Genomic DNA, 71,897 nt, shown 5'->3' with positions numbered 1-71,897 from the left:
TGTGAAGTGTTTCTGAGAGTTGCTGCAAAATATGTGTGGCATCTGAGAACATGTGAAATGTTGTGCAGTGCTGGGAGATTTCTCAACACCACCTCTTCCTTATCTTGAAGATACTATTTTTAGGGGGAAAATATCTTATCAATTATATACTTTTCTATCTCATTAACAATTCAAATTAATTGGTCAGAGAGACCCGTGACTTTAAAACACATCTTTGAAAACTGAAGTGTCTGAAATAAATCTAAGACATTTGTCTTACTTAAATCCAGGAAGCAAAAATATAATATTCATTCTATCTTTCCTCCAGATTTGCCAAATATCAAAACTAAAATGTCACTGCCATGAAATAATCATAAGTTTTTGTTGAGATTCAGCATGGTGTGAGAGACCTCACTTTCCTCCTGGGCTGGTCAAAGAAGTCTCATGGGATTTAGTTTCCAAGGAGGTGACCTATAATCCCTTCCCATATAAACTAGAAAGACGAGCCATCTGGGTTGCTAGGGAAAGGGGCTAACAAGTGAAGCTGATGTGACTCAGGCTGGCTCTGGGAACTTCTCAGGGAGAAAATGACCCTCTCTGGAGGCCAGGGAAGCTTCACTCAGCTGCAGGGACTCAGTAAGTGGTGGGGTTGTGGGTGTATGAGACTGGCGTGGCTGGGATAAACCACTGTCTGTCATGAGAGAATGACAAGGGAGGGAGGTCTAGTATCACATTGCTCTGCTTTCTACTCCTTCAGGGATCACAGACATGCCTATAAATGGATAAGGTGAAAGTAAAATTTAATAGAAATTCAGAGAAGGATTGAAGTTATGCTGCGGATTGATAATAAGATGCCGAATACTAACATTTCCCTAAAATATGCAATGAATTAAGAAGAATGCTTGTTAGACTGTCAACAGTAAGGGTAGGAATGGCAACAGAGGAAGGATAAAAACATTTGAATTAGGTCTAGCTGTGTTAAAATATAAACTGGAAGCACTGTCCAGTCCTCAGGGCAGGTACCAGGGCAGGCTGTGCCTCCCAGGTAGGGTTTAGCAGTTTCCACTGGGATCTTTCAGCAGTGTAGGGGCATGAGCAGCTCAGCACTGCAGCAGCTCCAGGAAGCAGCTAATGCCAAGCTCCAGCAGTGGTGCCAGGGCTGGTTACACACTCTCTTGGGAGCCTCGCTGCCCTCCTCACTGCATAGCAACTGGAGACAGCCCTGCTTGCACTTCAGGCTGAGGATTTTTAGATTTACGTTGTTGCTGACTGTTCTGCAGACAGCAGAGCCCTGCTCCTAGACCCAATCCCTGCTGTGACCATTTTTGGCCCTGTGCCTGCTGCAGAGGAGCAGCCACCAGTTCAGTGAGTGCAGTTAGTCACATATCCAGGTCCTGTGCTCTTCACTAGTAAGTCTTGTGACTCATAGTCTATACATGGAGTTAGCTGTCCTTGAAGGCTGATCTGAATTTCAGATTCAGTCTTTTAGAGTACAGTCAGCTTTCTCTGGTCCTCTGTCCAAAGGTGCTTCGATTTTATTAAAACAGCTAAATAAACACCACAATTACCTTTGAGCTTTTTTACACTTGACTAACTGTTACATTTTAAAACCATTCAAAATATCTACCTGGACCTGTTCTGAAGGTTGAGCACAGCTGGTTTCTAAACTGAGCTAAAGGAATCAGTGTAGTATCTTTATGGTTAGGATCACAGCATTAATTAAACACAAAGACAATTTATGTTATGTAAACAAACAAGCATTTCTAAAGCTCCAGAAAACTAAATATATAATGCTTTTGCCTGACACAGAAGTGCTTTAAATACTATGGATCAAAGCCTCATTGTAAGGATTTCTCCAGTTTTGCCTAATGTGAAATCCTGTTTGAGGGGGGGAAAAGGCTTTTTTATTACCTTATCATATTTTTTGTCTTTTTCAGATAAGTAAAGTGACTATGTGCAAACAATTAAAAAATAATATTGCCATGTAAAAAAAAAAATCAAGCTGTAACTAAGGTAATCTAAATTTTAAAACCTAAATTTAGCACCTATAAGGTAGAGGAAAAATGAGACACTATTTTAAGAAATAAATGTATGTCATGTAGCAGTCTTCAGGCCCCACCAGATCCTGTGCTCATTTTAGGCTCTGTACAAATACCAAGGATTTTCCCTTCTGTCTCTTAGACCTTACAATCCAAACCTGTAGTGCTGCTGGTTATTTTCTAGAGGAAGTCCCAGAGCCTGCAGATACTGACCACAACCCAGCTGTGTGTGCAGGAAGATGTGCTGGTGAATCTCTCACTCCTGGGGCAGGGCCGTGCGGGGCCAGAGTACAGAGAGATGAGATGAGATGAGATGAGATGAGATGAGATGAGATGAGATGAGATGAGATGAGATGAGAGAGACACATTAGGTTGAGAAACATCCACAACAGCTATACCAGTATCTTTTCTTTTCCAAGGACATCACAGAACTGGGAATTTTGAGGCTGTTTCTGTCTGAAGAGAGGGCAAGGGCTGCATGTCTTTTCAGAAAAGGCACCATTTTCTTTGAGACATCAGGCAGAAGGAAGCAAGGTGTTGCTCACAACTCTACAGACTGGGCAAGAAAAAGTAGCTGAGCAATAAATAAAAAAATTGGCAAATATAAATGAGATGTACATTAGGTCACTTACCTTTCATGGAACTATCCAGACAGAAGCTGAAAATTTAAACCACTTTTTGCATTTGGTGGTATTGAATGCTGAGAAAATTGTTTCTTTCTTGTTGCTGAATATGATCTCTTGCAAGTTTAGGTCCTTTCGACAGCTTGATAATTCTATCTTGATTTCCAGGAATCTATTTGCTAACACATGCATTTTAACAACATATATCAAAACATTTAGACAAAAATAGCAATTCTTCTCTATTCAGGGTGTGTTATTTCAGTTGTATGACTAATTACGTGGGTTTGGTTTTTTTCTATAATTAAATTAATTAACTTGCTACTTAGGCTATTCCCATATTAAAGTAATTTTGCTTCAAAATATTAATCAAACTATTTTAAGCATCACAACAAAAAATTTTAGCTTCAGTGGAAAAGGCATTTCCACAGAACTCTTGTATGATGATGTCAATTTATGACGTGTCCTTACCCAGACACACAGGATGCCTTCACGCATTTTGTTTAAAAGTTTCACACTCTTAAGTGGGATTGTGTTCCTTTTTTAACCCATTAGTTATGGAAAACACAGGCAGGTATGAATACAGAGAAATAAGCTTTTACATCAGGTTCATGATGCTGCTTTCGGAGCCTTTTTATGCTTTTCTGAGTGGATGGTGGTTTTTGTCCAGTCAGTATTGATCCCTTCTGTGCTTCCTCTGAGACGGCTGATGCACCGACTTCTTTCTGTAAGTGATCCTCAGCTCCTGATGCCTGAAACAGAACATATCATGGTGCTAAAAGTCGTTTGCTGCCTTCCAGAGGGACCTTGATGGGCTCGAGGTGGGCCCCTGCAAACCTCATAAGTTCAGTGCAAGGCTGAGTGCAGGGTCCTGCAGCTGCACTGAGGTAATCCAGCATGGATAAGGGCTGGCTAGAGAATGGGCTGAGAGCAGCTGAGAGAAGGACTTGGTGCTGTTGGTTGCTAAGAAGCTTGGTAGGACCCAGCAAGGTGCCCTTGCAGCTCAGGAAGCCAACCACACCCTGGGCTGCACCAAAAGCAGCGTGGCCAGCAGGGAGGGAATTCTGCCCCTCTGCTCTGCCCTGCCCTCGTGAGACCCCAGCTGGAACGCTGCATCCAGCTCTGGGGGCCCCAGCATAAGGACATGGACTTGCTGGATAAATGCAAAGGAGGCCACAAACATGATCAGAGGGCTGGAACCTCTCTCTTTTGAGGAAAGACTGATAAAATTGAGTGTGTTCAGCCTCTAGAAGAGAAGGTGGAAAGACCTTATAGGAGCCTTCCAGTATCTAAAGGGGGCTACAAGAAAGCTGGAGAGGGAGTGTAGGTATGGGATGGGCAGTAACAGTTTTAAAGTGAAACAGAGTAGATTTATACATTAGGAAGAAAACTGAGGTGAGGCACTAGCACAGGTTGCCCAGAGAAGCTGTGGCTGGCCCATCTCTGGAAGTGTTCAAGGCCAGGTTGGAGGGGCCTTTGAGCAACCTGGTCTAGTGGAAGGTGTCCCTGCCCATGGCAGGGGAGTTGAAAATAAATGATCTTTGAGGTCCCTTCAAACCCAAACCATTCTGTAATTCTGTGATTCTATCTTATCCTGTACTTTCAAATGGTGAACAATTCTGAATAAAAACTACAATTCCTGTCAAGAAGAAGAAAGATTGGTAAGAGCTGAGTACTTTTGCAAAGCCCAGTCAAGTACCGAGTTTCAGTAAGTTTTCTGTATATTAAGTGAAAACCTTGACATTACACTAACACTTATAAAGTGGGGTGTGTAAGGGGTGGGTGGGTATGTGTTTTAGCCACAGATCTCTTTTCTGATTATTTTATTATGCTAAACTGTTACGAAAATATACAGAACTAAGTTAACTGAAGAGACCTGCCAGAAAGTCTCATTAAAATGCAAGAATTCTAAAAAAAACCCCAAAATTAAAAGAGAATCAGAAGGTCAATGAGAGAGACTTTCAGTGTGAGGAGGGAGCCAAGAAGAATAGGAGATGAAACTTAAAGCTACCTAAAATGTAGGCCTGAGAGAAACTGCTTGAGAAGTTCAGGAAGTAGCTTGGGAGATAATAAAAATAGTGCAGATAAACCCTGTCTGATTGACAAAACTTCAGAAGCCTGAGTCACTAAGATGCTGTTGATATGAATAGGTACTTGCATAAAAGATTTTGAATTTTCACAGTGAGGGAGAGATGCACTGGGGCAGAGGGCTTGAGGAGGGCGTGGAATCTCCACCTTTGGAAGTATTTCAAAGTCAACAGGCCACAGCCCTGAGCACCCTGCCCTGGCCTCAGAGTGCACCCTGCCCTCAGCAGGGCTTGGATTAGACAGCCATCTCCAACCTGAGTGATTTAATAATCCTATGATTTGGAAAGGTAGTCTGAGATGCAATCAGCTCCACAACTTCATTTTTGCCACAACCTTAATATTTACTTATACATTATTTTATCCTACGATCTTAATTTTTACCTACACAATCTTTATTTTTAATGTCACGCTTCTGAAAAAAAATTGCTTAGAATTCCTGTAATTCACAGCTTTGAATTAGACTTGAACATTTTACTCAATATGAATTTTTCTTAATCTGAAGTTTAGCACTCTTCTAGGGAGCTTTTTTCCCTTGGAGTTTTTTCACTGAGAAAACACTTGAAAACTGGAGGCACCTTTGGGAGCAATTCAATCCAGTTAGGTCAGTGGTGCACAATATGATAAAAGCTATGAGAAAAGCTATGTGCATACTGACAAGCTTGTATTAAACTCCATTCTGTTCCAATAATTCATTATGAACTCATTCTGTGATGACACCATTTTCAAGTGCAGCTATAAAATCTGCATTATGAGCCACTGAGCTACGTGTATCATCCTTTCCCGACCTGGAAACAATGAAATTGTGGCTCCAGATAAAAAGTTTCAGGTACGTATAATATTTCCTCTCTTTGTATTAGAGTTGAACAAAATATTTTAAAATGGTATTCTGGTAAAAGTCAAAATGGGCAGCTGAGAAATTTGAACTTCACAATAGTTTTAGGTTTCTTCAAGGTAGACTAAAGCAATAATGCAAGTTTAATCAGATACTGCAAAATATAGTTGCAATGAAAATCTATGTTAAGGTACTCTGTTATTTTCATGCCCTTTTACGTTCTAAACACAAATATCTAGAGTTTATACTTTTGAGCTTCCCCTTCAATATCCTCCCCAGGCAGGTGTTGAGTTTTCCCTGGAAAAAAGACTACCATTAATTCATGATAATTCTATTTCACAACACTTCAAAAATACAAAAAAATTATCACTTAACAATTTTTACTTAAAGGGCTTATTTGTATTAGTTAAAAATACTTATCCAAAATTGTACTTAAAATCATACTTCTGTTACTCATATTGTTTTTTCCATCTTTTAAATTACTAAAAAATAGTAAAATGAATCTTGGAAGTATGTAGTTTGTTGCAACAAAGATGTATTTACAGGCACATTGTGACAGTGTCTGCTGGGATGACTTTGTATTAATATCTGATGATCCAAGAAATGAGTACAAACTTTATATGATTCAGTTTAAAAATCTTCACTGAACATTTTGAACTGCTGGAATATAAGTGGTTTAATATGTGTTTTAGAATTAGGAAATAAAAGATTAAATTGTAATGTATGGGGTGTTGTCCATGGATTTCTAGATAAACCCGATATCTTTATATTGGAACGTGATTTAAGAACTGGAAATGACAGCCATTCAAACCATTCTATTAAAAATGTATGATCTTTCTTGGTAGCCTGAGAGCTTCACTATGTCTGAGGTGATACTAAAAAGTTCAAACCACACCAAAATGCAGAAGAAAATCAAGTTAAGATCCTTCATTTCCAGAAGCAGAACATCCCATTCACAAAAAGAGTAAACAGAGATTCATCAGAGGTTTGGTAAAGCCTGCAGGGAAAAGAGTCTAGTCTACATTGGATAAACCTTCTGTGGAGGTATATGCTCAGCACAGTGAGGAAGAGAAAAATTAGGCAAGAGGAGGACAAATGAATGTTTGACAGACAACAGGTTAGCTTTGTCTTGCTCAACATCAGCAATCAGAGCTAGTCTAGTCCCAGCAAGTTTTCTGTCATGCTCTGCCAGAAATGTCAATATGAAAACATATTTCAAAGCTCTGTGGGGGAGGTGAGAGGCTAAATGTCTTGTTTAAACAAGCTCTGTAAATTTTATATTGCAGCACTTAGTTGGGAACCCCACCAAACATCTCTGTCTCAGCAGTTCTCTGCCCTGCTGTCTCTGGGATTCACTTCCCAGGTCATGGGTTGGGAGAAAGATCCCTCTGTGTGCCAGCAAGCATAGCTTCACAAAGTAGTGTGAATTATCAGGAATTAGAACTACTGGACAAAGAGAGAGTCCAATTTTGCTAAATTAGTGGCAATTAGGTGTCCAAGTAGACATTAGGAATTAAAAGATCTTTGATAATGAGAAGGTAGATTAGGAACTTCTCCTGTGACAGTATATTGTGAAAAATGTTCTCTGAACATTTTGTTCATAGAGGAACTGTGATCATTGCTGAAACTCTTTATACGATGGTGAGAATTTGTCTTTATCCAGAGCATAAGCATAGGTGTGTAGTAAGGTAGAGAAACAGAGGGGGAAATAAGTCAGCAAATGATTGAATCAGACTGGGTAATAGGTGGAATTCTTTTGTAAATGGTTCACAGACGTGCTTAGAGCAGACAGCAAGAAATACAGGATTGGCTATTGCTTTGAGCCAGCAATGTGGTTTACAAGTTAGGTCTAGACAGCAGTCAACATGTAGCAGCTGCTCTAGCAAAACCCCCCAAGCTGTTTTTCTATTACTTTGCTGGGTGTTTATAAGACCACAGGGAACTCCAAAACTGCTTGTGGATATTTAGGTCTCAGCACACATTGAGCTCTCTGGTGCTTGAAGAACTAAAGCTTGTTTGGGGAGCCTGCTGCTGTTCAGTCCTCCCCATAACATCATTAACTGAATTCCATGGGCATTAACAAAAGCACTTCAACACTGACCAACACTGACCTGGTCCAGTGCTGCCTTCGCTGCTGATTCATTCTCAGTATTCAAAGCTGATGCTGCCTCATCAAGCAGAAGAATCTTGGGATTGTGAACTCTATTAAAATTAGGAAGTATCACAATGTTTCCATACCAGAAGGCCAAGACTGATGATGTATGTATCAAAAAGAAAGCAATACCTATGGAGATGTTGGCTGATATAGCCTGTTTGATAGCAGTATGTTTGACATCTTCTTTTTTTTGGTACCTCAAAGTAAAAAAAACCACAAAAAAAACCCACAGAACATACAAGAGATTACCTGTAGAGGAATTTCTGAGAGAAATGGGTCACGATCCTGATGTGCGTGATTTATATGTTTAAAGTGAAGGTTGAGCTACCCCAGCCTAGGCCTCAGATGTGGGCCTCGGTGGCCTTGAAGCCTGTGGCGCAGTTAAGAATAAGTTTGTGGCGCAGTCAGAAATTACGTTAAGGTATAACAGAAAGTACTGAGCTATCTAGGTGTGATTTAGTATAGGTCTGCAATGTAAAACTTTAGCCACCTTAAGACAGGAACAAACAATGTTTGCTTGCCAATGAGAGTGTGCTCATGATTGTAAACTATCTAGAAGTGTATAAAAACTACTGTCTGTAAACAATAAAGGGAGAAGTCGGATTAACCATATTGGTTTGGATCTGCGTTTGTTCCTGTGCAGCTCACCTTTTTATTTTTGGTCCCTGCATCAATTACCCTTCCTTTCATTGTGTATATGCATACATTTCCCTTGAAATACATTGAAGATGTATAAAATATTTTTGTACACAGTAATCCAAGCCCAATAAAGATCTTGCTAAGAGTAGAAGAAAGTGTATTGACTGCCCCTCTATACTTGTGATATACTGAGCAATTTTATCTTCCTGTAATTACAGATGAACAGAGAAAAGGTCTGCAACAGTGGGTTTTCATTTAATGTGTCTTGGAAATTAAAAAGCATTGAGATGATAATTACACAGGGATGGACTTGAAACTGTGATTTAGACTTAACTTTCAGTAAGAAAACCCGACAAAAGTGCATAATGCCAAAAGCAGGGTAACAAACGTGATTTGGAGTATCTTAATTACCACATCTGACTTGAGATGGAGAATGGTAAGGAAGGAATGTGCTTCTCATGGTGATCATGAACTCTTTATTCCAGAGTATTGAATAACCTGGCAAACATAATACTGGTTCAATATAAAAGATTTTTAGTGATTATTTTCAAATTGTGGATAGAGACATGAGGCTAAAGAGTTAAAACAGAAACAGTAACCTGAGAAATTGCACTTATATCTCTACAAAAACAGCACAGGAATCTTGCAAACAAATCCTAAATAAAATAATAGTCTGAAATAAATGTCAATAAATTATGTCATGATTTAGGGAAACAAAGAATGAACCCAATTCTTTGGTACACTTTTTTCTAGAAAGGCTAGACCCAGTAAAACGAATCCATTGGGACTTCATTAATGCCAATTTATCCTAAAGCCATGAGATAAATTATTAAACAATAGTTGTAAAGTAATAAAAGAACAGTAGGTTAAAAAACAGTTTGAAGGAAGATGGAGGTGTTCAGCATGGAGATGTAATAATACCCAAGGGAGCTGACAACATTAATTCTTCACTCGGTCTTGGGATTTATTGCTCTTACTTAAATTAATTACTTGGGCATGCAAACACTACTCATGATTATGAAATTTTCTGATGGTACAAAATTGAGGCGACCAGTACAGAAAACCAGTGAGAAGACCAGGACAAAAGAATACCAGAATATCTTATAGCATTGAGTAAACTATATTGGAGAGTAGTACAAAGAGAAGCAGATGAACCATAATTATGTGAAATACAATATGACAAAATGAAAAAAATATGATCAGTGAAAACCTATACTGAATGAGAAAACTAAAATGACTTAATTTGCTTGCCTAGGGAGAATCTAAGATAAGATTTATTTCTATAAACAGCACAGGGAAGTAAACCCACAGGAGGGAGCTACTAAAGCAAAGGCTCAGTGTTGGTTCAGGAATAAATTAATATACAGGAACTGTGCATCTATTTTGTTGGAAAGAGATGTTCAATCTTCAAACAAGTAGAATACCCTTCCTGAAGCAGTGGAGCTAAATAGCTCAGGTCATACACTTGTTTTCTACAAAAACAAGACCTGGTCTCAGTAACAGGGAAGGTCTTTCTACTTCTGAGCCATGAGGAAAAACCTACATCAGGTTTAGTGCACTCATGGCAGGAAGTGGCTGGCAAACAGTGCCTTGAGAATGAGCAGGAAAAAGAGATAATCAGAGTTATGAGAGCAATGAACAGTACTGGGTGATCAAAGAGAGATCCTGTATGGAACTGGGCAGCCAAGTGAAGGTACCCAAAGATGTTCCTTAGCTGAGCTAGGTAACAGTGGCAGCTGGAGCATAAAGGGATGGAACATGTTTTCTGTGGGTGACAGTTGTTATTGAATTCTGAGTTTCAAAACTTGCTGGGTTTTGTGGTCATGCTGTTTATATTTAGATAAAGGATCAAAAAGATGGCAAGACTGGTACTTCATAATGTAATACAAATAAACACATATGCATGGCCTTGGTATTTTAGTGTTATACTCAGGGATTTTTTGCCATGTGCCTGTCCTTTTAGTTTGTAACTCTCACTGGGTTTATGAGGTCTGTAAGACCATATTCTTTTTAAGAAAGGGACTCCATCTCTACATGCTTTGTGACGCTTTTTTAAACTACTAAAAAGAAATTAAAAGAAAAAATCAGCAGTAAAAATATATTAGAAAAATGAAAAATGTCTTTAGCCACTGTTATAAAAACAGCCAACATGTGGAAACGTACAGCATTATATCTGACTCCGTGCTGGTGGCACTGCTCTTCTACAGCTGCACTAGTGTCATCATGCATATATTCACACCTATATCAAAGATCTATATTCACTAAGAGACAGATTGTATTTTCAAATCTTACACACACCAAATGGGATTATAGAAGATATGGGTCACCATTTTATTGAAAACTCATATGTTTTTCATATCTTTGCATGGAGATCTGATGAGAATTCCATAACAGGACTGAAGGCCAGAATCACAAGTGTCAATTTCCAGCCTTTTGTAAAACCAGCTCTAAATGCAATGAAAAAGGTATCCACCACCTGAATGAACATTGCACTTTTTCCCTATTCCTTTTGCAATCTTGGAAATGTCACTAAAAAAACCCAGCTGTGAGAGATCCATTCCCCAGGGCCCCTCTCAGAGCAGGAGTGTGGCAGCAATTTGTGCATTGCTCTATGCCTCACCCTCCTGTGGTCCTGACCCACTGACAGGGGAGGGAAAGCATCAGAGAAGAGGAAAAAGGATGAACAGGAAAGTTGTGGCAGGAAGAAGAGAAACCAGGTTGCAAATCAGGTAGGGCTTATGGCAAAATGGGAACAGGGGAGTGCAAGGGGACAATGAGGAGGGAAAGACGTGGGCATGGAGGAAGAGTACAAGTGATCTGGTACAGATGGTATTAGAGTGGGAAAATGCAGGTGCTCCCTCACTCATAAAATGATGTTAGCTCAAAGACATAACAGAAGTTGAATTCCTAGAGTTCTGTGAAATATTTGTAATAAGATTAACAAAATATTAGAAAAATCTTTAGAGAACATTCACTTGATATCTCTATTATAAAAAAGAACAGCCATGACTTGACTGAAAACTTTCCTATTACCTGGTCATTTCTTTCTCCAGCTTTCCTATCAGAATGTAAGGAAAATCTCAGGAAAATTCTTCACTGATGTACAAATAAAGAAAAAAATTGCCACAAAGTTTTATAATAGCCTTTAAATTATGCTATATTTTCTTTCTCGAATTAGTTTAATGGATGGTTGTATTTATATCTAGAAAATCAGTGTTGTCTTTTAGTGTTTGATAGCGTTGGTTGAGAAGGGACAAAAGCTCAAAAAAATAAACAAAAAAAAATTGAACAGAATGAGGTTTGATAATGTGAGAGTTCTTAGAAACTTCGAGGAACTCAGTGTTTTTCTTTCATTATGAGTTCTCAGGGTGGCCTTTGAGGGTCTTACATCAATGCAGTAGAATGAGGAGGTGGCAGAGGGGAAGGGGTGACCTGCTCTCAGAAGAGCAGAGAGAAGCAGCCAAGGCAGTATTTGAGCATCCACTCTCCAGCTGCTTGTGGCTATCCTGTAATTAATTATTTGCAATTCCTAACAACAAAGATTTGCCAGTCCCTGGCTTTCACTGAATATATATCTGTCATGATATCAAAACAATGTTCTGTTAGAAATAATGGCTTGTTGGTAAGAGTGAAGAAACAACCCTCTTTCTCCTTTGGCAGACACAACCCAAATCTGATTCTTTGCCTCAGGCTGTCAGCAGAGGTCATGAAGTATTTCTATGACATCCCTTTTGTCATGTTATAGTCATCTTTGAGGCATGGGAGACTTTTATGTACTCTTTGTACAGAAGTCTATGAAGTTCTGTTCAAGCATTTTTTCACAACTATTTACTTCTTAATACACTAGTGATGTATTGAATAGTTTTGACATACTGAAAGCCACCATATGGAGTGGTTATATTTAACTGGTTGGATCCATACACTCAACCACCATTTTTACTGCATAGAAAAACAGAATGGCTGAAGTTGACAGGCACCTCTGGAGACTGTCTAGTCCAAAGCCTAGCTAAAGCAGGGCTAAGTAGAACAAGTAGTTTGGGGCCATAACTAGTTTAGTTTTGGATATCTGAATGTAAACTCCACAACCTCTCTAAGCAACATGTTCCAGTGTTCTTCCTCCCTCACAATAATAAACTGTTGTGTTCAGATGAAATCGGACCCATCACTTTTTCTTCTGCTACTGGACTCAAAAAAGAATAGTGTTTGTGCGTATACATATTCACCCACAGTGAGAAGTTCCTTGGTGTGTTATTGAGAATTATTTTCTTCTTGTGAACCAATCTCGTCCTAGAAACAGAATTTTCTCAGTGTAAAGCAATAAACCATCTCTGTGTCCTCACTGCAGCCAGTATAACCAATTAGACAGTTAAATTATTTTAAAATTATTTTCATTTAGGTCATATGAAAGTGCATTGAACATCTGTTTTAAAGTCTGTGGTATATTAAATTCAACTAAACATTGAATTTCCTGTCCACAGTTGCAAAATCAAGCTACTGTGAAATGCTTTTATCTTTTATTAACAGGCAATACTGAATTCACCTAGTATAAAATACCAATGTTGGTGGTAAAATGCCTGTTGTCTCACAGGTGAACAGTTTTACTTCAATATAATTGTGGCATTTTAATACCCTATTTTGTAAATTCCTATACCTGTTCTGCAAAATTTAGAGGTCATGTGAAATTCAATGTAGAATGATAGTGGTGTTGAATGAGAATACTCTTAAAGAAGCAAGTCGCTCAAAAAAAATGGAACTCAAACTCTGTATCTGGAATCATATTACCCAGACTAAATGAAAACCTCTTTGGTCTTGTAATACTCTGAAATACTTTTTACAAGGGAAGATTCTTCTTTATCCTTCTCCTTTATCTTAATAGGCTTTGTGACAAATTAGATAAAATTAGGAATAAATAAATGAAAGGCCTTTGATTTGATTATGGAGATAAACATTATCTACCATCATGGATTGCCTGCAGCAGGTCTTGATGTAGTAGAAGCTGGGAAGAGCAGTTAGTGTCTACTGACTTAGTCTAGGTCTCAGGAATTCTGACTTTAAAGGACATGGCAGCAATGCTGTCAGGACTGTAAATTTGATGTGCTAGTCCTTTAGGCAAGGAAGAGAACATTGTTGTTTAGGTTAGAAGAATACTGCATATATTGAGTCAAACAGGACATACACGAGGAAGTAAAAAGAAAAAAAGACAATGCAGATAAATTTAGCCATTTTCTGAACAAATGTGGCCATCATGTGGCAAATTAAAGACATGGCCATAGGAAGAAAAAAATGTTGATTTACAGAATATTCTGAGTAATAAAGAAGAAAATACACATCTTTCAACATGAACTCAAAGGAAACTGGTGTTAAAGTTCAATCACAAAAATTACTTATAGCATTTCAATTTTTCACAAGTAATTACAGAGAAATTTTGAATGATATTTTGAAATTTATTTTCATTTTGAAATGAAATATTTTTAGATGGAAATCACATACGTTTTTTCTACAGCTAAAGTCTCATAGGTAGTAGTGTGGAAATGAGAGGTAGGAGGAATAATCATATCTTCAGAGGAAAGATTTCAAATGACTACATACAAGCACCAAGTGAGCAACCAAGCTTCAGATTATCTATCAAGCTCCTCAGGAAATTGCAGGAAACGAAATTACAAACATCTGCAAAACTAGATTGCTGTATGCTTCATTGAATGTACCATTAACAAGCTTAGCAGGGAAATATTAGCATCCAGAACTGTAATTCACAACTCTAATATGCATAAGGAGTAGTGTCTAAGCTGGTTTTGATTCAGCAGATATGTAAATAACTCTGATCTTTAATAACTCATCTTCTTTTACAGTGAAAAATAGACAGATACATGTAAATAAATCTTCTGTAGAGCTATCCAAAAGAAAATCCTGGGAAAACTTAATTTAGATTAGGAATTCATCTGATGGATGGAGAAATCTGTCATAATTCCATAGTGCCATTTCCTACTCTTGTTTTAGAATGTGTGCAAAAATTTTATTTTGTTTTTTTTTTCCGTTTGTTTGTTGAACAACATGGGAATGATGTACTGCTTTACAACAGTATTAAATATATGCATATCAAAGAATGACTGAAAAGTTTCCACAACAAGCAAGCACAATCCAAAACGAAAGCTGTACAAAATACCATATATGTAAAAGGGAAGGTAAGAAAAAGTTAATCATGGGGAAAGACAAGAGTGTCTAGAGAGAAAAAAAGTGTGGTGTCAGTGTTAACCAAACAGCTTGTCATAGCCCCAGCAGTAAAGAGAGTAAATAGTGCTGGTCACAGTGCACCTACACTGCTTACAAGGGCATGTAGGGACAGGACATTGGAAAACGGCTTCAAACTGAAAGAGAGCAGGCTTAGATTAGGTACTAGGAAAAAATCCCTTACTCTGAGTGTGGTGAAGCACTGGAGCAAGTTACCCAAAAAAAGTTGTGGATGACCCATCCCTGGAAGTGTTCAAGGCCAGCTTGGAGGGGGCTCTAAACAACCTGGTCAAGTAGAAGGTATCCCTGTCAACAACAGAGGGGTTGGAACCAGATGTTCTTTAAAGTCCCCTCCAACTCAAGTCATTCTATGATTCTATAGTAGCTCCATTCTTTCTAAGTTCTGTCCTGGCTTTTTAATATATTGCTGTAATGAAAGCTGTCCTAATTATGGACATTTGAAATGTAGGTGGGTTCCTGTGTCATAGAGATATGCATTCCTTCTCCCCTCAACATTGCTTCATTTTAACATCTAGTATATAATGTTTGTGTGTATGTAATTAATAAATTTTTCTTGGATTAATCAAGTTATTCACTTAATCCTTTTTCATCTGTGATTTGAGAACCAAATCAGAATTAATGTGTAAATAAAGCAATTTCTGTTTGTTAGATGGTGTAAGGACCACGCTTTTTTATCTTAGAACAACTGTTTGTGTATTTAAAAAAGATTCTTAACATATTTATCTCCTTTAATAAGCAAATGAATGATACCATTTCTACTCAGAGATTATATATGTAAGCACAATATTTATATTTAAGTTACTTAAAACATCAGTGACTTTAAATGTCACGACATTTTAAAACAGCCCGTACAATTTCTAGTATTTCCATTAAAATGTCTCTGGCTTGGTGAATGCAAGGCTGCAGCCAGTGTTTCTGGATCTACTTTTATAAAACATTACGTAATGCAGGATCGAAGATGCTAATTTTAGTAGGCACTCATTCAAGGTGTGATTCATTTACTCTATGCCAAGGCATTAACAATATAGGTATTTATGGTAATCATCTCACACCCTCTCATGAAGAGATACAATACAAGGTTGTTGCTAATCTGACCTGCTAGTGACAGCAGCTCTAGAACAGGATGAAATGTGCCCCAGTCTTCATTGGCCAGACCTTTGTTAACCCTGCAGAAGATAGATTTGCTTAGAGAAATTACTTAGATTTGAATACTCACTTTGAGTTATGTGCAGTCCTGTGCTAGATCTCTACAGCAACAGTGTTATGATACTGATCTCCATCTTTAATGGAATGAAATGTATACAGGAATAAGCACACAAAGCCAAAATGAAATGTACTCACCTTTCAGTAACAGGGATTGCTAAAGATAGTTGCCCTTGTGTGTTCTACTCTTTTCTTTCCTGTTCTCTACTTTTGATAGCTCTAGAGTCCATGAAATTTGCAGCAAAGAAGTTGAAGTTGCTGCCAATCCTTTTTCTTACTTTCAGCTTTCAATTAACTGCCTTAAGGTAATAATGATAATGATAGAATAATGATACCATCCTCTCTTGGAAATACAAAATGAATTTATAATTAAGCTACATTGTTCTAGACAATTTGTCTACAAGACTGAGTACTTGACAATAACAGTTATTTAGTCTGTCCATAGATACTATTGCAATGTAGCCTTTCTCTGCACAAGAATTGAATGGTTTTGCCCTATATTCATAAGCAGTGTATCAAGTTTCTTCTTTTCTCCAAGCTGTCTTGTTTCCTTTCAATGACCAAATCTACAAGTTAGACTGGATTTTGAGGGAGAGGAGTATGACAAATAGTTACAAAGGTACAAATAGACTATATACCTTGAGGAAGATATTATGTTTATGTCTATTTGTGCTATGAATAATTACAAGGATTACTCATTAACAAATGCTTAAAGGAGATATTTAGTGTCTTACAGAAATTAAGCTACCAGGAAGGTTGATTTTATAGACAAGTATAGCAACAGGAAAGAGACACCAGATTCAAAGGATTTACTTGCAAGAAAGGAGAACTTGTTCCACTAAATCTTGGTTGATGGGGAGTCAGTTTTAGGGAGGAAGACCACTGAACTTCTCCCAGCATGTGGGATAGTTCGGGAAGAACATTGAAGGAATGCCTGAAGAAGAGACTAGTGGAGATCCAGAACTGATGTATAGTCTTCCTTTGGACATGGTACATGGTCTATGGTGTTGGTGAGAAATACTCTTTCAGAAACTCTTGAGGCGAGGGAGAATGGTGGAGTTTACTCATGCTCTCACTCTATGTCAGAAATTATAGAAGGGTTTAGAAATGAGATACTTGCTGCATAAGGATCAATAATCCTTGCAGGAGTCAATATGCTGGAGAAAGCTGGGCAATAGGATATTGGTATTTAACAGCCAGATAAGAAGCTGCAGTAAGAATGACTTTCTTGACGTAAATCCTCTTTTTCCTCTGAGAACTCTATTTTGATTAATTGTTTCAGCAGAAGGGCTGTCAGGCTGTTGAACGTAAGTCCTTGCTTTCTGTTTCCCCATAGTCAGTGGCATTTGCAAAGTGGTTAGGATTGCCAAGGTGGTGTCAATGCTGACATCTCTCTAAAGACTTGCTCCAAAGATAATGGGCCTAGAGGCACAAGAAATGTGTGGGAAAACATTAAATTGTCACCCCTCAAAACAGTGAGTACTGCTTGAAACTATGCAGGTTCTCAAAGACAGAGGAAAAAAACCTATTATTTCAGAATAACAACATATACAATATCATCCTGCATTCAGGATGCTCATGGGCAGACAAGAGCTGACTGCTCCAACAAGGAGGACTTGGAGCTCAGACAAGTGTCTTGTGACATTAAGGGGAACCAGAATGGTTACAGCCTAACTGAAAAGGCAGAGCTGAGGAGTAAAACCTTTTAAGTTCCTTGGAAAGATGTGGTGGAATAATGGTCCTTAAAGCAGAATTGTCCTAGTTCCTTTGGGTAAACCACTGAAATTTAAAGGTGTACGAATAGAATATGATGAATAACTCATTTTTGGAGGTGTCTTTGTCTGTTCTTTTGGCTTTGTGCCTATAAACTACATGATGAGGTATTGAACGGTAGGTCAATTGTAGCAATATGGCTGTTGTGGTCTTCTGTAAAAAAATTCTGAAAAGGATGTAATTGTGAGCAGCAGCATAGCTGTTCAAGCATTTATAGTGGATTTGGAATTATTATACAAACTTTTGCACAAATTTCAACAAATACTTCTTTAAAAATGTAAAAGAAAAGAATGGAGGAAAATAGATTGTTTTGGAAAGTTTCTGCATTTGACGTGAATTTCTGAAATATACTTACAACTATATGGCCAAAATTTAAAAAAAATTTTGTTTTCAGATGTTTCTGGTAAAGTATTTACAGTGTTATCTTGATTTTCATGAAGAGCTAAATTGTTCTGTTAAATCAAACATCTTTGAAATGAGTTGGGGAAATAACTCAATCATTCCTAATCCAATAATTAGAAAATGTATCATCAACAGTTAAAAATAGTTTAAAAACTAAATACTAACATCCAGAATTTGATAAAAAAAAATCACTTTAAGTATGTTCATACTTGGATCTTCGGACTATAATGTTGAAGAGTACCTATTTCATTCTTACAGTTTCAAGTATAACTTATTTTATTATTATGCAGAGTAATATCCTTATTGACGGACAAGAACCTTATTGTATCAAGTAATGCATAAATAGGAAACAAACAAATTTTCCAGTCAAACTGGTTTTCCATCTAAGACAGAAACAAAAGAAAATAGGTATGTGATTCAAGAGGAATACAATGAGACTGCATCAATCAACATTCTGTAGAGTGTAATTAGTACATGGTTGAGCCTAATTGATATGCCTATCTGCCTACAGACTGGTTCTGGGTGAGTAAATATCTAGGTGTAGGTATGACAGACCATATGTATAAATCTCAGGGAATGAGAAATTGCTATGACAGAAGTGCGGACAATTGATTAATCAAGACAGTTTTAAACTTAAAAACAAAAGTTTACTGCATAAATACTCACTAACAAAATACATTTCTACTGTTTAGTCATTAATAAATATTAGTCAATATTACTCCATGTTCGAAGCAGTTAGCCCTTAACAGCCATCCTGTATTAGCAGACAGTATACAATATCCCAGAGCCAATTCCAGGAATTCAGCACCGATGGTTACAGTCCTTGAGAGTCTCAGTCAAGGCAGTGCTCAGATTCAAGAGCTCTTCAACCAAGGATGTCAACACTGAAAAGGATGCCTTCCTTCCCCCTCCTCCAAGTCCAAATCCAGGATTTTCACCTTGTATAAAATATTGCAGTCTTCAGAGAGCTCTTAGTCCTTGACCTCTGACTCCTAGGACTTTGAGAGACTTGCAGAGAGTACTTCCCCCGGCTGCAGCAGATGCCTTGTCTTGTCCATCAGTTATGATCTTGGGTTTTTTTCCTTATCTATTGTTTAATTTCTGTTTCCTTTCCAGCAGTCTTTTTCCATCTCTTAAGGTTGCAACTCTTCAATGATCAGTAAGGTACTTACAGTTCTGGGACCTTTGTTTTCAGCCTGTGCCCATATTTTCAAGGCCTTTACTGATATCCCAGGCTAAAACTCCACATCATAAAAAGAGACACCTGGCATAAAGCTTCAGCTGACCCGCAAGTTCTCATAACATATGGTAAAAAGCCTAATAGGCCAGGACTGACTGTCTGACACAGGCACAGCGAGGATAAGGCTTGAGGTTTATTTCTGACAAGAGCAAAACTGTTTTTAATGAGCATGAAAATATTTTTAAATTGCTTACACCTAATTAGTGTGATTTTTGAAAGAGTTCAAAGCAAGGTAATATTAATTAAATTTGGCTTAGCATGCTTCTACTTTCATGAGTGCCATGGGCATCTGCTTTGGCCACATAGAAAAGAGGTTTGAATAATGAAAACTAGTAGTGAGAAACTGGTACACATTTACTTAGTATTTCTTGGGTTTGTATAACTTATGAAAGGAATGAAGAAAACTAAAAGTATCAAGACTGACTGTTGATATTGAAATAATTACAATGACGATAGTAGCCACAGTGACAATTCAGAGATAAGTACTGCCTTGAATTGAGATGTTGCATTATCCACTTTGAACATTGACCAGGGAATAGTAGATGCCTTTTTCAGCCAGAAGCTGCTGGTGGGTGCCCTGCTCTACGACCCTGCCATTCTGGACCACGCTGATCTTGTCAGCATTTTGGATGGTGGAGAGGCGGTGAGCGATCACGATGCACGTACGACCTTCTCGAGCTTTATCCAGCGCTTCCTGGACAATCTGCACAATGAACAAACCAAAAGGTGAGCTATTGTGGCAGCTGCCATGACATATACTTCAACTGCCATCTGTAAACTCTAATATGACAGTGAAGGAAAGGGAATATCTGTTACTCAAGCTTCTTGATTTAGAATTAGCCTGTGTCTTGGCAGAGTCGTCTGTTAGAGTGGATAATGATGTGATAGTTAAGAGAATTAGAAGGAACCAAGCTCATTACTGAGATGCATGACAGGAAAAAAAAGAGAAAATTATTTTAAATTGTAGGAGGTGTTCTGACTGGATATAAAAAGGATTCACTGCAAGGATAATTAGGCATTGGAACAGGGACAAAAACATCTCTACTGAATCTCCTTGAGATTTTCAAGTACCCTACCAGACACAGCATAAAGTAATCTAAATTTGAGTTCAGTATGGGCCTTTGTGTGAAGAGGAGGTTTAATTGGGGACCTCCACAGCTTCCTTTCATGACGGATTAATTAAATATGGAAGTCAATATTCTTGGGCCAACTGGTATCATACTAGTTCTCATTATTTCACAGGGAGTCTCATGAATCACATTTTCTTAAAGCTATCACTGGCAGAAAGCTATTAAAAACAATCTCTGCTTTCTTGTATTTATTCCTTATTCTTATTAATGCAGAATAAAGTAATAGGTTAAATTAAATACCTAACTGGCATATAATCAAGAAAACAATAAATTGTGGGATTATTTAATGGCATTTTCCTGTTAAACCTCATTTTTTCATGCCTACAATTGATCAAAACTTAGTAGAAATCTTAACTTTCCAGATTATAATGTAAGATATAATATTTGCCTCTGTTAATTTTCTACAGATGGATTGTACTTTTGTAGTATCAAGATTATAGCTTTGGCCTTGAAAAATAAGTAAATGTTTTAGCAATTTTTACCTAAAATTTTCATTTTAGCCATGAACATGTAGCAAGGATCAGAAAGCAATGGGAGAAGGAGGAAAACTTAAGAAAGCCACATAGCACAGTTTCCCAGGAAAAAAAAAAAAAAACAAAACCAAAAATGTTCTCTGGCAGCATCCTCGATATTTTTGGCTTCTGTAGTTTGTGTGTCCTGATTCAATTTTGATAGCATTTTCAGTTGAAGCCTGAAGACTTCTAGGCTAAGGAATGCATTCTTCATAACAGCTTCAATCTGCCTACTGCCATACAGATGTATAAAATACTTTTTTTTCCCTCAAGGAGTGGTAAGACATTTATATTTGTCTATTATTTGCCTAAATATGTAATTTGCATAAAACACCATATTTCCAGCTTTTGGCTTTAAACTGTGGGAGTAAAAACAGTAATCATAATCCAAAAAAAAGTTTAGATTCCAGATTCCAGGCTCAGACTTAAGTTACCTTTTCACTTTCTGTGTCTAAGGCAGAAGTAGCTTCATCCAGAAGCAGAATTTGGGGCTTGCGTACAAGAGCTCGGGCAATAGCGACACGTTGTTTCTGGCCACCAGAAAGCTGGGTTCCCTTATCTCCTACACGGGTATTGTATTTCTGGAAAAAAATGTATTAAGTTCAGGCTGTGAATGAAAATCAGTTTGGATGTATGTTGAAGAATATCAACTCTGACACCAGCCTCCCATAATCTGCATATTCCACACCAGTAGCTTTCTGAAAACAGCTGACCAGAATTTCTATCTCTCATAGATCTATAGATTTTTACTAGTAGACTTCTTTATAACATCCAGTGTTTAATAAATTCAAAGCAACAGGCCACTCTAAGGTTGAAATGACAATGTTATTCTCAATCAGACAACACAACATCAAAAGTCAGTGAGAGTCTGTGACAATACTGGGGTTCAAACTCTGAAAAATCATGCAAAGTGAGGTGAGCATTCATGGGAAATGAGATTAAATTTTTGGCCTTTCTGAATACTTGTAATTACATCTTCCTGGTCACTGCATAAGGACAAGATTTTGTGCATGGCAGACCTTTCATCTGACCCAAGATACTCAGTCTTATACTATTATGTGTTTGTCTCATGCATATAGGTGAAACATTCTTAGTAGTTTTTAAACCACAGGAATATTTGAAATTCAAATTCTGGCTAGGTATAAGTGGAAGAAAGTGTAAACTCATCAGTCTAGCAGAATCTTTTACATATGCTTGAGACAGCCAGGAGCTTAAAAAAAAATGTTCAACTTAAAAAACCCCACCCCTTAGGAGCAGCTCTCAGCTAGTTATAATTCTAAGTCTTCTTCCCATTGGTCTTAAAAGTTCCACTCTTCACCTGACAGTGGAATCTCCGAGAGTGAAAATAAGTATGGGAAACACAATTAGGTAAGAAAAATATTTTAAAAAATGTTTCAGATTTATTTTCATCTCAGAGAATTATTGTACCCCAGGTAATTATAAGTGAACAGTTTTTCCTTGCCACGTAAGTTCACATCCAGTTCTGAGAAGGAAAGAAAGGGAATAACTTACATCTGGCAGTGAATCAATGAAGGAATGAATATTGGCTTGTTTTGCTGCACTAACAATTTCCTCAAAGGACACCTCCCGACTGTTATCTCCGTAGGCGATGTTTTCGGCAATAGTGAAGTCAAACAGGATTGGTTCTTGTGAGACAATACCAATCTGAGCTCTCAGCCACTGGATATTCAGTGCCTTTGCATTTTTGCCATCAAAAAGCTGAGAAAGCAAACGTTTTAAATTTAGGCACATGGCTATATATGAATTTGAGACTTACTGTAAATTCATACACAGAAGTTGTGCAACTGCAGCTTTTTCTTTAGCTCTTTCTTACCAATTGCAAGCCCACATAATCCCTCCCCCTCTTTCTTGTCTATGTTCCAAAATTTTCTAATTCATAGAAGTGAATGCTGCCTCAATCATTTCTTTACTTAAATATTTAATTAAGATTTTGAAGACAGTGGAAGATAAGATATGCTGAAGCAACTTCAAAGAACTTTGGGTAAAGTTCTTTCACTTGTTTCTTCAGCAGGAAAATTTTCCTCTATTTTGCATCTATAAAGAAGAAATTTACTTCCTTATGATATCATTTGCAGACAGTTTTCTTTATTGGCAACTCTCTCATACTTCTGCTAAATATGCCTGCTGAATTGTTATAATTTTTTATTAGATAAATAAAAACTGAATTTTAATTTTTTTTTATGTATCAGCTTCATAATTACAGAAGTCACCTTAACTTGGACACAAATAAACCAGGACATTAAAAGGACTTTTAAATCTCCACTAGAGTGACCCAGTGCAGCACTTAGGCTCCATGCTGGGTGACAAGATCACCTGGGTAGTTGAAGAGTTGCCCCCTTCATAGCATGGCTGTCGGAGTTTATTCTACTAACTCCACAGTTGGTGCTAGAACAGCCAATATAGCTTTTTCTTCAACAGAAAAGGTGTCATAATGAACCTGATTCAAAATCCAATGAACAGCTGTTCTGACAGTTTCTGCTTTAGGCTAAACCCCTTTCACTCAGTTCACAGTGCAGCTCAGCTTGAAAATTAGTCCAACACTTTTGTGGTTTCTATGGCACAGGTCTGTGCTTTACCATTCAGTAGACTGTAGTTGGTTGTTTATGGACACAAGGTCAGAAACACTGATAAGGAAGTTGCACTTTGTTAAGCACACTTTTGGGGCACCTATGCTGCTTCTTTCTACACATCACTTTACTAAACTGAACCTTTTTGGGCACTTTTAACCTCAAAAAAATATTTTCCATTGTATCTAGGCTTTATTTAAGTATAGTTTTATGTTTTGTGAGTATCTCTGCAGAGACAAGCTCTAAAATCCTTCTTATTCTCACCTCATAAAGGCTAAAATGTGTGTTCTGTTTCAGACAAAACCTCTGAGCACATTTACATCAAATAACAATTATCAGCAATTAACAGTACCACTAAGTGAAAAAAAAATTGTAAAGTTGCTGAATGAGTAGTATAGGAAACCCTATATTTTGAACCAAAATTACTGAAAGTATTTACAATCTATCACTTAATAAGCAGCCATACTCTTAAAGATGTTTCTGACAAGTAAAAATTATGAAAAAAATTACTTTTGTCAATGTTCACCTTTTTTTTTTGAAAGAACATAGATGAAAAATTCTATTACTAGATCAAGCAGAAGTAGATACATATATTTATTAGTTTTTAAATTGTTCTTATTATAAAACCTCAGGAAATTTGTCCCGAATTTAAAGCCATCATGAGACTGTGGATCAGTAATTGTAATGTGGGAAACTGGGGCTTACGTAATCTAGTTTAATTAAGGATGATGAGTCACTGCTGATCTTTACATTAAGAATACTTAAAAAATAAAACTAGAAATACCTATTGTACTTATAACATCACAGAAAACCAATGAAGAGCACCCTCACTTAACCTGTTAACATGTTCTTTCAAAAATACTTACCATTTCTCCATCAAGTGGGTCATAAAATCTCTCCAGCAGCTGAACAACAGTGCTCTTTCCACAGCCACTGCTGCCAACAAGAGCCAGAGTTTGTCCCTTTTCTACTTTTAGATTCAACCCTTGGAGGATTTTGACCTCTGGTCGGTTTGGGTAGTTAAATGCCACATCTTTCATTGTTATGTTTCCCTCAAATGTTTCCTATAATGAAAATATTAGCACTGTTACATCTTTAAGACAATTTCACAGATGATTAGAATAGAATTGCAGAAGTATCCCCACCCCCAGAAATCAATAGAGATTTTCAAAACAAATACCCTTTTACTCTATGTGCAAAAGCTGGACTCACAATAGAGAACTTGGTCCATGTTGTGTTCAGATAGTGTCAAAGATGCATTGTGATAAGGATGTAATCAGAAGGAGAGGAAGAATCAGTTTGAAGAGAGTGAGGAGAGTGCTGTCCATATCACCAATAAATAGTATCACCCATCACACATGGCTTACTCACAGGCTTGTCTCCTTCCTCACTGTAACTGTCTATTGAAGGCACTCTTTCAAACAGCAGAAACAAGTGGGCTGCTGATATCTTGGCTTTGGCATAGTCTGGAGCAAAAGAACTGGTTTGTCCTAGTGCCATTGCACCAAATACAACCGCTGAAAACACTCTGTAAAGAAATCAGGAAAAAAATATCAACAGATAATGAAGAAAAGAACAGTGGAAATGTGGCTGCAGTCAACTTTTACTCAGAGAAAAGAGGGCTAAGTTTAGAAAAAATAAAGGAGCAATCAACTATTATTGCTTTAATTAGTCACTTAGCTCCAGAAATTTCTTTTCACGCTCATTTAATGACATGAGATAAACACACCTACATTCCAAATTCAGTATTTTCATTACTTATTAGCAGTAATTTCTTTAGTTGTTAATTCTAGTTAGTTTATTAAGTCTCTGCTGGGGCTGTGAGGAAAGGGGTCAATGAATGGAATCGTTACTCTAATGCTGTTCCATCCTCACTGTGGTTTCCTCTCTAGGGTTCAATGGCCTTTGGGAGTTAGTGATCACTTGTTAAGGCATCAATAAAAATAAGAAATCAAGCCTGTAACAAGGTGACAATAAATATTTAATTTTCTACCACATCTCTGCTGGAAAATAATTACAGGATTTACAATACTGATAAAGATTGAAAACTATGTTTTATTGGGCTTTGATGACTTTCATGTCATTTTATGGAATTGTATGTAATTTATAGGCTACATTAGAATAGTTTAAGAACCTGTTGTCTTCAACTGTTACTTACTGCCACACACCATAGAAACAAAATCATCACCAAGCTATTTGAGATATGACACCTCAGCCTGTTTTAAGGCAAAGTAAAATAGATTCATTTTTATTAACTTCATCTTTTTTCTTCAGAGATACATAAAGTGATCTGTTTTATTCTGTGTTTGAACAGTAAAGAAGGGCTCACACAGTTTTTGTTCAAACCCTCTTTTTCAAATCTAACCAAAAATTCACTCAGCTGGCTAGAGATGTTCAGCTAGCAGATGGAATGCAGACACTTTCTAATGTCTTCTGGTCAAAATGAACTGTGTTAATTATCTTTAATTAGGTTGGCAACCAAAAATCAGTATGGTTGACCTTCTTGGGTATGCAGGTCACTGGTATCCACACCGGTGGGATCTCAGTCTATCATATTTCTATAGCCCGGTATTGAGCTGTTGCTCTTAAATTATAATTGATTTTTCTGAACAGACAGAAAAGGGATTGCAAAAGAGATACTTACAAAAATACACTTTTATACTCCATGTGTCCATTTACCACTAGATAGGCACCAAACCGGAAACAGCCAGCATAGGTAAAGAACATCATTGCTTGTGAGAGGGCGAAACAAAAGCCAAATATATGTGCCTTCTTCACAGAATTTCTGTACAGAAAGAATGCATATTTTCATCAGTGTGCAGTCATACTGAAATCCTAGTACACAAAAAACAATTAACTTCAATTTCTACTGTTATGAATGGAACGTTTACATACACCGAAACATTAACTAAAAACACATCTTCTCTCTCGTAGAGCAATAAGTTCTTATTTATACTAGAGCAACAGAAAGATTAAAGTCTTGGAGCTATTCCATCAATGTCAACCCTGAGAATGGTTAGGAACTGTTCTGCAAATCACGAGATTATGAACTCAAAAGCCAGCAGCCTGGGAAAAAAGCTAAGTAATATCTTTTATGTCCTGCACTGTGCTCTGACAGCTCATTTATTATGGTAGATGTGCTAGTGGCACGCCTGCTTCTTTCCCATTATATCTGTGTACATGTACTTTCATTTCCTTTACTTTTCTCATAGATGTCTGAAAATGAAACATTCCATTCTGGAACAAATAAAACTTTAATTAGTAGAATCTATTTAGTTGTTTACTTCAATAATTTTATGTTTTGATTTAGTCCAGACAGACTTATTTTCAGCCCCTTATTACTTTATTTTCAGCCCCAAACCAGTAAGTAATTATTCAAATGTTTTCAATCTTACTATCACTTTAAAAAGTGCCTTAATGTAATATTAAATTTATATTAAAATAGTTTAAAATAAATATCCAACAAATCACGTGGAAATTTAGATTAGAACACTTCAAAAGCTCACTTAAAACCAACATTTTTCCAAACCAAGTAACATTGTAATAGAAGATACCAATATTATAACAGAAAATTAATTAAATCAAATTTCTAAAAATGCTGAGTGGTGGTGGTTGCATTTGTCAATACAAATATGCAAAACATTGACATCAATTCTGAGATAATGAAATTATACATAAAATCATACACACTAATAAAAAACTATTATTGTTGAAGTAAATATTGGCAATTTATTACAGATTTTTTTAGCTTAGTTATTTTTATTATACCTGTATGGTAGAATCAGATGTTCTCCATACATCGACTCAAATTTTCTTTCTCGGGTCAAGCTAACAACAGTTCTAATATTTTCTATTGCTTCTGTGGCAATCTGCAATAGAAAAACAAATGTTTTAATCAAAAGTATGTTGCAATTCCTTATTCTAAATTAATAGAAGATTCTGTGGGAATATAATTTTATATTTTATACTGGTTATTAAAATCATAGACTGTTGATATAAAAATAAGCATTTTACATTTATTTTTTTAGGACAATGAGATTTTCTTACAATGCTCAGAATGTTTTGATAAGACCTCTCTAATGTTCTACAAATACATGGTGAAAAACCATTAGACAGCAATAACAAATATAGAGAAGATGTTCAACATGAAAAATGGCATATTACCATTCAACTTCCAGTCTGCAGAGTTTGGGCTATAATCAAAATGTCCAGGTTATTCAGGAGCCTTAGAGCCTAACTGAGACTGCAGCAGTAAATATTTGCTCTGATACCTTCTTTTAGCTTGCAGATTCTTTAGACTTGAGTCTTTTGTATACATAAATGTTCCAGGGGATGTTCACATTAGATATTAAAAAAAAAAAAAAATCATCACTGTTAGGGTGGTCAGGCATTCAAATAGATTGCCTAGGTAGGTGGTGGAGTCACTGTCTCTGCAAGTGCTCAAGAGATGGATGTGGCACTTGGGGATATGGTTTAGGGGTCATTATGGTGGTGTTGCATTGATGGTTGGACTTGATGACCTTGAAGGTCTCTTCCAACCTTGATGATTCTCTCAAAAGACTCTCAAGGCTTTAATGCATTTTGCTATCGTACACATTTCATGTAATTTTAGTTTAATTAAGACCATCAAGTAAGGTTTTTTAGTAAGCTAAGTTCAGCAACTCTTTGCAGAAAGTGAATTTTCCAAGTGTAACAATATTTTTACTGAAAAAATCCCATATTTTTAAAAAAATGAGAATTAAATAACATGCCTATAATCCGGTGCTTGCTTAGGTGGCCTTGAGAAGGGAAACACACATTACTATGAAAAGAAAATATTTTTTTAAGCTTCGAAAAAATATCATAAACATTTGTAACACCTGTGCTAATTCTTCACAATATGCTACATTAAGAAAGTCTTTAGTGTTTATTCCAAGAATTGTCAACTATTTTCTATCACATCTTACAGCAAAACAACATAAAATAAATGCTCATCCCTCAGAGAGAAGCAGAAGAAATGTACTCATTTGAAAGGAAGAGAATGGAATTGCATGACCTTAGATAAATTATTTTCTTTTCAGCAACTTTTAAGAAGAGTAGGACATAGGAAGAGATTTTAGAAAAGTTTTACCTTGAAGAAAGCAGTATCTGGGAAGTGATGAAATAGTTGTTCTGTCCCAAAAGGATTTTTGGAATGAAGTGACATTAAATGCCTTCATTTAATTTGTTAAACAAGAGTCTAGCCTTCTTGCTTTTCAGTTCTCATCTTTCTCTCCACTCAAGAAACAAAGGAATGGCAAACAGAAACCAGTGGATATATACATATTATCACTGCAAACATTAATAAGATGAAGAAGGAGAGAGAAAATAATAATAAAAAAAAAGCAGTGTAATAAATGTAAGATAGATGGCATGCCAAAAAGGGATGAAAGGAAAAAAAAAAAAAAAGAATGTCAAAATGAGAGTGGTTGCAAAATAAGGAAAACAAAGATGTCTAGAAAAGGAATGAGAAGAGAATATGCCTGAATTGTCTTTAGCACATTCCAACATTTAACTACAAAAACATGAATTTGTTAATACCATAAGTCTTCAATTGTTATCAAAGAGGTGTGATGCTCTGTAGGTCTACTAGTGAACCTGGCTGTCTTTGGAACTTGTATATTGTGAAATGTTCTGTACTCAGAAGTCATTCATCCATTAACAATGCTTTGGTAAATATGACTGTATACATTATACAGAAATAGATTAATTTCTCTAGACCCACCTTTCCTGCAGCTTCCAGCTCTCGTTTATCTTTCTTAGCATGCCCAGCCAACATCTTCATTTCAATCATTCCTGCCACTGCAATGATGGGCACAACAGCTAAAAGTAGCAGGGTCAGCTGCCAGCCATAAATTAATGATATAAGAATTCCAGTCCCCAGGTTGGCTATGTTTTGAGCAATTAGTGCTAGTCTGACACCAGTTGCCTGGACAAAGGAAAAAAAGGCATTTCTTACCAACAAACCCGCAATTTAAATAAGGAAAGCATTTTCACCCACAAAATTCCTGATTCTCAAAGCACTGCTTAGAATGTCTTAACTCAGTTTTGCTATTTTTCAAAATGGTAGTTCCTTAAATGCTTTTGTAAAAAAAAATCTAGATCATATTTATTTCTTCTTTCCCCATATTCTGATTACTTCAATTTACTCCTCAATTTCTAAATTCTGCTCTTGAAACTGAACAAGCTTTACCCTCATCACATAATCACATTTACATCTAAACATTAAAATCTGTCATATTTTCTAGATCACAAAGCTAGCTTTACAAGTCATCACACAGAGCCCAATGAAGAAGATTAAATATTTAACTTTTCCTATGGAAATAAAGCCAAAGATACTTCAGAATCCTTCAGTTTAGAACAAAACCAAGCACATAACTTCATATAGCAGCAAAAATTTACTTAAGCATACACAAATGATGACATTCAGTGTACTTTAGCTTGATATTTCAGACCCCTGAAAGTACAGAATTTACTTCTAAAGAATCTCCATAAGGTAACAAAGAAAAGGAAGTGAATTGCTGACAGTTCTCTTTTTTTTTTAATAAGAAATCTGTACAACCAAAAAATAGCAGGAGCTTGTAAAGTGAATAAATTTAGTTGCATGTCTTTAGGTGAATAAGACCTCTTTAAAAAGACTTCTTAGGTAGGATATTCCCAATACATTTGTTTAATAATAAAGATAACAATGCAGCACAATAGTTTTTGCTTTTTTTTAGAAAAAATTATTTGGAAATTAGTCGGTAAATACATATTACCATAATTTTCATAAAGTTCATTCTCTACCAGCTATTGAGATATATATATATATATATATATATATATATATATATATAATATTATAAATATCATAAATAATATAAATAATAATATATATTATATATTATTAATGTTATTGAATATTATACATTATTATTAAATATTATATGCTATATAAATATTATATATAATATAAACACTATAAAATAATATCAAATTATATAAATATATATAAATATATCATAAAAGTATATAATATATTATATATATTATATTACATATTATATATATTCTATATATAATATATTATATATTATATAATATATTATATTATATATTATATAAACATATATTGTTATATATAATATATAAATACTATAAATATTATAAATGTATTATATATTAGAAATATTATTATAGATTATATATATTTTTAATATATATATAAGAATAGTATATTTTATGAATAAAATTAATTATATATAAATTATTATACCAGCTATTGGTACATATATATATATATATATATATATATATGTATATATGTATATGTATACATATGTGTATATATATACACCAATAGCTGGTATAATATACATATGTATGTATATGTATATATGTATATGTGTATATGTATATATGTATATATATATATGTGTGTGTGTGTGTGTGTGTGTGTGTGTATGTATATATGTATATATATATACATATGTATATATATATATATACACCAATAGCTGGTATAATATACATATGTATATATATATATACCAATAGCTGGTATAATAATTTATATATAATTTATTTTATTCATAAAATATACTATTTTATAATATATTTTAGTTGTCAAAATGAAGACTGTTATCCAGCTAGTCAAACCTAATCTGCAACTTCATTACAGACTAAACCAAATAGGAAAACTTCCAACCCAAAATTTTACTTACTCCTTTCACTTGAGAGGCATCATTAGCAAGTCTGGTAGTTAATGCTCCAGTGCTATTTTTAGGATTATCAAACCAGGCCATATCCTACAATAAGAAAAATTATTTTTAAGACCAGGTTTTGAACATTTCAAATACACTGCTAAGGAAATCTGGTATGTGGCAGTGCCTCAGTTCTACATATTTAAATAAGTTTGATTCCATCATTGCACATTGCATATATTTAGAAAGAAGTGTAATCTTGTGAATCATTGATGTACTCATTGTCACTGCTGAGAAAGAGGGGGAGCAGCTGAGAGATTCCTGAAAGCAAAATTACACACCCTCCCCTCCCTCCCCCACTGCTGCTCCTTCACTGAATCTGCTTGGAGGAGAGGACTCTTTGGCCACAGTCCCTCGTGGCTGCAAAGCTCTTTGGGGAGGGGTTAAGTGTAAAGCATTTTCAGATTAAAAACCAAAATATTCCTTGCTTTGTTTCTTCCTATATTGAAGACGCTTATTTGGAAGCCATGAGACACCAACAAACCAACAACAACAACAAAAAACCCCAAAGCCAACCCAATGAAAAATCAAATTGTTCTACCTGATCAAAGCTAATTGCTGGGATCAGGGACACAGTTTATGATTTATTCACCATGTGATCAAATATCTGATTTAAACTGTAATGTGTCGTATGCATTTAATGAGGTCCTGGTAATGTATTACAGGCATTTGTAACCTCATGACTCAATTGTAAGATTGCCTTTTCATTAGATTCTTAGTATGGCTGATCTATAAATTGTGATTTTTCAGACTACAACAGTTTTCTGTCACATTGAAAATAGTCATGTTCACATGAATCAAATTCTGTGTCTACATGTAGCTTTATGTACAAGACTTAAAACCCCATACCTATAATATTTTGTATTTCAAAATCTAAAATACTGATCCTGAAATCATGCAAAATTAAGGCCAATTTAGAATTACTTCACAACATTACATTCTATTTATATTTTAACTCCCTGAAAGTGGTTTTATTTTCCAGTACACAATTTTATTGTTTCATTAATAAACAACAATTTTAGATTTGGAGGCTTGTATGAAGACTTCCAATAAATTTTAAAAAAACACATATCTGTACATACCAAAATTTAAATCAGACATTTGAAGTAAGAGTTACAGTGTAAGCTGTGTTACATTTCTTTAGGGGAGAAAGGGCCTAAAGAAAGCAAAGCAGGCAAATGAACAGATAATGGAATACTCCTGGTTCAAATCAACTTGTCAGGCCCTTGTAACTTGGCTGTAAAACTAAGTCTTTGCAAGAAGTACATAAAAAGCTCTTGTATTGATTTAAGACTTTCCCTCTAAGGACACTTTGCAGAACCACATGTAATTAATCAAATTGGTTTCTAGTCTGATTTAAACAATCTTCTCTGTATGATAGAGTGATGTAGAATACAGTTATTTTATACCAATACCATCAGTTATTTTATACCAATACCATCAATAACCCTGGAAATCAAGATATTTATTATCTTTACCTGTCTAAGCATTGCTTTAAATGCCATGAATCGAAGCCTCATTGTAAGAATTTCTCCAGCTTTGCCAAACGTGAAACCCTTTTTGAGAAAAAGTACAATGCTTAGTTTAGTGTTACACTGTTTGTGTTTATTCAATAAGTATTTTAGATGAATTGCCTCTACAATGCCAAAATAAAAAATATTGTGGTCCTGTTTGCAGAAAGCAAATGTAAATGTAAAACAAGGTTTAATATACATAAATTCTAGTAGGTTCACAGTACTGACATTCAAATACTATTGATGAAAAAAAAAATAAGGAGCATAGAAATATTTCCTAGCACTGCTTCACCAGCGTGCTTTAAGGAGAAGGTTACTAATCAACACTTTGATTTCATTTGTCTGAATCAATGTCAGATTTAAACAAGTACATTTACAGATTTAAACATTTCGGTCATTCATTTTAGATTAAAGGCTTTGTAAGGCAATGTGGGTTCAGTCAAATGCATCAGTCAAATTTTAAAAATTACCTGAACATTTATAAACCGAGCAAACCTATTACAACCCTGTACTACTCAGCCTTCTGTACTCAAGGCCCTTTTTGCTTGTGCAACAAGACAATTCCATAAACAAAGCAGGTTTCTGCAAGAGGTTGTTTATGCTGCTGTCCCAAGCACATTATTATTTCACTCCGTGGTCTCACTTAACAGATAAAACTATACCAACATGTTCCTAAATTATAAACTGGACTGAATATGAAAATATTTAATATGATTACTGCTTTTTTTTTCTTTTTAAGTGGCACTGTTGTAGCAGGTACAACCCTTAGTATTTCAGCATGAGGAAATGACTATCAGTGTGATGAGTGTTACATGACAAACTGGACCTGGGAGTCATTGGGGACTCCCACAGGAGAAATATGGGACGTTCCCTTGGACAAGGAAAGGACTAGGGAAGTAAAAAATTGGAGAAAAAAGGCAGGAGACTGATAGATTTTCAATTACTAAGAGATTCAAATAGGAAGGCTTGAGGTGAGAGGGGGTGGTAGAATGTCAGGACTGGAGAGGTTTCCTGTTAGCTGGCAATGGAAAATGAGTTAGAAAATCCAGAGTTTGGTGCTGAGAAGTGTCTGACTGACGAACAAGATGGGAATTTCTAAAGTTAAGAGGTCTGAATAGATTCAAAAGACTCTTAAACACAAGCAGCTCCAGGTCAAAAAAGTTTCAGCACAAGACATATCTAGAACCATAAATACAGGTTCTGGTTTGAGTTGGAGATGTATTATGAAGATGCAAATTTTTAGTATATTTCAGGTCTGGTTTCTAAAACATGATGAACAATTAAAATAAGGTTAAAATATTAAAACATACCTGAAAAAAGAAAGTAAAAAAGGAAATTATCCCAAGTGCTAAAAACAGCAGTGAATATAAGTTGCTCTGTTTTCTTAAGAAGTTCTTGTCAGTCTCTGAAAAAATCTATAATACAAAATTTGAAACAAAGTTTTCATAAAATTAACTAACAGTCTAAAATACTATCATCTTTCTCAGTAACATTTTTTGGTAATCAATCACATTCATATGAAATTTGATCATATATTACAAAACATTTAATGTATAACAAGCTTATTTCAGGTTGTAGCAAGATTTTTAGTACTTTATAAGTGTCATAAAATTTTTCAGATTTTTGCAAGAATGCTTCATCCACTCTTCAGGTTCACTGTGCTGTGATAGTTTTTAACCTAATTTTATTAGAAATAAATATTGTGGGCTTATAGTTTTATGCTTATTTTATTCCAACTTACCCCTATAATTTCAGAAAATATGACTGCAAATGCAGGTTGTAAACCTCCATTGATAATTGCACACAAGGTTCCAGCTACAAAGTATGGCCATTCAGTTTTGTTCAACTTCATAATTTTCAAAAATGAAGCTGGAGGTACTTCTTCAGCCTAAAAAATGTGAACTGCATTAGGACAAACATGAATGTATTTGGAGAAATACGGAGAAAAGGAGAGATTAATAATCAATTTCCTATTCCCAGAATCTATTCAGGGGAAGCAAAACTGTATAGTTTTTAATAACATAAATAAATGATTGTACTTTTTTTTTTTTGTTATTCTAACACGAGGGAGATCTGTACACTCTATCTACAGCTCATGTCCTTTTATATTAGTTTATCCATGTAATTTTAGTTAGTGAATACTTTGGTATTGGTCAGTGATAACTGAACTACTCTTTCTGGGCATACTGCCGTGTGTAATCCATGGCTTGATTAATTCAAGTAATTCTTCATTAAGCAATTTATAACAGTAAAATAATTGCTGTAAATAGGAATGTAATAATATTGGGGGGGGGGGGAGCGTTGCAGGTTTTGTTGTAAGCTGTTGCTAATATTGAGCTAAATATTTTATTTCTTATCCAAAAATTATTGTTTAACCCATATAGATTATGTTGGTATCATATGTAAATATATGCAAGTATATTTCTTTTAAAGGAAATTTATTTTTGATAATAAATTCTTCATCTTTGTTATAAGTTTTTAAATTACCATTTTATTTCTATTATCATTTATGTTGAGACTAAAAAAGCAAGTTATGAATATTATCAGTCAAAGGCTGTTTAGTATTTAAAAATTCTCATGCCTTCTTGTACCTTTTTTCAGCAGCAGAATGAATTTGGCAAACTTTGTTTAAAGGAATTAAGTTCATTAACCGCTCTGCAGAGATACTTACAGGTGAAGTTTTTTCCTCATCAGGACTATCATTTTGCTCTCCTGGCTTTTTCATGCTTCTCCGAGTTGACCGTCTTCTCAATCCCCTAGTTAAGGATTCTTCAGATTCTGGTTCAAATTCACTGGTTTTGACACAATGTACATTCTCATAATTTTCTGATGATGGAAGTACATTCTCATAATTTTCTGATGATGGAACTTCAGCTTCTATTGCCTAAAAGTGGGGAGAACATTATGTTAAGATTAAACATGCATATATTACTTCAAACTTTCAAAATTATGAGGTAAAAAAAGTAAAAGTAACTTTGTTTCAGCTGAAAGAGATATGGGGGAATAACAAATAATGCCTTAAGGAGATATGAAAATCTGTATAATATTTATTAGAGCTCTGTCTTCAGAGCTTTAGTCATGTATGAGTTTTGCATCTCTCATGAAAATTCTTACAGTAAGTGGAAGATGAGGACTGAGAGTAGCTGCTCTATTTTTTAATGAATTAAACAAAAAGTTTTAAATTGAGAGTAAACCCTTTGCACTCCTCTTGGGATCTTATAGAATGAGTTCTTGGGGGATATACAGTTTATTTATGAAGTGATAAAACATTATCACCTTTACTGGAAAATACACTGAACAATTCTTGACTTTAAATGGAATAAGGAAATTCAGCATGAAAAAATCAAAAAGATTTTGACTGAAAAATTAGAGCAGCCTGGAAAAGCGACTTACCCTTGGTGGTACTTTTGCTAGTTCTTTGAGAGAGTAAATAAATGTCTACACACCGTGAGGTATTTGATAGCAACTGGATTCAAAGTTGCCTTCAAGCTGTGTTTTGTTTTTTCCAGAATTTTTTTATTTCTTACTGCTTTTTGAATTACTAATAAAATATCTCTTTTTGCTTGCTTTCAATTTTTTAAAATTGTTTTTAAATATTATTTCCCTTTTATATTTCCTCATTTTCCCCATATTTGCATTTGCTTGGATACAAAGTTACTTTGAATCTAAGATAACCAAATGCATTCTCCTATGAAGAAATATTTTAATTGGTCTGGTTAACCTCTTCAGTGTGACATACTGAGATGACAGTTTCAGTTTCTTTAATGGACATAGAGGTTATGCAGTGAAACAAAGGCTACAATGAAAATCTGCTATAGCCTAATGGTCACATGGGACATTGAGATGTAAGTACCAAAGTATCTTGGTCTTCATTTAATAGCTAACACATTTCAGAAATTTATTATAATTTGCAATCTCTTTTTTTTTCTATCTATATAGGTTAAGAACACATTTTTGCTCTTGGCATAGCTGAATTGTTTTTATCTTATTCTATTCCAACAGTTTTTTTTTTCATTAGAAAGGAATTCAGGATGAAGGATTATAACTAAACAGCTCAAAATATGCATGCTGTATTCCTCCAGAGTCAGCTACTGTATTTTACCTTTTATCAGACTAAGAACAAGCAATGGAATACCAAACTCCTGTAGTTATCTGCTCTACATTAAGTGCATAAAAGGAAAACAAAATAATATTTTAAGCTTCAATACTTAGAGGATTAAAAATGTACTATCCTGGGTTTGAACAGGTCTTGTAGCCAAACTAGTGGTCTCTCTCAAATTATTACTCTCCTTTCAAAGTACAGGAGTCTTTTGCTACTATCAAAATATTCTGCAGAACTTCTTGTCCTTCTGTTAAAATGACTGTGGGTGTGGGAAAAAAAAAGGAAATGATGCAACAGCTAGAGACAGAAGTACCTGCATGTTAACAAGTTTGTAGTAGATTCCCTTTTTCTCAAGCAATTTAGCATGATTCCCTAGCTCTGTGATAACTCCACCTTCAAACACAGCTATCACATCTGCATTTCGGACTGTTGACAGTCGATGAGCTACCACAACCGTGGTGCGTCCTTCCCTTGCCTGAAAACAGCAATATGTGTGAGTATTTATACATATATACATATATATATGTATAATATATGTGAGTATTTATACATATATACATATAGCAGAGTTGAATAGGACCCAAAAGAAACATTAAAATGGTTCGCAGAAAAATATAACATTCAAAAAATTTTAAAAACATATTTCAATGAGTTTCTTAAAACAGAAATATAATTTAAAACTTGAAATTTAATATTAAAGATCATCTTCCACTGTGGCACATAAATACATCGAATTTGATCAAAAATATCTAAATAAAGGTCTCAATATATAAAGTTTTAGAATGTTACAAGCCATAAAAATTTTAAATGCTATAATTTTTTATATTTAGGCCCATAGTTGCCCACTTAAACCTTAAAATCCATGGAAAATTTATACTTAGAAAGATTAGAAACATTAAACTTAGAAACATTAGAAACATTAAACTTAGAAACATTAGAAAATATTTTACACTCACTTTTAAAGATATCAGTGTTTTAAGCTCTAAGTCATTGCTAATTCAAGTGACTACAGTAAAAATAAAATTCTCTACCATTTCATATGAATTGTATTTCAACTAAGTACCTTTCATTGGATATTTATAAGCAAAATACACTTAATGTTTCAAACATCACAGCTTGTCATTTTAATTATGAGGCTGTTTCAAAGTGATCAAGCAAATTTTAGTTTAAATGATGAAAGTAATGATCCCAAGCAGTGGAATTCTGTTGGAAGCTGGATGGAGTTCATCTTCAGTGATGTCCCTCAAGAGATCCATACTGGGACCCATACTACTCAATATCTTCATCACTGATACTGATAAATGGGACTGAGTGCACACTCAGCAGGTTTAGGGGTGACATCAAGCTGAGCAGTGCAGTTTATTCACTTGAGGGAAGGGATGGCATTCAGGAGGTCTCTGACAGGCCTGAGGAGCACGCCCAGGAGAACCTCATGAGGCTCAACAAGGACAGGTGACTGACAAAAATATGAAGGGCAGTAAAACAGGTAACAGATGAGGATGGTATTTATACCAAGAAAATAAGCTTAATAATGCAGAAAATATGATTCTACCTTCTATTTTGAAATAAGATTTCTCTCTGTAATACCTGCAGGAACTCAAAAATTCTCTGTACAAAGAATATTTGCCAGATCAAAGTTTACATTTTGTGTGTTTACATTTTGTGTCTCTATTTTCAACAAAAGTCCAAGAAAGAAGTAAATATTAGGCTCCTACTTACATGTTTCATTTTAAAACACTACTGACCTTGTCCAGTGCTGCCTGCACAACTGATTCACTCTCAGTATCCAAAGCTGATGTTGCCTCATCAAGCAGAAGAATTTTAGGATTGCGAACCAGAGCTCTGGCAATTGCTATTCTTTGCTTCTGGCCTCCACTGAGCTGTGCCCCTCTTTCTCCAACCACAGTTTCAAACTTCTACAAGACAAAAACATGTATTGAAAACACTCAGAGGCACAATCCTTCCACTAAAGATATCAGTAATGCCAGAAATCCCAGTAACATCTTCTCCTTTCTCTACAGGAATAAACACCTACTTGGATACATCTGACTAATCATTTGTGTTCCTGGAATTCTAATAGTTCTTCAAATGACAGCCAAATCATTGCCTGAAGATATAAAATTAACATTATTCTCAAAAGTTATGAGGAAGCTCTGCATAGCTCTGCACAGCTCTGCATATTCACAGGTCCAGGGATAGCTTAGTCTTAACAAGCATTCCTTCTAAGGAACTATTTGGCACCAGAAGTTTTAGAAGAAATTATTTCAGCAGGAGAGCTTATCTGCTTACATTGGGTAGCTTCATGATGAAGTCATAAGCATTTGCCTCCTTGGTGGCTTTTTCAATCTCTTCCATGGTGACATCCTCACGGCCATAACGGATATTTTCTGCAATAGTAGTGGCAAAGAGCACGGGCTCCTGATTCACCACACCAATAACCTCCCGCAGATACCTTACGTTTAAGGTCTTAATATCCTGCCCATCAATGGTAACCTAAACAAAAGAGAGCAGACAAAAACTGTTTACTATTTGTTTTGATCAAGGAACCTCTCTCTCCATGTGCCATTTTAGGGGAGACTTCACCATGTCACTGGAAAATTGACAAGAGCAGTGAGGCTGGAACTAGGCTTTCAGCACATGTGACATGTAGAGCAGTCATCTCACTTGAGGTGTCTTACCATGCCTTCCTTGGGATCATAAAATCTCTGGATGAGCTGAACAGTTGTGCTTTTCCCACAGCCACTGCCACCAACCAGGGCCACTGTCTGGCCAGAATTAATCTTGAGATTCAAGCCCTTCAGTATCTGTCCATATAAGGTTGGTCAAAAACATAACAGTATTTAGAAATGTCAAGGTAAGTTTGAAAGACTAGAATAAAATAATCTTTATATTTCCAGCAGAATTTGGTAAAAATAAAATTTATAAACATGTGGATCAAAATTTTGGATTACTGATGATTTCAGCTTAATTTTCCTTATAATTACATCACAATTGGTTCATTATCAATGTATTATACAGCACACTTCTCAATTACCTGTCTCATGAACCAGTTCACATGACAAAATAATAACAATACTGCTAATCATAACTAAAATAAAATATAGAAACCATAAAATGTAAAATTTCTGTATTATATTGCCTCACCTTTTTCTTTAAGAAGCTATATAAAAGTCATGGTTAAAAGCTAAGCGTATTTCCTTTCTGCTTATCAGAAGTAAGAAAGGTCACTTTATCAAGGTCAGTGATTTTCCTTCAAGGTAAGGAAGGAAACAGTTATATAATGCAAAGACGCTGAATAGATGACAATGCTTTAAAAAGGAAACTTATTCTCTGTCTAGACAAATATAGATTCTGATCTCTATTCCATATACAGCAAGTCTTTGCTGGAGCTGCTTTCTTCTTTTCCTGGTTCAGACACAGTCATAACAGACCTGCATTGCAATTATTAAAAAACTTATTAGCTCATTATTATTACTATGCACAAACACTTAAGTTAGGATTGTAAATTTAGATTCTGATAGAAATATATATTTATAGTTTTTTGCATAGCCACACTAACTAGGGCATTAGACAAAAAAATTATTCAAGAAACTTAACATGTTTACCTAAGGTGGAAATAAATCTAGCTAAAATCACTGTGATGACAAGGTAGTTTTATACACATTAGAGAATCAATCTTAAATTCTTAGATTTTCAACAAAAATTAATTTATGTGACATTTTAATGATTTTTTTCCCCAACACATGATCCATATGTTCAACTGTAATATATATATATATATAAAGTTTCAATTACAGTACCTCAACATGTGGTCTGGATGGATAATTGAAGTAAACATTTTTTAATTCCAAGTTCCCTTTTATGTGGTCTGGTTTGTAACCTGTCTCTGAGTAGCTGTCAATTTGAGGCTCCTGTGCAAAATAAAATACAAAACAAAAAACCCAATATTTTTTTCATAAAGAAGTCCTTGGGTGCACCATTATTCTGCAGAAACATTTAACATGTGTTTTAAATAATTTAGGTGAGATTTCTGAAAGATCTAAATTGCACAATGTTTTGCTCCCTCACTGCTACATTGATGATATGCTCATGCAAGAATACTTAAAAAATTTTTCTATTAAGCTTCTTATAATTTTTTTTCCATTAATTTAGTTCCTATCTTTAAAAAGAAGGGTCTCTTACCTTCAAAAGAAGTTTTGAAATGATAGTGAGGGCAATGATACTCACATTGTCTATTATATTAAATATGGTGTAGGCAGCTCCTCTTGCACTTGCAAATGCCTCTATGCTTGGAGCAGTCTGTCCAATACTGAAAGCTCCAATCAATACAGAGAAAAAGACCTGAAAGAAATGTTTAGAGAGGCATGTATTCATTCTTATTTAAGCAGAAAAATATATTTATTTAATTATTTATTTACATTAGGTATTTTTGGGTAAGGAGGTTCCATGTCTGTTAAGGGAAGTTTAAGGAATCTAGAATTAAAGCAAAACTCAAAAGGTCTCTCTTAAGCAGAGAAAAACATTAAGAAAAGGGCTTTTTAAGGTTCAGATCAGAACTGAGAAGCTGTACAACATTAATTTTGCAAATACTTTGAGAAAAAGTGAAAAAGTGACTCAGACTTGTAAAGCCCATGACAAAAAATTAGAATTGCACTTGATGTCTCAAGATTTGTTGTACTAATTCATTCTTTGGCCAAAGACCAGAAAGTGTATTATGTATCTTCCAACAGAACAACAGAAATGCAAAACACTATCATTCTGCTTTCAAAGAGACAGTGAAAGAGAAGTCTAGAAACACAAGTTCTTCATCAAAAGGTAATAAAGGATCCCATGCTTCAATGAAAGAAGTGCAATCAAACAAGAAACAGCAGCAGAAGGAAAAATTAATCATTTTCTCAGAATAGCAGTTTATTGCTTTCAGTTAGTATCAAAACAAAAGCAGAGACCTGCTCAGAGATCCCTGAGCACCCTGCTCAGAGATCATAATAGCCATAGTAGTCAGAGCAAAGTCTGTCACACTCATCCTCTTGAACAGAGGTTATTCACGGATTTTACACATGATAACGCATCATCCATCATCCATGTTCTAAAAACATTGTTAGGTGAACTACAATACAGACAACTTGCAATAGAATTTGCAAATACTTTGAACAGAATAAATTACACATAAGGTCATGAACTTCACTCAGAGGTTCCATATGCCAACCTGTACAAAAGGTTCAAAAGAGCCAAAACACATATCAGAGACATTTTTCACAAACTTCAGTGACTCATAAATGAAACAGGGAGTTTAAAAAATATATAAATGTATACATATGGTCAACTGGCAGGGTTTCATTATGGTTAACAAAATTATTCTTCTTACCCTGTTCACTTCATATTTCATACAAAATTAGAATGATTCCCACATTAAGAGAAGAATTTAAGTTATGACTTAAGTGTTATGGTTTTCTTCCTTCAATTAGATGGTGACGTATTTCCTAGTCACAAGTATATTTTTATCCCCCTCAATTTCTAAAAATACTGAGAAGTGATTCCAACCTCTCATGGTGCAAAATTTAAGCAAAACATTAAGAACATTATCTACTTAGATTACACAACAGCTAAAAAAAAGTATTTGTTTCTGCATCCCAAAAACATATTCAGCCCTCAGAAAGCAAATAGCAACTAGAAAGGGTATTGTACTTCAGTTTTTGAATGAACTGCTTCTATATCTGTCTGATCTTATGAAAATCAGAAAATATATAGGAACAGTTAAAAATCATATATGTTTTAATTGGGTTCATATAGATTTTGAGATCCTATAGAAACAACATGTAGGCTTTTGTGAAGAGAATGTTTTTGTTAAGAAGGGATGCTACTTTGCCAATTTTGGGACATAATTCTCATTACAGTCAAATACACACTTTTAAGGTTTGTTCTTTATTATTTCTCACTGTTATCGAGAACATTAATACTTACTGTAAGAACTTTGCCAATAGTGTAATCATCAGTTAAGATCAAAGTAGTTCCATACCAGAATGCCAGTGCATATGATGCATATATCAGTAAGAAAGCAGCACCCATAGAAATATTAGCTGTAATAGCCTTCCTTATTCCTATCCGTTTAGCATCTTCTAAATTTTTATGGTATCTGGAAGAAAGATAGATGTTCAAAATAGACTCACACTTGTACCATGGCAGACACCACAAAAGCTCTGAGGATGGATTAGAAAAAGAAGCAGTTAGGTATGTAAATATCTAGCCCCAAGACTGTATAAAGGCAAGCCTGCTAGTCAGGCATGGACTCTGTAAGGTAACCCCTGAAAATGCAAGCATTAGTCAAGTTGGTATACAGAAATAAAGGGCATTGCAGGTCAGGGACTAGCATTTAAGCTGCTTCTGCAGATCAGTGAACTTTGATTGTCAACCGCTCTAGATTAAAGGTTAAAACATATCACCAGATCTATATTTTACAGTACAGTGGAGATAAAGATACTGTTCGTTAGCACCTTCTCAACTACTGAGCAATCAGATTAGATTACCAAGGATTTCATCATCTCTTTACAGTACAAGGTCTTCTTTTGTCTAAAGCTCTCAAGGTAAGATATTTGAATTAGTTTGCATACCTTTTAATGCAGAGACAACATATCAACTCTAGAAAAATAACTAATTGTCTTTCAACATGGAGCAAACCTTGTGTCAGCCTCTAACAATCTCTCATTAACTAAAAATGCAGAAAGCACAAGACTTTAGAAAGAAAATATACAAGAAAATCTCAAACCATTTGAAGTGAGTATTTTAAAATCCACGGATGAAAGCAAATATTGCTCTTACCTTTTAATTTCTTTTTCCTGTCCTCCAAAAGCTATTACAGTACGGATTGCTGCCAGAACTTCTTCTGCAACAGCACCTGCTTTTGCATATGCAGCCTGTTCTTTGTCAGTGAAAGCAGAGAGAACCTAATACAGAACCAAGTATTTTGACATATGAAAACCAGGATAAACTCAAGCACACAAAATGGCTTTTATCACAATTAGTATGTTCCAATATGAAGCCTTTTGACTATATTAGGCATGGGTGCAGAATGTCCAATATCTGAATTCCTAAGTATGCGGTGAATTCAACCAAATAATTCCACATTACATGTTGTAAACAACTAAGGCCTGGACTTTCCCTTCTGCTTTCACCCAGTGCAAAAGATAAGAAGAGTACTCATAGTGAGCTGGTGTGGTTCTCCCCAGGCAGACCTCCTTAGCTTATTCTCATCTCTGGCTGCCTTAGCCAGAGGACCCTATAGCTTAGACTGTGAAGAAGTGGCCACAGTCTGTGAAGACTCAGCCAGCTGACGTACATGGCACATACATCTCTAATACTACCTTTTCTGTAAAATACTCACTCAAGACAGTGAAAGCTTTCATGATCTTTGAAATATAAGGGAAATAAAATACCATAAAAATCTGAAGATTTTAAAAATATAAGTCACTCTAGTCCCATGGAAATTTGGACCTTCTCTCATCTAGGTCTGTATAGAATTTCTTATCAAATTTTTTAACAACTATGAAAAAACTCTGTGTCTGAGACAAAGGTTTCTTTCTTATTTATTCTCTTATTTTCCAGGAGGTGCAATTATTTCTTTCAAAAGAAAAAGTACTTATACAGATGTAAGTTAAAGAGTTGCAGGTGTGGATTCGACACATATATCTTGCTCCCTTCTCTGTATGTCCTATATTAGCAGAAACAGCTTCAAATCAAAGAAGTCTGCCCAATCTATAGGAATTATAATATTCAAATTACGTAGAATTATTGAATTGTAGAATGACCTTGGAATGGATCTTAAGGATAGCTAGTTCCAGCTGCTCTGCCACTAGGGACACCTTCCACTAGACCAGGTTGCTCAGACCCCCATCTGACCTGGCCTTGAATGACAGATGAACTCATACACAGTTCATCTAAGAGCTTGTGTGCCTAAGTGTTATCTAAAGCTATAATTGCTCTAAGCAGCACATTCTAATAGTAGGACTTACAGATATGTAGATTTATTTCATTATCTGTCATTCATATAAAACCTGACACTGTACATATGTTAACTTACCTTTGCCCAGAGGGCTGCTGAAAGTCCCAGGACAGGGCTAACTGCTAGTATTACAAGGGTTAATTTCCATCCTCTTATGAGACCAACAATAAATCCTGTCACAAATGTTGTTAGTGATTGAACAAGCAATCCAATCTTGTCACCTATTCCATCATTAATCTTGGAGACATCACTGAAAAACAAATTATATACCGAGAGGAAGAAAAATGCAGAAAGCACAAGGAAGGTTTCCAGTTTTGTTACGTGTGGAAGACAACCTTTATGATTCAATTACTGCTCCCAATAACAGTTTTCTTCAAGATGAAGCATCATGTAGTGTGGCCAAGGAAAATTTCGCATTTCTTGCAAAACCATAATGCTAGAAACCTGCTTTTGTCTGAAAAATTTGAAATTCTTTCTGTAGTGCAAAACTACTCACTTTCTTAATTCCAAAGTTTTGATCAGTTTGATACTTGTGGACTATTTGGAAATAAAAGAGAAATGATTTAATGTAGGCAATGTTATGCAGTTAAAGCTGTTCCCATTGCTGGGCTGAGCCAGCACCTTTTTCAGTCCTCAGCGTGCCCAGAAATGAACTGTTTTCTCTTCATGGGGTAATAACATAGGCTGGACTTTAGTCATCCTCGGAGTCCAAGGGAACTTAACAAAATGCTTTTCTGACATCTTTGTGACAGTCCTGTATCAGAAGTATTAGAAACGCAGTCTCTGAGACTCTCCATGAGGAAATTTAAAAACTTCATTTCACAGTGAAGTAATTTAAAATAAAAATAAAAATTTCTGAGTCCTGCATGTTTAACAAATAAAATAACATTGGGAAAGGTATGGTGTACTTACTCTAGAAGGCGAGTATTAAGTTCTCCCACATCATTTACATCAAACCATCCAATTTCCTGTCTCATAACTGCATGAAAAAATTTTTCTCTAATTTTCTTTATTTGCCGACCTGCTGCTAAGGTCCAGAATGAAGTCTGAATATAAGCAGCAAGAAGAACACCAGCTGCTATTCCAGAATAGTAGTATGCATATCTGTAAGGAAATAAAAAGGCAAGATTCTCTGAAATCAGGTTAAAATTGTTTTAATTACCTTCCTAGTGTGAATTTAGCACAATGCTTACTTTTTCTATTTGACTTGAATTAGGGTTTATATGCTTACACTAAAACTTACACTTCACTGCAAAACTTGCTGAGTTTTCCATGAATAGCATTTAACGTGAGAATTACCTTTTTAAAAATTTACTAGGTATTTTCTCATAAGATTCTTTTAGAACTGTATTTCTGATACAATACCCTTTTCACTTAAATTTGTCATGTCCAAAAAGGGCCTAGCATTTTTAACACACACAGACAGATCAAATCACATATATGTATATTATACACGCATTTAAATCATAAACATGCCTATGTAAATAAATAGATAAATAAATAAGTGCATGGATGCAGTAAATATTTCCTCATTTGAGAATACAGCATTACTATATTTACAGCTAGTGAAAACCAATGCCATTAGATCAAAAATTCTTTGGATCTCTTATTCATAACTGATATTTTATTTTTACATTAATTGAGCCCTGTGCTATGAGCAGGGTGCCAAATCCAAACCAGGAGTATGTGAACTATGACATTTCTCAAACTGGAAGTAAATCTGAGTTACAGCTTTAAACTGTTTAAAAAGAATAAAATCTATTTTGATTTGATGAAGAATTACATCAGAATCAGTTATAATTGAACTTACACCAGAACTGAATAAAAAAAAGTAACTTAATGGATTTCATTTGCAAAACACAATCAAAATCAATGATTAAATATTTATGATGTATATTAACTGCAATTATTATAATAATGTATCTACATAAAAGTAAACCATTAGCAAAAAGCTTTACTCATGACCTTTTTTGAACTCTTGTGACCTTCACTCTTTTACTGATTTTATAGAACTTTAACATGAAACTTGGCAGGAGCAGTTGCAGGAATCTATGTGCAAATGCTCTGCTCTAAGAGAGAATGACTTTACAAATTAAACTTCTCAAATTTTATTCCAATCTCTCTTGTGGCTATAATATCATACAGATCAGTTAAGGACTTCAAAACTTCTCAAATTTTATTCCAATCTCTCTTGTGGCTATAATATCATACAGATCAGTTAAGGACTTCAAAACTATGCTCATTATGAAATTCAGTTAATCAAAACTGTTTAATGAAATCAGGTTAATGCCTAACAGAAAGCTGGTTAGTTGAATATTGACCTCAATCACATTCAGCTCCATCAAAACTCCACAAATGAAGAAAGCCTCTCAAACTAAACCCAAGAACACCGATTCTAAATTCAGCAGTAATTACTTTAGAGAATTACTTTATGATGCTATGTAACTTCAATGAATTGATTTATGCTTGGACTTTGTTTATTGACAAATCATATCCAAAGGGATTCACATCTTTGCCAGATTCCATGCTGATGAAACACATTCTGTAAATTCACTGCTGCAACTTAACAGAGAGTAAATGCATGTTGTGTTGAAAAATAATAGCTCTTTTTCTTTTGAGAAATAGTTGTAGTTTAGGCAAACTGTTTGAGTAGTAAACTCGACTAAGTCCACATGTATAGTTCAGTGCTTGAACACACCTGTGTGAGAACTCTGTCGTTGGAAACAGTTTCAATCATTATTTGACCTGCTGGCAGGCATTCCTAGAGAAACAAGGAGTTGGTGCAAAGAGCTTCGTCACACCAGTGAAAATGCCAACTCAAGGCTCTATCCAGAAACTTTGGAAAAGAACACCTATTCTTGTGCTGCTATTATTACATTTATCAGTAAACAACTTGTTTCTAAAGGGAAACTAGGGCTGCTTTTTATTCTTGCTTGTACTTTCAGAGTTAATTTGTGGTGGCTTGACCCTGGTTGGATTCCAGGTGCCCATTGTGGACACTACCCACTTTCCTTCCTCAACTAGACTTGGAAGAGAAAAATATAATTCGAAGATCGTACGTCAAGATAAGAGCAGGGAGAGATCACTCACCAATTAAATAATGGGCAAAGCAAATTCTACAATTTCATATGTAGCAATTTTTAGCAGTTATTTTTAAAATTCTTTTGGAATAAATACGAGACAGACTTTGAAAATGTTGTGCAGGTAGGCATCAGGTATTTACTAAACACAGAACAGTTATGGTAACTTCAATCATGCACACATTATTTAGTTTGCAATTCTGCCTTCAAATTTGTTTCCAAATCACTGGGAACAAGTATATTCCTCTGAACATTTGTAGACATTACTTACATTCATGCCAGAGACTGACAGAAATATTGCAGGAGCAAGAAAATCTCCTATAAAGCATAATTGCCAATTCCCTCTTGATTCATTCTCATTATATTTAGGTTCTTCATTTCTAAGAAACAGCCTTCTTCTAACTTGTTCATTTATTTTACAGTAAAGAGTTGTTTGGGTATGTTTTAGTTTGGGATTTTTTGGTGCAAATAGTTACAGGTTTTTTAATTGCAAAAATGAACTACTGAAGCCACATAAGTTTACAGTCCACTGTTACCCAAAAGTATAATGCACTTTGATATAAACCAGCAAAAGTTACTACAGAAGATGCCTTATCTCCTCCTTCTCTTCAAAAAAGACAATTGCCTTGAAGAGTACCTCAGACATTTTTCAATATCTAATGAGGAACAGAGTTCAACCTGAAGAAAAGATCCTGAAGTACTACAAGAAACACACAAACTTTAGACATCCTGGATAAACCAAGTGTATGGACAATGGTTAATAAAGCCTTTTAAACAAATCACATCTATTAGCAGCTTATGTTTCTTCTTATTCGATCTTTTTTTTATGGAGTTTTGTAGCAGAAGCACCTACTGGCTATTGTCTTCTGCTGTATCCACCTCTAGAATGCTAGATTTAAGGTAGCATATAATCTAAATCTGTATTTTCTACAGTTTAGATAATGATAGAATTGTTAGGTTGGTAGACACCTTTAAACTACTTGAATCTAACCGTTAACTCAGCACCGCCAAGTCCATCACTAAAACATGTCCCTCAGTCTCACAATCACAAATCTTTTAAATATGTCCAGGGATGGTCACTCAATTGCATCCTTGGACATCCTGTTCCAATGTTTGACAACCCTTTCCACAAAGATATTTTTTCTAACATCCAACCTCCCTGGGCACAGTTTGAGGCCATTTCCTTTTGTCATGTTGCTTATTAGCTGAGAGAAGAGACTGAACCCCATCTTGCTTTAATCTCCTTTCAGGTACTTGTAAAGAGTGATTTAGCTGAACTTGATGCTTTGGCATCAAAGTAGGTACTATCTGACAATTCAATGGTTTTTTTTTTTTTTTTTTGCAAGTGAATCACCATAGCTCAATGTATCAACACATGATAATCCATATAATTTTCTTATCATAACAATTGTCCTTTATAAATTCAGAGGAAGAGAAGAAAGAAGGAAGGCAATGCAGATTTCACTGGGATACAGAGCACCCCTGAAATGTATCAGGATGGGTCGGAGCAAGAGATTACAGAGAAATTGTTGTGAATAACTGGGAATGTTCAAGAATCTTACCAGGGCCTCAAATAATCCCTTGTGCCAATCTTTGGTTGCATATATTATTAAATCATTGCTTTTGTGTTGTTTAAAGTGTGCAAAACATCCTTGGGAGAAGAATGGCTTGACTAGAAATGTATGGCTACATTAAAAAAAGAAGAAATATCAATTTTTAGTTACCTTGTCATATCTTCTTCCAGTTTGTTAAGCATATCTGAAGTGAAATTCAGTGAAGCGTTTCCTTAGAAAGGAAGAGAAGAGTAAATACTTTTAATAGAGCAAGATTTAACAAATTAGTTTTCCTGCATGCTGTTTAGTATATCTGGAGTTGCTACATCTCCCTTTGAATCAAGATGATTTGAAAGAAAGTAGGAAATTTTAATGCACATGAATGAACATTACTAATACAGGGTTGGTCCTTACTCCACTGACTACAAAACTACATCACTGTAATTTGAGATTAAGAAGTCTTCCTGAGCATACACACATAGAAGAACAGAATGTTTTGGGTTGGAAAGGACCTTAAGGGGTCCACCCAGTTCTAAACCCCCTACCATGAACAGGGATACCTTCCACTAGACTGGGATGCTCAGGGCCCCATCCAAGCTGGCCTTGAACACTTCCAGGGATCAGGCATCCATAACATCTGTGGTAAACTTGTTCTGGTCTCTCATCACACTCATAGTTAGGAAATTGTTCCTGATATCTCATCTAAATTGTCCCTTTTTCAGTTAAAAAGCCATTACCCCTCATCCTACAGGTTGTTGTAAAAAGTAGCTCTCCAGCTCTCTTGTAGCCCTATTTCAGGTCCTGAAAGGCTGATATAAGGTCTCCCAGGAATCTTCTCCAGGGTGAACAGCCCCAGGTTTCTCAGCTGGTCCTCATAAGGGAGTTGCTTCAGTCCTCTGATTGTGTTCATGGCCCTCCTTTGGACTTACTCCAACAGGTATCCTTCTTATGGTGGGGGGTCCCAGAGCTGGATACAGCACTCCAGAGAGATGTAGAGAGGGTATAATTACCTCCCTCCATGTGCTGGTCACAATTCTTTTGATGCAGCTCATGATATTACTTCCTGGAGTGCAAGCCTACAGTGCTGGTTCATGTTGAGCTTCTTGTTAACAAACACCTTCAAATAATTCTCCTCAGGGATGCTTTCAAACCATTTTTCTCCCAGCCTGTATTTGAGCTTGGGATTGCCCCAGCCCACATGCAGGACCTTGCACCTGGCCTTGCTGAACTTCATGAGATTCCAGAGACCCACCTCTCCAGCCTGTCAAGTTCCCTCTGGATGCACCCCTCCCCTAGAGCATGTCAACTGCACTGCACAGCTTGGTGTCATTGGCAAACTTGCTGAGGGTGCACTTGATCCCACTGTCCATGTCATTGACAAAGGTGCTGAACAGTGTCAGTCCCAACACTGACCTCTGAAGAGCCCACTCTTCACTGGTCTCCACCTGGAAACTTTGAGGGTGACCCTCCAGCCAATTTCTTATCCACCAAGTGATCCATCCATCAAACTCATGCCTCTCCAATTTAGTGAAAATGATGTTGATTGGGACAGTGTCAAATGCTTTGCAGATAGTCCAGGTAGATGATGTCCAAGCTCTTCCCTACACACCAACTCTGTAACCCGGTTGTAAAATGCCATCAAATTTGTCAGGCATTATTTGCCCTTATAAAAGTAATGTTGGTCATCATCAATCGTCTCCTTATATTCCATGTGCCTTAGCACAGTTTCCAGGAGGATCTGCTTCATGATCTTGCTGAGCACAGAGGTGAGACTGACTGGCATGGTGTTTCCTGAGTCTTCCTTTTTCTCTTTTTAAAAATGAGGGTTGTTTCTGCCTTTTTCAGTCAGTGGGAACTTCATCAGACTGCCATAACATCTCAAATATAATGGACAGGGGCGTAGCAACTTCTTCCACCAGTTCCCTCAGTCCCCACAGATACATCTCATCAGGTCTCATAGACTTGTGCACCTCCAGATGCCTTAGATATTCTCAAATCTGACCGCCTACAGCAGGCGGTTCTTCATTCTCCCAGTCCCTGCCTTTCCCTTCTGTGATTTGGGCAGTGTGCCTGGAACATTTGCCAGTGAAGACTGAGGCAAAAGATCATTGAGTTCCTCAGCCTTTTCTGTATCTCAAGTAACCAGGTCTCCCATTTCCTTCTGGAGAAGGCCCACATTTTCTCTCATATTCCTTTGATCACTGACCTACCTATGGAAGCTTTTCTTGTTGCCCTTGACAACCCTGGCCAGATTTAATTCTATTAGGGCTTTAGCTTTTCTAACCTAATCCCTGGCTGCTTGGACAGGTATTCTGTACTCCTCCCAAGCTCCCTTTCCACCCTCTCAAGGCTCACTTTTTGTATTTGAGTTTGTTGCCTTGTTCATCCATGCAGGCCTCCTGGTGTTTCTGCCTGACTTCTTTGTTGGAATGCATTGTTCTGAACTTGGAGAAGGTCATCCTTGAATATCAACCACCTTTCTTGGGCCTCTCTTCTCTCCAAGGCTTTATCCCATGGTACTCTACCAAGCAGGTCCTTGAAGAAGTCCAGGTCTGCTCAACTGAGGTTCTAGATAGAGAGCTTGCTGTCATCCCTCCTCGCTGCCCTGAAACTCCACCATTTCATGGTCACTGCAGCCCAGGCTGCCCTTCAGGTTCACATTACACACCAGTCCCTCCTTTTTTGCAAGAAAATTGTCCAGCATAGCACCTCTCCTCACTGGCTCCTCTATCATTTGAAGAAGTTATCATCAACACAGTCCAGGAACCTCCTGCATTGCTTATGCCCGCTGGTGTTGCTCCTCCAGCAGTTACTGCAGTGGTTGCAGACCCCCATGAAGACCACACCTTGTGAATGCAAGGCTGCTCCAATCTATCTATAGAGGACCTCATCTGCTCATGTGTCGTCTGCTTGGTCTTCCTGCTCATGCAGCCTATAGGAGACTCCGGCTACAATGTCACCCAAATCATAGTGTATCTCTATTACAATGAACATGAGCTACTCATTTGCATCATAGTATAGCACTGTGGTTTTTGACATCTGTATCTCCTGTCAAGATGCGTGAATCTTCCTGTTTCTTTTTTAAATAGGAGCCATTGTTCTTGTCATAGCAGATATATTCTTACCTGTAAAATTTTTGTCTCCAGATGCAACAAAGCTATCAGTCATATCACCAAAAATTATCATCGCAAAAGGGAGACTGCTTCCATGGGCTACTGCCAGCAGAGTGCCTAGTATCATTAATATTTTATCTGACCAGCTGGAGTATCGAAACTGTGAGTGAGAAGAGAAATTCATTCTAACTGTTGTATTAGAACACAATGCTATATGTACAAAGTCGAGAAAGTAAAGAAAAAGCCATCAACTGTACACCTGCTGTCCCAAACCTACAACTTTATGTCTTTAGAAATATAGTTTAAAAACAGTTTACATGTACAGGAATAAATCCTTTCTATGTAAGAACTTTTATACTATAAACTCTCAAAATCAGAGAGATGGGGCATTTTAATACACTAGTATCTGCACCTGGATAAGAAAGGCCATAGGAAAGCAAGGCATAAAAAAATTATGCTTTTTAAATATGCCATTTAAAGTTCAAATTATTAGACATTTTAATGGCAATTATGAGAACTAAGGCAATAATTGCTTTTACTGTAAACTCATTATTATACAGCCAGAAAAACTATTCCTAATGTACGGTAGATGTCATAGAAAAGTATTGAAATCTTAAATCCTCTTGCAATTGAACTCAATAAAGTTTGAGCTCATCTATTACAAAATCATTGGTTTTATTCTGTACTGTAAAAAGCTAAGTTTTCTCATGTAAATTATAGTTGTATGATGTAATTGTACTAGTGTAAACTGATATAGCAAAGCAAAGGAATTGGGCACTGGCCACCATAATGTACTATATTTTTATGTCTGTAATTTGCAGTGTCATTGCTGTGTATTACACACACTAAAGCTACAAAATATAAAATATTTCAGTATGACTAAAAGAGGACCTAGGATTTAATAAAATAATTAAATAGTAAGAGGTTGTCTTGGAAAAAAATCTGCAGATAATTTTAAAGAATCTGGAACCTTTTAGCATACAATTCTTAATTTTAATTTTCGTCAGTGGCATGGAATTGCCCTTTACTGCTGACTCAGGTGATTGAATAATGACTGATGGGGATAATTAGTGTGCTCAGTACCTGACTGGTAATTTAGAGGACAAGACCAGACTCAGTGCAGATATATGGTCACGCTTCTCACTGCAAACATGGAAATTCCTATCTTTCACAAACAAATATGTGGTATGGGTGTGTTTAAGATGATAATTTACTAAGGGAACACTCCTAACAATACGTATCTGTAAAAGGTAGCTTCTTTAGTATAACTACGTTCACAAAAAGAACTGCTTGATTTCTATACTATAGCCAATATTCTGTAGTATGAACATATCTGGCATATATGCAGGATACTAACATAACTGTAACCATTTTTGTTACACTTTGAAATGTGCCTGTGTGTACATATCTGTACACACATATAGAGAGAATTAACCTTACCAGTGTGAAAGGGCTGACCACCTTAGGTTTTTCCCCTTTCTTCTGCTTCTTTGCCTTGCTAAAAAAAGTGTGGTAGTTTTAGTGAACTTAAAAACAGATCGCATTTTGCAGCAATACTAATTCAACATATTAATGCAGTTCAATTAGATTATAATATTGAAATAATTTTACAGTAAAAATTGTGTAAAATGAACATGATTTATTGAGCATTCTTGAGATGTTTCTATTTAAATCTTCAGCAATTTAAGTAGCATCATCTCCTAACTTCCGTAAATTTAAGTCATGTTTTTCCCAGTTCACCCCTTCAAGGATGAAACAACACCAGTCGGGCTGGTGGCTCCACTCTGGTCAGGGAAGTTGTGAACTAAAGCACTGTATAGATTTCAAAACAAAAGAGAGGAAAACTTTTGTACATAGTGGATAGGGAACAGATTACATGCTCAAGGTATGTAAAATGTTGATTGACTGCTGTACTAAAAATATTAAGATAATTTTTAGCAGATGACATAAATGTGTCCAATATTTCCATTCCAACATAACTTCTGTCATATTTTAGAATTGTTTTTCTAGTCAATACTGTGGACACTTAGTTGTTTAAAGGAAAAAATTAATAGTCCTCTTGCATGAAATGAATGTGCCAATCAATGCTACTCTTACGTTGATACAAAGCTTTCACTTATTAAGTCTTCCTACAGAAATAAGTTAAAATAAGATTTAAAATATGAATTTCAATAAAATATGAACCAAGGTAATGGAATCTAATAAGCTTCAATACATAATGTTTATTATATTTAAGAATACTTACTGTTTGTCTTCAGATTCATGACCCTGGCTGGATGCAGCAATCTCATGACTATTTCCATCTCCAGTATACTTCTCATTTTCAGAATGCATTTTAAATTTATTGAAGATAGTTTCCTATAAAATAATATGTGACTGAGAAATACACAGTCTTAAGCTGAGGACAGTAATCTCAACAATTATTTGTTTGAAAGAAAAATATGGATACTTATTACAATCAGTAAAGTTATTAATATCATACATTGCAAAGTGAATATTTATAATTCACAAGTATAACCATATTGAAAGAAGTCCAGAAGTTTGGAGTGTCCTTACAAACATTTATATTCTGTATTTATCCGTTTGATAACTCCGTCATTCATTTAATTTAATTTGAATGATATAAGAATAATATTTTCTGCAATGCAGCACAGGTATACAAAATAAATGAAAAATTAAATGTGTATTTAAAAGACTAGGCAGTTAATTCAATTTGGTTTAGTTATCTGTGAATTTATAAAATACATCTGATCTAAAATACCTCCAAACTACTGACATACCGTGAAAGGTTGTTCCTGGTTTGTGTCTACGCCTCTGAAAAATTATTCAAACCTGACCAGAATTAATATGGTTAAGGACATGCAGCATGATTGGACTTTGCTCCTCTTATGTAAGACAGACATAACAAATAGCTTTCTCTTGGATTTTTTTCCCACTCCAATAGCTTCGTTTATCTTGGATAGTAAAGTGTATGCACTTTGGACTGTACCTCCCTTTTCCTAAAGGGAATAATACTAGTCCTTGAATGCATACATATTTCATTGTCCCCTGGGAAAACAAGCCTGAATACTTTATTTTTCCACCAGAAAAATTTCCCTGTTATAGGTATTGTTGTTTTAATTATGCTCCTAAAACTGAAAGGAGCTCCTCTTTACCTTATTAGAGATGTTGCTGAACGCTCGGAGTAACTGTTGCACTTAAGGATGAATCCATTCTTGAATACACAGTGAGAATGAAACCAGATAACACCAAAACATTGTTTTAACCTTTTGCTTCCTTTCCCATCTTCTAAGTCTAATGCAGGAGAACATTACCCATCTAGCATGAAAGAAAACAGGATTTTACTATAGTGCATATAGTTCCTCATTTGAGTAACTGCAGAAAAACAAGATGAGTTTCAGACTTGGTTTAGAAGTGTTTTGGAAATAGCTCTGGTCAGCAGAAATGCACTTCACTAGTATTCTGATTTTTGAATGTATGTTTATATTCTAAACTGTTTGAGATGGGCCATTTGTTTTATTGTAGAATATATTGTTTTTATCAATATCTGTAGGCATTATTTCAATGAAAATAACAAATAGTTTAAACAGTTAAATAAATTATTTGCACTTCATAACCCTTATTTCAATGCATGTATTAAAGTAGACATGTTCAAAAATTTTACAGAAGTAAAATTTATGAAAAATTAAATTAAAATACTTGTCCTAGAAGACAAGTAGGTTTATATGAATTTTTCTGTAGGTCTTCTATTATTTTACTTACACAAAATTTACTTAATCTGATAATTACCCAGAGGAAATTATTTTTGTTGTTTTTTGTCATGCATACCTGTAATCTCAAAATGTTAGTGAACCAGTATTTTTATAACATTTTTGAATAAAGATAGTCTTATCAGATTGAGGATTATTTTAGAAAGGGTAGTTTATCATTGCCAGTCAAGCAGAATATAAAGAGTTAATAAATATTTTATGTTTATCAAAAGTCATTATGATATATTTATATAGAACTCCATCCACAGCAGTTACTGGGACTTGTGTGCCTAAATGCTTTCCTGGACTTCATCTTAATGGATTGCTCCAATTATTTCAGTGGGAACAAAAATACCTAAAGTAAGAATCTTTATAGAAAAGTCAATTGATTAAAAAAATAAAAGAAAAGGAATAGTATATGCAGTTCTTTCATAACTGTTTTACCTTAAATAGAAAATAGAGAGAACCACGAGATCTGTTAGAATGTTCTGTTATCTCATTGCAATGTCTCAATGCTATTGCAGTGCAATCATGATAAGAAATGGAAATAGAAATAAAACAAAGAGCAATTTTTACCAGAGTTTCTCTTGCCTGCATACAGTAATACAAAGAAAATGAAAGACATCTGATTTTATCACACTAGGAGATGAATCAACTAAATTGATATTAAAAAGTGGGACAATTGGAGAAGTACAGGATTTTACATCCACTTAATAAAATACAAAATCATGTAACTTCTCTATAGCTTCTGTAGTTTGTTCAGTCACATAGCTCCACAACTGCAGCAAATTTGAAATCAGAGATCATTAAATCTTTCTTCTAATCTCTTATACCTTGTTTAAAATCTATAATTTGGGTGAGAGTATACAATTTCAGCCTTGGAGAGATTAAATCTGTAAAATAAGCCAACAACAGTAGAATATGAGGCATCACCACTGCACATAACCTGAGTTCATAAAAATTGTGTGGGTGAACATAGTAGCTGATTTACAACCAAAATGTACAAAAACCCCTAGAAACAACATAGGTGCCAGTCAGCCCAGTTCAAGGAGAAATACTTTCTCATCCAAAGTCTGGTGACTGGTTTTGCCCTAAATACATTAGCAGGATTTATAAAGCCAGTGTTTGAAAAACACTGTCCTCCCTCAGATCAGTTTTTTGGTTACACCAACAGCTTACCCTCAGCTTTAGCTAATCTTTGATATCATCAAGGGGGAATTTTTAATTCTATAGCCCAAAGACTTGAAGAGTGAAATCTTGTATAGACATTGTCTGTATCAATTAGACATTGACAAGAAGCTAAGTAAGGACGACTTGAAAGCAGTGTCCTGATCATTTAATAGTTCAAGACAAAAGAAAATGTTTTTTTTTTTCAACTTCTATTTACTAGTCACAAAATTTCTTACAGAAGAGGGATTTAAACAGAGATGACCAATCTATGACCTTTGAGCTATTTAAGGCTCATAAACAACTTAAAATTCCTTCTCAACCCAGTTTGTTATACTATGATTAGAAGAAGCAGAGATCTGGTAATATGGGAACTGTTGGACAATTCAAATCCCTTGTTGCAGAAGCAAGTAAAGAATGGCTGATAAGTTTCATCCACCTGGACTGTCTGAAGCTCTGCTACATGTCTATTTCAGCCCTATCCAACAGTGGATCAGGGGGATTTTATGAAGATAATGACAACTGCAGCTCAAAGAGCTACCTTTATTGAATTATGGAGTAAATGTTTTAAGAGGTTTTAGCCAGCTGAAAGTTCACTAAAGTGATTCATGAGGTCAGGTAAGTTGGCCTTGTCTAAAGCAATGCCTATACAAAAGGAAAACTTCTAATTTTACGCTAAAAATTGCAAGTGGTCGTGAGTTTGTTACACCTATTGGCTAACTGCTTCTGTGCTCCATTTCCCCTTACACACATTGTTTAGTTGAAGATAGAACAATACCTCTTGGATATTAAAATTTCTGTGAAGCTCTGCATCAACAAATATATTTTCTATGTGAAAATACTTATATATATTCATAAGGTTTACTCAATCCCCTCTTTATTAAGATAGTAGCCAATTTCCCTTTGCCTAACATAGTTTTATAGTTTCTGCATTATACTCACACATCTTTTTCAGAATTTTAAGCATAAATATTTTTTACGTGTTTGGAGCATGATCATAGGCCCCTTGAAATGTTCTGTCAACATTGATTCTGTAGACTGAAGCACAGTTAATTCCCTTCTCTTATATGTTATAAATGCATGGTTTGAATAATCTCTCTTGGGCGCTCCAGTACAATGAGAGATTGTATTGGCACAATAAACTGAACCTTAAATCATTCTTTGAGCCAGGGCTCTTACAGACCATTCACCAGACTTTTCAGTATAACTCTATGATTTAAGTTGTAGCTTGCATGATCATAACATAATTTTTGGACTGCAGTTAAATTAAGTATATACAGATCATCCTGTACCACTATTAATTATTTCAGACTGTTTCCATGTGTTAAACTATCTAAATTTACTTATTCAACCCCCTTCTTGTGTCAAAATGCCTTAATATTTTATTAACATAGTGATTATGAGATATGAGTTTCTGAAACTGCAGAAAAAGGCATTTGAAAAATAGGGTTCTCAGGTTTTGTGGTGAAGTTTCATCTACTTATGCTTCTAAAAAATAATTTATGTTGAGAAAATCTCACCTCACAAATCGCACATTGGATCTATGCATTTTTTTATCTGGTGCACATCACAAATTGACAGATGATACTGAAAACTACTGACACAGAGATATTAATCTAACTTTGATATCAGAGACAAACTGCTGTGAAATGATGGCACTATGCCTTCAAAATTTTCTAAACAATATCAGGAAAAGCTAACCTTTTTTATATACTTACTAACAAAACTAGCAAACAAGACAAGAAACTGAAGCAAATACTTCAACATCTGCATATACTGTGACCAGAGAAAATCACACTAACTATTTTTTTCTTCTATTTACTTTAAAGATGGAAAGTTGTATTTTCTAATAAGACCCAGGTAGGCAAAATGCTGGAAAGGATGGCAGGAATTCTTTAATGATTCTGCAATGACATTCAACGCTAGCATAGAAGAACCTGTGAAGAACCTCTGATTTATGGTACTAGAATTCCTGCTCTATTTTATCAGCCTCTTAATCAGGGCTGGAAAAGAATAATAATCTGTAAAGGAATTTTGCCAGCTTAAATACCATTCTAGCAATGAGAATTGTCCTATATGAAGAGAATTATTATACTGTCAGAAACTGCCAAATTTCAGTTCCTTTAACTATGCTACATGGTCAGCTACAGGATAATGCCTATTGTAGTTCCTGGACATTTTATTTTTGCTGGACGAAGCCTGAGAACAAATCAAGTTAATGTAAACATCAAGCTTCTATTTGTGTTTAAAAGGAAAGGCTATTCTGAAAATCATGTTTTAAAATTACAAAACTCCACTATTATTGTCTGCGATTTGATTTGGAGTTAATTTTTTAATCTCATAAGGAGGACTGCCACAAACCAATGTCACTGTATTCCTACTGTTAATGTGCCAGTTTTCAGCTTTACAAACTCAGTCTTGTTTCTGAAAACATAACCATTACTTGCTGGATAGTTGCATTTAAAGTTACATTATTATTACAGTTAGAAAAATTAATTTAAATAAATATAATACAGAACTCTAGGGCTTTAAAAATTTTCAGGACTTTATTTTACAAATGAAAACTTATGGGAAAAGATAAACAAAATTACTTTTTGTGCAGGTGGAAAACATTTTTGCCACTTAAATCTGAATAAAATATATAATAGTATGGCATATCTAATTTTTGTCCATATAACTTTTCTGGACAAGGATATGCCTGGTAACATTATAATAGTACAAGTAATCCTTCCCTCACCGAGTGGCTTTGATTGGACAGGCACCTTTCGCCACGCACAAAGAGCCCTTTGTTAACTGAATACTCACAGCTTAAAAGTATTCAGCAGTTACTGATTAGTTACCACACATTACCATTTTTTGATAACTTGAATTAATGAAATACTAAAATGAGTGTTGGTATATTCAATGCCCAAGAAGAAGAAACAGGGAAACTCTTTGTTGGCCAAGTCCTCATAGAGGTAGGGTAGAGCTGGTTTCTGCTGCCCCTGGAATGGATCCTCATTGGGACTGAATTGCTGTCTTCCAAAGCCCTGCTTTTCCCTTAGGATTTTATTTCTTTTCATGATGGTATTTCTTTTTTCTCTTGAATCCTTAAACTGCTGCTTAACTCCATTTCAAGAGACTTACCTCTGTCTGCAATCTTTCTTACCTTGCAGAACCCCAGTTTTATCAACTTCTTTGCAGTTCTTGCTTCAAATTTAGCAATTTCCTCAGAAGTCTGAAAGATGATTATACTTCAGTCTTGGATCACAGACAGCTGAACACCTGAGAAACAAGGAAAGGAGTTTACAAACTCACTACATATGAAATATATAACAGCATTGATATTATATTTTATACAGAAATCAAAGCTATTGACTTATTCCCTTGCACAATACTATTCAAAGCCATATTTTATAAATGCTTGCATTCTATTCCATACTATCTGTGAAATGTTTAGATCACACAGGAAATCAGACTGAATTATTAGACTGATTATCAGACTGAAAAATCTCTCATTCAGCTTCTTCCCAGTAATACTGAATTTCAAGTTTTTGTTTATTTCTATAGCCACATTTCATTATATGTGGAAGACATATAATGTCAAAACGCCATCCTGTCCATCCTCCTTCCTTCAGATCACATCAAATATTACATATTAAATTCTTAACAGGTGTTTGAATTCTGTACCTCCACTGTTAGTTTCCAAAAGCAAAGATGGAGAACTTCAGACTATCTGAACTACTTGGAATTTTTTTGGATGCCTAAAATGAATCGTTCTTGAGACAAGTTAGCCCTGTTACCCCTTCCCTGTCCACAACAAATAGGAAGAACTTCTTCTTCCACTTCATTTTACAGTACTTTCAAAATTTTAATGCTGCTTTCACAAGTGTTGCCTGTCATCTCTCAACAAAAAAGCCCAACAAAAACAAAACTCCAAACCAAAAGAAACAAACACTGACCCCCCTGCCCTGCTTAGTTCCTATAACCCCTCTAGGCAGAATTGGTGCTATTGATCTTCGACATTACTATTCTCTTGACACAAACTATTTCAAATATTTGGGGTTTTTTTTGAGGAAAGTAGACCCTAACTAGGGGTTATTTCAATAATAGGCAAATACTTTTAATTTCTGTAAGTAATTTGACTTCCATTTTCTGTGGCAGTATGGAAGAATATTTACTTATTTGATCTTAGACATTGGATTTCATAGCTGTAGTGAAATGACTAAAAATAATCATTTCATAAGACATTGATTATGGCACTGTGACCACGTTCTGTATGTTATCTTTAACCACAGTCAAATTGCCATTTTCCTTTTTGATGTTTACTATAAAACAAATGATTGTGCACTCTAAGGTAAATGTGTTTCTACAGGCAATTGGATACAGTGCAGACACATGTTCACAAGCTCCAAACTTTTCAAACAGCCATAACCAAAGACAATAGAGGTAATGCTCCCTCACATCATTTCTGCTTCCAGAAACATCTGCCACGTGCCACACCTCTACCTTTCATGTCAACACTATTGATGCCTGACAACAGTCCAGGGAGATTCACCAGGAAGATTCCAGTCATGATATCAAGATACGTCTGCATGTGATCGTTTTGCAAGAAACAGTTCTAAAGAGACTGGAGGAAATAACTCTTCACCATGTAGGACTTCAGCAATTATAAAATCAGATTTCTCTATTTTGTGGCCATCTACATTGTGGCTACAGTAACTGAAAAGGCAATTACCTGCAGTCTTTCTAATGACTGAGATTAGATGCTCTCATGTCACATATATCTACCTGCATCTTCTCTAAATCCTCATTTTCCTAATTCCATAAATGAGCTTTAATCTTAATTTCCATAAATTCATTATAAGATCATTAAAATGTATTTTGATTGCAACAAAGTTTATAGCTCTATCTGCAGATATTAAGGGAAAAACAACATTTTCCCATACACTTCCCACTGAAACTTGAATGTATTAGATTTCACATTGCAAATCCAGATTTCAGGGTGTTTTTCTTATTTATTTCTTACTGATATCTAAGTATAAACTTTGTGTAAAAGTGACATAACATATTAAACAGTAATACAATCAATGAAACTTAGGCAGTGCTAATCATGGCCAAACTCATATGAGTAATATTAGTAAATTCAGACCTTCCTGTTAAGAAACATAAGAAAGCACCCATATAAGATATTTAACTAATCAGCAAGCCTCCTCAGTGTTCCTCCCCTTCCCTGTGTGGACAGTGAAATCACAACATGATTTCCTACTTCCCAGACAGAATGGGAGATAAAGGCTGCAGGTCAGAGCCAGAAGGACAGGTAGGTGGCTCCCCAGATGTTGATATTCATGGGGACCCTTGAATCACAAGGCTTTGGACAGTGAGTGTTGCAGCACCACAAAATGATAATTGAAGGAACAAAGTGATCACTGCCCATATTCCTACTTCCTCACTCTTTCTAGAGATCCTCCTTTGTGACTCAGCCCTGTGTCGTGACCTCTGTGCAGCTTACATTCTGCTTGCATGCAATGACATATGACCCTTTGTGAGTGCCACCATAGTAAATGTAATTCCTTGATTTCTTTTTATTGACAACAATAAATCATGAATGATTAACAGCTCACCCTGATTGAATAAGGTGTTCAGAGCAGTCCTGTTTCCATAACACCACTCACTGAGAAAAAAAGAGTTTGTTAGTATGGGAAATGTTCAAGGAATTTCAGCATGATGCTCTCAGCATCTCATTCAAGCACCTAGTCAGACCAAGATACCTCCTACTGTAAGAAGAAATCTACTCTCCTTGTATTCATTGTCTGCACCTGGCACACAAGGAATGCTGTTCCAATAGAAATTAGAGAACCTAAGGCCAATATCCTAAGGATCAAGAGATTCTCTGTGGACAAAGTATGATTATTAAATGCTACTGAGATTCCTCAATGGGCGCATCCTCTGAGGTTCTTTGAATAATCAGTACTATGAAGTAGAACCAAATTTAGAAAACTGACCTTTTTTAAACTAACTCTGGTGAGTATCTACGGGTTAGGGTTAGATAAAAGCCTTTTATCTAACCCTTTATCTAACCAATAGAGTAAAAAACCTGGCAGTGACTCCATTTCATGGGCCATTTGCAAAAGACATTATAGGATTTTTCGTAGTGTCTGAGGATGGATATATTGCTAAATTATCCCACATTCTAAAGAAGACAGATGATTTCTGCAGTGATCATGCATGGCTGACAATCGGTTCATGAAGACATCCACTGAGCTGGAAGTTATAAGCAGGTGTGAGCAGAACCAGGCCAAATCCTATAATGAAACTGATTCCATGGTATGGTGCACAAGAGGGAGGATAAGGTATCTGCCTAGGTTATTAATGGAACACCCTGGCAACACATTAGCAAAGAAAGATGTTTATTACTGTATGTGACAGGACCAGAAAAATTTCTCACACACTAATGGCATAATCTAATGTGTATATGAAATGGTATGTTTACAAGAACAAAAATTATTGAGTTCATTTTGTTCCAAACATATATGTGATAAAATCTCTTTCTGAATACTGATGTGGTGCATTGTTTCACAGAATAGACTTACAACCTACTTTCCTAATAGATTTCCACCTATATTGATATATCAAGTAAACAGAACTATTCAAGAACGGTAGGTCTCTCAGGGAAAGCATGTGTACATGTTTCCTTAAGGCTTAAAAATGAAGTCTAAGTCATCATGAGTGCATGGTCTTTTCATGCACTGGGGGTTGGATTGTGTTATCGCATTTAATTTGTTGCAGGGTTCACCTTGCACCATTAAATCCAGTACTAGAACTGATAATTTCCTCTGTTTCACAAAAAGGTGAAGTTGGGCAGGCAGATTAATGCTTACCTCAAGATTTCATAGTAAAATGTTCCCCATAAACATTTTAACCCCAAGAACAGTAAAAGTTATCTTGTTCCTTTTTATGTGCCACCACTATGGTAGTCATTAAAACATCCTTTGTGCTACCACAATATTCATAGTAGAAACTAAGCAAACTGATCTCCTCCCAACAGATCAGATGGATACAGATAAGAACCTGATTGTCATGCCAGATCAGATGACTCATACATACATCAGTGCTAAACCGTGATAGGAAATAGAGGAAAAGAATAATTACATTGTTCAACTCTGAAAATCCCCTTCTTCAAATATATTTAGATGAATACATGAAAAAAGAGGAGTGAACAACAAAAAAGGAAAAATATATATGGATATCTTCTATATCAGCAAAATATGAGTGGAAATAATGGCAAATCTTACCAAAAAATGTTACCTCTGTTTTGCATCAGTTTTGATCTAGCTGATAATAAGAACATTCAGGCTTTTGTCTCTCTTTGGATCTGGGTGTATAACACTGGTCTAATGGTGTTTAAAGTTCCTGATTGCTAGGTTTAACTTATAGATTCTACAGTGAATCATTTACTAACTTGTAGACACACCCTGAAACCTCTACTGCACAGATGGATTTCTGCACACTCAGAAAGCCATTTTACTTCATTACCAGTCACCCAGAACAGAACTGTCAACTATACATACAAGGATATAAGGGAAACTCAGACCACAACTATACTGAAAATTCAGGTTAAAGTGACAACAAAATAGGTTTTTATGATCTAGTTATGATGTCAAAACCAAAACAGTGGTAAAAAAAGAATGCACCCCACTGGTTACTCCTGCTTGGGTTGTGCTGCTCCTAAAATGTGGGAGATTATTATAACAATAGAAACTGGTCTGACTGCAGAGCAAGCAAGAGTATTTGCTTAAAACTCGAGACCACTGAATTCAGAAACTTTTAAAATGGGGTTTTTGGGTCTAAAGGTTTAGCTTTCCTTAGCTAGTAAAGATTGCACAGCCTCAGAATGGAGTATGATTATCAGCTCTACTGCAAGAACAATTTCCTGTAAGAAACTTAGTAGGTAGATGTCTCAGAACAGTTATCTGAGCAATGACAGGAGACTTGGCTGTCTCCTTCTATTCCCTAGAATACTATGACGTTGCAAAATACTGTGAATCCTGGGATAATTGTGGTATTGGCATCTGGGAATGTACCTGATCAAATAGAACCACTGTCTTTCATGTAGCAGTGGTACAAGACTTATGTTAGCAAGAGTAATTATCAGACCTGTGAATCAAGCACAGCTACAATGGAAAGAGCTGCAAATTCAGCTCCAGCAGGTATGGACAAGGCAAATGGACAAGGTAATGGAGGTAAGAAAGAATAAAAGGAAACCCCAGTCCTGTGGATCTACTAAAAGGTCTACACACTGTAAACATTACAGACTAATTTTCAGAAATACAGCCTTAAACAACACACAGCCTACATTTAAAATAACGATAAATAGGAACAGAAAAGGAAAAACAGTCTTCAGTGTGGGTTAAGTTCTTTATGTATAAAGAGGTGGTAATGGTAACTGCAAAATATTCTTGGACAATATGATAAAAAGTTCCTTTAGCAGACACCAATGAAACTGCAGGAAGAAAACATGGTAAAATATGAGAAAAAGAGTCAAAGGTTTTAAAAAATTGAATAGAATACATAAATTCCTTGCTGGCTCATTCTGTCAAGCAAATAAAAAATCATGAGGAATAAAAACTACAGAAAATAATAGGTCCCTCTCAGCAAAGCCCTCAGACATCATCTCCTCAGTAACAAAGACTAGGGAGACTCTGCTGTCTATTTGCCCCTGGTCTAGTGGTAAAATTACAATATAACCAATGGAAATAGCCAATAACCATATCAGTACAGGGTGGTCAAGGGAAGAGCGTTAGCTACCACTAGTGCTATGATGTTACTTGATACCATAGTGCCAATAACCACTCTCCTCAACAAATAGTTGCTCCAGCTATAGCCCAAGAAAGAGGGAAAATGATAAAACTTACTGCATTGTATGCATAAATGGATGTTCAAGTACCTGTATTAAGATCTCTGCCTGCAGTTAAATAGCTGCCAAGTTCAGGAGTCTCCTTCTCCTGTTTCTTCAGGAATGGGAGGATCCCTTTTAGGAACACCAGGGAATTATTGGCACAGCCTTGTTGAAACAAAATGGATTAGCTACAGATTTTGCTACGGATGTTTGTGAAATTGGGCTTGACCAGTGGGAGGTGAGGGTGGAGTGATTCCTGCAAGTCATTGATGTTTTGTTATTAAGAATCCGGAGGAAGCAAAAACAGTGGATATTTGGGTAACAGAATTTCCTCAAGTTTTGTGCGTCTGTAATTTAAAATGAGAAAAAATAGAAATTGTGTTTTAATGGCAGAGGAAGGACTCCAATCCACCATCAACAAATTTACTGGTAAGCAAGATCTTAGTTCAGAGACCTATTATTTTAACATCCCATTTGTCCAGGGTTAAAAGCAAAGAAAAAAGCTAAAAGTGAGATTTTAACACTTAAATAATGTAGCCATCTCTCAGGTTGTTTGTATGCCTGAAATCTGTGTAGCTAAGGAGATTATTTGACTGTTATTTTGTTACTGGTTTAACCAGGGCTTTCTTTGCAATTCCACTAACAGAGCAGAGCTGGTAACAACGAGCATTTAGCTGAGAGAGAAAATAATGTTGTTTTATCCACATTCCTCCAGACTTTCAGATAAAATATAGCACAGATGCATGAAATTATCATCAGAATGCATTATGTCATACCATCCATAAATGATATGTCAGTACACGGAAAAACTGAATGTTTGGGAATATACTCAAGAAGCAGCCAGCATTACTCAAAACATAGGCTTCAAAGCTAATAATGACAAAACTCAAGTTCAAAGCTCATCATGACAAAACTCAGGTACAATCTAAAGTGAAATATTCATTAATAGTTTTAGGTCAAAGAAATGGTGATGCTGGCATCAGCAAAGGGTAGAACTGACTATGAGAGTCCATGCATGTAAAAATTGTATTTGTTTCACTTTTGCAGTGGCTTACATTTTTGTGAGAATCATATTTGCAGAAATGAGTAAACCACTAGTGAAGAAATCTCACAAAAAAGAATGGAAGGAAAAAAAAAAGAAGTAAAACTGCACTAGTTCAGATGCTGGCCTTTGGATGCACATACTGTAAACTGTTTCATGTTCAGCTGGTCATTACTGATCTACATGGTGCTGTTCAAAGAACATAGAAATAAAATGCTGTTGCTTTGAGATTCTTAATATTTATGGGGAAAAAACTGTATTCCTTATTAAAAACCAGGTTTAGCATTAGTATAGGCAATTAGCTTTGAGGAGACATCACTAGACGCTGCTTTGCAGCAATCCATATCACACATGCTCCACTAAAGTACATATCACACATGCTCCACTGAAGTACATAGTCAGTGGAAAAGTAAGAACTGGACACATATCAAGTCTAGGCTAGCTGGATACACACTGGCTTTTATAAATAAGAGCTTTCTGTAGAATGAGGTAAGACTTTATCACTAGCTCTATAGGGTTTTTAACCACTGGAAAGAATAGAAGTGCACTTTACCTTTTTATGTGTCTCTCACCGGATAAAAGCTCTGTTATTTTCTTCGTGACACAGGTTATTCTGTGTGGCTCACAAATGGCCCCAGCTTTTATCAAAAGTATGGAAAATCCTCTATTAGATATGCTGGGAAAACTAAAAAATAGCTGTCTGCTTTCACTCTTCACGAGCGACAGAGCCACAACCTCTGCTAACGATGTTAAAAGAGAAACTCTAAGGAAATGACCTAGCTTCATACTTAGTTTCAGACCGGATACATCAAGCTTTAACTATTTGGCTACCAAAGTAGAATAAAAATTATCTACAAACACAGAATGGTAATCTGATAGCCTCTCCATCATGGAAAGGAAATCCTGAACCTAGGTTAATAAAAGCAGAGAGGAAAAAAATGCAAGTCATGTAAAAGCCTACCAAAAAGAAACATACAGAGGTAGCAATCTTGGAATAATAGCCAAGCACACACCCTTTCCAAGGTTGTGGTAGTCCCAGTAGATATGACATTGGAAGAAACACCCAGCTTGCAAACAAACCAAAGAAAATCATACAAAGCAAGGTATAAAAAGATAGAGCAACTTTCCAACATGGAAATGAGGAAATTGAGGTTCAATTACTATAGAAGCTGGTAGACACATGAAGCATAGAGAGTGTAGTGCGGCCAGGTAAAAAACACTTGTACTTAACAAGCACTATGTAAAATTTAAATAGATTTGTTTCAATAGATGCATGACCAAGATCATGTAGAGGGTGCTTGAATGCAAAAGGGAGTATTAGAAGGCAGCTAGTTGCCCAAACATGAAGAAGCATAATTGCTTCATTTGTGCTGTGGTGAATACCCCCACTAGGAGAAAAATAAAATTAAAACATTAGAAAATTCATGAACCATTTTTGCCATGGTTTAATTCCAGATGGCAACTAAATGCCACACAGCCACTCACTCGCTCACTCTCTGCCCAGTTTGATGGGGAGCAGAACCGGAAAAAAGTAAAAACTGATGGGTTAATGTAGGAAAAGTTTAATAATTGAAGCAAAGTAAAATACAACAACAACAATATTAGTAGCAATAATAATGAAAGAGAGGGAGGGAGATAAAACCCAGGAGAAATTAGTGATGCACAAGATAGTTGCTCACCACTCACTAACTGATACTTAGCCTGTCCCTGAGCCTCCAGGCTCCTCCCAGCCAACTCCCCCACCTTACAGGACATTCTGTGGTAGGAAATATTGCTTTGGCCATCTTGGGTCAGCTGTCCTGACTGTGTTCCCCCTGCTCCCAGCTTCTTGTACAGCTCTTCACTGACAGAACATGAGACACTAACAAGTCCTTGACTTAGGGTAAGCATTACTTAGCAACAGCCAAAACATTGGTGAGAAACATCAGAAGAAAATGAGCTCCATCCTAGCCAAACCCAAGACAATGGGCTAGGATAAAAACAAACCACACCAGAATTGGTGCAGTCCCACCTTAGTCCCACATATCATGCAAAGTGGGAGTAAGCATGGTTTCCTAATTCTAGACTCACTGACAAAGGGGGTTGAGGTAGTTCAGTAAAGAAAGCTATAGCCAAGTGTACCACCATGCAGGCATTTATCATTGTATTTTCCAGCTGCAATTTAAACCAATAAATTTATTTGAGACAAGGAATGCATATTCCAGAGAAAATCATCAAGGAATTATGTGGAAGCCTGTGAAGAAAAGAAAAGCTCTGTATTGCTGTGAACTTCCAGTTCAAGGAAAACTGAACAGTCCAATGGGACTATAAAAATAGCACTAAGCTAAAAAGTGAAAAATTACAGAAAGGTTTGAGACATTGCATCATCTTGTCATTGTAATGACCTGTGAGCCACAGCTTCTCCCAATTTCATGTGATTTAGAGATATGCCCGGAAGAAAAAAATGCCTGCCCAATGTTTTAACTGAAGAATAGCTACTGACCCTATCTAAACACATGGAAAGAGATTAATGTTGCTATAGTAACTCAGATGGGAAGGAATGCTCAGTGCAATAATAAACAAGCAAGAATGAACCACTACTTTGCAGAATGGCAAGGAGGATGGTAAGTAATGTTGCATATTTTCCATGCAAGTTTACAGTCTAAACTGTAAATGGGATGAACTAACTCCAATTATAAACAAAGCAGGATCTTATGTATCTCAAGATAAACTCATAAATGGAAAATAGCCTAAATAGTTCCAGTTTCAATTTTAATTATGGCAAGGTAAATAAGCTAACAAAAGTTTTGTCTGAGTGAAGTTTGCCTGTTCTTATTTTTATTATTAACTATGTTAGGTTCAAAATTGTGAATATTTGCTTGCATAACAAGGGAAGTAGTAAGCACCCTGCTCTTTATTCATAATAGACCTTATCTGTAGTGACAGTGGAAAACTCTTTGGTACCAAAGGCAGTGAAAACATTAGATACATGTCTCCACTACTTTAAAATTGTGGGAAACAAATGTGAGGGCTAAACACAAGCATCTATGTTCCATGATGCCAAAAATAATCTTGTGATTTAAATTAATGTCTCTGGTCTTAAGGGAATGCATGATGGGTGCTTGAAGTAGCATACAAAATTAACTTGCATATTTTATTTCTATTTACTTGGATAAAAATCAAAGTAATGCACAACAATTGTGATGAAACCTGGACAACCTCAGCAACTGAAACACAAGTCAAAAAAACCAGAGATAGCCTAAGAAAACCAGAAGTGAAGTAAACAAAGTGTGAAAACCAGAAGTAAAATAGAAACCAAAATTAAAAAAAAAATAGGTCAAAAGTTTACTTCACAGCATTTTGTTCTTGGTGTGGTTAACTTTTTTGACTAAAGATTCCAGTTGAAAGAAAATTCAAAATTTTATGTATACAAATACTATACAGTAGCAACAAATTAATTAGAGTGCATGTTACTGTGAACAAAGCATTTACTCTGACTTTTCTAAGGTGGAACAGATATACTGCTTTTATTAAAGGGTCATTGCAACACTGACCCAGAAATGGATTTCTTGTGACTAGGTACAACAAACCAAGAGTTTTTATGGGTACCATTTTAGAGGGAGTAGAAATGGTAACTGGAATTTTGAACACAGTTATATAGAAACTTTGACTTGTGGGTTATCAAAACTGGAGCATATTATAAGCAACATTTAAACTCCATGAAATAAAAATACATCTAAATAAATAATTGAATATTATTTACCTCAGATGTAACAATTTCACAAGGGAATAGAAATATGGATAGAAGTAGCAAAAATAAAAGTTTTAGAGAAAAAAAGGCACTGGAAGCAGAAAGTGCTATTAACATTGTTAAACTACTAATATCAGTAGACTCTTTAAGCAGTAATCACCAACACACACATTATGGGCCAATCAGAGTGTAGGATGACCAAACTGCCAACTATTGAAATGGAATAGAGCTGTAATTTTAGGAGAAATGAAAGCCAAGATCCTATACTGAAGAAGGCATAGATATGATTGTAAAACAGCACACACACAAACTGCATTGTAATTGCCTGAAGAGATGTTATCAGTCAGCGTGTGGAAGGCAAGGGGCATTACTGATGGGCTATCAACAGATTCAGAAAGGCATGTCAAAACAGGGTTATAGTCACTGCTCCTGTCCCACAGAAATTCAGTCTGAAGAAGGCTCCACAATGGAAACAGAGTGTTGCTCCTACAATAGCAGTAGCTACTTCAGTGTGGACCCAAATAGTTAATGATTCTAGGATCCATGACACCTGATACAGATACACGTAATTGTTTCTTTGTATTTCAGTAGAAATTGTCAGAAGATTGTGCTCTGTGTAGAGAAATACATCTATATAATTTTGGGTAAACATTTGCAATGTTAACCTACACCAGCAGAATTATAATACCCAGAATATTGGCACCCTGGAGCTAACTGGAATCTTTATAATGGAAACATTAAGGAATCATAGAAAACAGAGTAAA

At 35.6% G+C, this 71,897-nt stretch overlaps 1 protein-coding gene across 6 annotated transcripts; it reads right to left on the bottom strand.

Annotated features, from left to right (window-relative positions):
• Window positions 1–19,439: 19,439 nt before the first annotated feature.
• ABCB1 (ATP binding cassette subfamily B member 1) lies at window positions 19,440–69,176 on the bottom strand. 6 transcript variants are annotated; one of them, XM_068211928.1, is made up of 31 exons: window positions 69,152–69,176; window positions 67,957–68,079; window positions 60,632–60,747; window positions 55,723–55,885; window positions 54,813–54,925; window positions 54,008–54,065; window positions 52,580–52,727; window positions 49,626–49,686; window positions 45,734–45,925; window positions 44,900–45,071; window positions 43,642–43,766; window positions 42,787–42,958; window positions 41,053–41,166; window positions 40,626–40,736; window positions 39,504–39,629; window positions 39,115–39,318; window positions 38,571–38,741; window positions 37,139–37,300; window positions 35,395–35,607; window positions 34,465–34,611; window positions 34,034–34,138; window positions 32,688–32,765; window positions 31,171–31,254; window positions 29,193–29,396; window positions 27,218–27,318; window positions 26,094–26,234; window positions 24,821–24,977; window positions 24,316–24,513; window positions 22,374–22,580; window positions 21,296–21,442; window positions 19,440–19,922 (listed from the first exon to the last, which is right to left on the bottom strand). In XM_068211928.1, exons 5-31 carry the CDS (start codon window positions 54,899–54,901, stop codon window positions 19,728–19,730), a joined length of 3,882 nt encoding a protein of 1,293 aa, XP_068068029.1. In that variant the 5' UTR covers window positions 54,902–54,925; window positions 55,723–55,885; window positions 60,632–60,747; window positions 67,957–68,079; window positions 69,152–69,176; the 3' UTR covers window positions 19,440–19,727. The 6 variants fall into 6 exon arrangements, with proteins under 6 accessions (XP_068068029.1, XP_068068018.1, XP_068068039.1 ...); XM_068211917.1 differs by having other exon boundaries at window positions 69,147–69,165; XM_068211938.1 differs by lacking the exon at window positions 69,152–69,176 and adding an exon at window positions 66,410–66,526 and having other exon boundaries at window positions 67,957–68,166.
• Window positions 69,177–71,897: the final 2,721 nt, after the last annotated feature.

The sequence above is a fragment of the Anomalospiza imberbis genome, chromosome 1, assembly GCF_031753505.1.
Source record: "Anomalospiza imberbis isolate Cuckoo-Finch-1a 21T00152 chromosome 1, ASM3175350v1, whole genome shotgun sequence".
Taxonomy (NCBI): domain Eukaryota; kingdom Metazoa; phylum Chordata; class Aves; order Passeriformes; family Viduidae; genus Anomalospiza; species Anomalospiza imberbis.
The sequence above is the reverse complement of the archived record's forward strand: the minus strand, read 5'-3'. Positions and strand labels throughout refer to the sequence as shown.

Coding starts and splice junctions, on each gene's coding strand:
- ABCB1 (XM_068211928.1), bottom strand. CDS start 54,901: ATGCATTCTGAAAATGAGAAGTATACTGGAGATGGAAATAGTCATGAG. Junction 27,319..29,192: donor AGCTGGAAGCTGCAGGAAAG/GTGGGTCTAGAG, acceptor TTTCTATTGCAG/ATTGCCACAGAAGCAATAGA. Junction 26,235..27,217: donor CATCTGATTCTACCATACAG/GTATAATAAAAA, acceptor CTTTCTGTACAG/AAATTCTGTGAAGAAGGCAC.